The sequence below is a fragment of the Trachurus trachurus genome (assembly GCF_905171665.1).
Source record: "Trachurus trachurus genome assembly, chromosome: 9".
NCBI classification, from domain to species: domain Eukaryota; kingdom Metazoa; phylum Chordata; class Actinopteri; order Carangiformes; family Carangidae; genus Trachurus; species Trachurus trachurus.
In genome coordinates, this window is record NC_139895.1 from 7,115,877 (window position 1) to 7,176,824 (window position 60,948).

General features: G+C 43.2%; 2 protein-coding genes across 3 annotated transcripts in view; both read left to right on the forward strand.

Moving 5' to 3' along the window:
* The window catches only part of rasgef1ba (RasGEF domain family, member 1Ba), a 142,225-nt gene extending 115,844 nt beyond the window's left edge, over positions 1-26,381 (forward strand). For both annotated transcript variants that reach the window (XM_083979929.1, XM_083979930.1), the window contains 13 exons: positions 5,169-5,351; positions 5,482-5,604; positions 6,092-6,229; positions 13,418-13,633; positions 14,572-14,646; positions 15,617-15,712; positions 16,377-16,479; positions 18,399-18,478; positions 19,622-19,717; positions 22,155-22,250; positions 22,775-22,898; positions 23,887-23,959; positions 26,027-26,381. In XM_083979929.1, coding sequence (XP_083836055.1) covers positions 5,169-5,351; positions 5,482-5,604; positions 6,092-6,229; positions 13,418-13,633; positions 14,572-14,646; positions 15,617-15,712; positions 16,377-16,479; positions 18,399-18,478; positions 19,622-19,717; positions 22,155-22,250; positions 22,775-22,898; positions 23,887-23,959; positions 26,027-26,051 — 1,428 coding nt within the window. In that variant the 3' untranslated portion in view covers positions 26,052-26,381. The remainder of the gene's footprint in view (positions 1-5,168; positions 5,352-5,481; positions 5,605-6,091; positions 6,230-13,417; positions 13,634-14,571; positions 14,647-15,616; positions 15,713-16,376; positions 16,480-18,398; positions 18,479-19,621; positions 19,718-22,154; positions 22,251-22,774; positions 22,899-23,886; positions 23,960-26,026) is intronic.
* Positions 26,382-32,377: 5,996 nt separating this feature from the next.
* prkg2 (protein kinase cGMP-dependent 2) lies at positions 32,378-57,973 on the forward strand (the record flags this gene model as incomplete). Its single annotated transcript, XM_083979925.1, has 18 exons — positions 32,378-32,928; positions 36,921-37,087; positions 38,910-39,023; positions 41,560-41,665; positions 42,793-42,856; positions 47,979-48,056; positions 50,183-50,277; positions 51,012-51,080; positions 51,334-51,432; positions 51,738-51,888; positions 53,219-53,355; positions 54,382-54,471; positions 54,745-54,886; positions 55,918-56,081; positions 56,184-56,306; positions 56,453-56,515; positions 57,127-57,193; positions 57,717-57,973. The coding sequence occupies 18 exons, from the start codon at positions 32,378-32,380 to the stop codon at positions 57,810-57,812; spliced, it is 2,376 nt and encodes a 791-aa protein (XP_083836051.1). The 3' UTR covers positions 57,813-57,973.
* Positions 57,974-60,948: the final 2,975 nt, after the last annotated feature.

Sequence of the window (60,948 nt, forward strand, 5' to 3'; positions counted from 1 at the left end):
ATTTCCTCCAGCCATGGATGAGTGAGATTCCTCATGCCTAGCAGTGTTTACGCAGTGCAGTGGGGGGGTGAGTGGTTGAGGCAAGAGGAGAGGGGGGGGCTGTTGATTTACTACTGCTCCCTCAAAGTACGTCTGCTGCTGCTGCTGCTGCTGCTGCTGTGCCCAGATCACATTCCCTCACATTCCCCGCCTCCTCCTGCTCTCGTCTCGTCCCAATAAAAGCAGAAAAAACCTTCCACATTCCTGCTCTTTCATTACATCACGCCACTTTGACCTGCAGATCTGTAGATATTTTTTCTCCCAGCTTCAGTTAAAGTGCTGTAATTTGGAGCTGGCTGATGGTTGATGATGGCGAAAAGGCTCAGAGCGCCACGGGAACCGTAATATACCTGCATCTCCTTCTCCTTCTTCTTTAACGGCCGCTCATCACCGCCGGTCGTAAACGCAGCGGGCGGGGCGGGAAGAGGCCGGGTGGGCTGCCAGATAGAGACCAGACTGCATCATTTCCTCTCTCTGGGTGTGTGTGTGTGTGTGTTTGTGGGCTCCACCCATGCATTTGGAAACACAATTACCTGAAAACACATTGGAGGAGGTGATTCCAGGTAAACGCATGCAGGGGGTTTTTCCTGCTCGGGAAGGTTCAGGGGTTTTCTGAGACCGGTTATGCAACTGAACTTCCCCACAATGCATCATTAAATAATTAAATGTCTTTTTTAGTTTTAGTTTCACTTCAGATTTCAGCAGGTGAGAGTGAGAGAAGTTAGTAAATATCAGGAATTAGCAGAGAAAGTCCCTCAGATGAACCACGAGTCGTTCCTGAGTCAGCGCCGTCATCCCAGAGACTCAGCACCATGTGATCATCAGCGGGCCACGGCCTCGGCCAATAGCAGAAGTGGGAATAGCAGAGAGTGTGTGTGTGTGTGTGTGTGTGTGTTTCTATTTGTGTGTGAGTGTAAAAATAGAGCAGAGTGTGAATATTTAAAGAATATCACAGTTTGACGAGTGCAGAGGCCTTAAACCAGAAACTAGCAGCAGAGACTTTAACGTCTTCTGCTGCTTCATCCAGACTGGATTCACCACCACTATAGGGTTGCAAAATTCCAGGAAGTTGGAAGCTTTCCATGGGAATAAACGGGAATAAATCCAAAATTTACAAAATTGAAGGTTGTAGCATAATCTTGGCTAAAACAACCAGATTTTATGCAAGTACACTTGAATATCTATGCTATTCCTCAATCACATGCACACAGCACACTGCTTACTGCAGGGCTATTGAGGCCATTCCCCCCACATGCACTGTGCAGGCGGCTCCGGTTCGAATCCCGCATCGGGCAGCCCTTTCCTGCATGTCATTCCCCCTCTCTTCCTCCCCATTCCCTGTCTCTGTCTACACTGTGCTATCAATTAAAGGCAATAAAAAGCCCCCAAAATACAGTATATATATATATACTATAAATAAAAAATCACCCCAAATTTCCAGTTAATTCCCATAATTCCCATGGAAAGTTTCCAATTTGGAATATTTCCCCCCCAAAATCCGGAAATTTACCGGGAATTTCCACCCCTTTGCAACCCTAACCACCACACATTGAGGCAGGTGGTTACACACAAACACACACACACAGGAGCAGTGAGGCTATAATTAAAACCAGCCATCCAGCCTAAACAACCTCCTCCCTCCTCCTCCTCCGCTAACGTGGGGCTGCAAGCTTTGGCATTCAGTTTGTTTACCTTCAGCTGCTCTGAACCAACAGCACCAGCGTGTTGAGGGGCCCAGGACCCCCAACATGCCCCTGCCCCAACCCCCCAACCCCCCCATTCCTCCTCCACCAACACAACAACAACAACTACCACTACTGCTGCTACCACACACACATGACACCTGGAAGCCAAATGTAAATCAGTTGTCGCAGCTTATAAGTGTCCTGCATGTACTTTGTTTTTTAGGATTATAATGGAGGCTGCAGCTGCTGCAGGATGACACACACAAACGCACACTGTTTTTTATCTGCAACACAAAACCAGATAAAATGGGCTTATTATTTGCCATAAGATGTAAAGGAATATATGAATGTAGGAGAGTTGAGAGTTGATAAGACGCCTGAGGAGCTGGACTCAAACAGCTCAGATGAGACTGATGACTGGAGGACAGAGTGTCATGCAGGTGTCCTCTAGTCTGTCCAAGGTAGCTAAGTTTCTTTTTTTTCTTATTAGACACAGCTTTTATCTTCAAAGAGTCCCACCTGCCCCCCAGCAGCAGCAGCAGCAGATTAATCCACTGTGTTTCCATAGACAGAGAGAGGGATGTCGTCATGACACCGAAGGATCTGTCACCTTCGTCATCATCTGAGGCTCAGTAGTTTCCTTTAAGAAGACGTGTGTGTGTGTGTGTGTGTGTGTGTGTGGGGGGGGGTTGAAGGAACAGAGGAGTTGGAGTCTGATCCCAGTTTAAAAACCACACGTCGCTGCTCAGAGACTCGACATCTGGATGATAATTAAATTAATCTTCACTCTGGAGGAGCTGGAGCTTATGTGTTTACTCTAAGTGCTAAATAATGGTAAAGCATGTATTTCTACACCCCCCCCCACCCACCACCTGGTTACTGATGAGGAAGGAGGAGAGCGTGGGACTCAGATCCACCAGCTGGGAAAAGTGAAGCAGCCTTGTTCTCAGTGCTGCTGCTGCATCACCTGCTGCTGCTGCTGCTGCTGCTGAGGATGAGGAGGATGATGCTGCTGTGTGCTCTTCGTCTGAACCTCGGCGGTGCGTTCAGGGACCAGCAGAGCAGAGCAGAGCAGAGCAGAGCAGAGCAGAGCAGACAGCCTGTGGTGCTGCAGAGAACAGAACAGAAGCTTCTTAAAGTTCAGCTGGAAACCCTCAGAGGAGTAAACAGAGATCTGGTCCACTTGTGTCAGTTGTTGTTTCCTCCTCTTCTTCCTCCGTCGGGCTCGTGATCTCCTCATCGTCTCCCTCTACCCCCCCCCCCCCCCCCCCCCCCCCCTCCTCTGTGCTGGGGAGGCCACATGGTGCAGCAGATGCCGGGGGGCTGCTGCTGCGCTCTGACTCCTGGCGCTCGCTCCTTCTTTTCTCATGGAAATGGCCCTACGGTCGTCTCGCTGAATAATCGCGATGGACGGCGTGTGCACGTGTTGCATTATGGCCGCGGCAGGCGTGTGAAAGTGCACGGGGGGGTGGGTGGGTGGGAGGTTTAGGGATGGGGGAGTTTGTTTTGGAATCAAACACAGCAGCAACATGTACCTTTTTTTGTAATTTTCTTTTAAAGGTTTCGACTAGAGCTGCAACAATTAATCGATTAATCGAACAATAATCAATTATTAAATGAATCGTCAACTATTTTGATAGTTGAATCATCAGTTTGGGTAGTTTTTTAAGAAAAAAAGTCCAAATTCTCTGATTTCAACTTCTTAAATGTGAATATTTCTGAGTCTCTCTTTGGTTTGTGGACAAAACAAGACATTTGAGGACGTCATCTTGTGGTTTTGGAAACACTGATTGACATTTTTTAACATTTTATTGACCAAACAACTAATCGATTAATCTTAAATGATCTACAGATTAATCGATAATGAAAATAATCGTTAGTTGCTGCCCTATAGTTTCATTTCTCTACAGTCTGATCAGCTGACGTTTCAAGACACGCCTCTGCTGTTCTCTATGGCCTTTGATTCCGTAAAAATTGATGTCTTTTTATTTGCTCTTACTTTTATTGATAAATTTTACTTATTTTCTGTGTTTTAACTCATTTTATTGAATTTTATACTTATTTTTGTGTTTTTGTACAGCACTTTGGGTCCACTGGGTTTTTTAAAGTGCTTTATAAATAAAGTTGGGATGGTTTCCTCCCTCATGGGACAATAACATCCTAAATGTATTTGCCCCAGCTCTCCTGCCAGGTGCAGGTTTTACTTTACACCTCCTGCCCCCCCCCCCCCCCCCCCCCCCGCCTGCATCCGCCCCTGGCAGCTCAGCTTCAAATTGCATCAGCCTGAAAGGCTTCCTGACTCGGCAGCCAGCCACCGATCAGCATATTGTCAAGGAGGTGGAGATGTGAGGGTGTGTTTATGTGTGTGTGTGTGTGTGTGTGTGTGTGGGGAGGGGGTGGGGTTGCACTGACCCCCCCCACCCCATCTCCTCCCCCCCGGTGTGAAAAGGCCCTTTGTGTTTCCAAGCCATAAGTCTGCCTGGCAGGGGACAGAGCCTGAGTGCCAGGTTCAGAGGTCAGGAGAGCTGGCAGAGGAAAGAGTGTGTGTTTCTGTGTGTGTGTTGTTGTTGTTGTTGTTGTTGTTGTTGTGTGTTTGTGAGGACCCTGTTGAAGCATCCGATCAGAGAACAGATGATTTTAACAACAAATATGACGATTCTTCCGGATCTAAGGATCAGTTTCAGTCGTTCTTTGATCAAGTGTCCGTCTGCACAGGATTCATATACAACACGTGGTTCCGCCGCTCATCGTACATCGTGATTCGTTCTGCTGCCGCTTTGACACGGACACACAGTCCTCTTCACACACATGAAAATAAACAGACTGTCAGTGTCATGACAACCCGCAGCTACGGAAGAACGTCTCACAAGCTCGTACACGATGCTGCCACTGCTGCTGTACTTTCACTTTTGTGTTGAATCACATGCAGACACAGCAGCTGTGTTCATGAATAGAGGTTTTACAGTAACTAGATAAATAACTGAATGAATGAATAACCAAGGCTGCTGCTGCTGCTGCTGCTGCAAATCTGGGGTTAACGCTCTAATGCCACCGAGTCCAGTTTCCTGTAAAGCTCAACAAAGCGTTTGCAAGTCGTCTATTCTTGTTTCCTTCTGCTGCAGATGACTCATAAAAAGTCCAACCACTGTTTTTATTTCAGCTCCTACACGTCCAAATACAATAAAAACCCAAAGTCCTGAAACCTTAAGATAGACAGTGTGGAGTGAGGGATGGAGGGAGGTGATGATCCACAGGAGGAAGGGTGGCAACTGCATCCAAACCATTTCCCAAACAAACCTTTTGCCGTCTGTGTTTTTGTCTCGGAGCTATTTTGGATTTGTTTGGCTACTTCTTCCTGTGTCAGCGCCGTCGTTGTTGTTGTCGTTGTTGCCGTCGTTGTTGCCGACTGACTCTTCCTGTGTTTTTTTCTGTGTGGTCTTGCAGGACAACATGCCTCAGACACCACCTTTCACGGGGCAGCTGAACACCAGCGGCTACAACAAGAACCTGTACCAGACCAAGGAGGAGGGCTACGCCGGCCTCTATTACCATGACAACAACCTGGCGTCCGGGTCCCTGGAGGCCCTCATCCACCACCTGCTCCCAACTGTGGATTATTATCCAGATGTGAGTGTTGACTTTGTACTTTCTTTTCTGTTCTTTTTCTGTCTCCACACCAGGGATTCAACCTTTATTTATATTATATAAAGTTTATTTTTGTAGTAACCTCCCTGTCCTCTCGTCTCTCTCTCCACAGAGGACGTACATCTTCACCTTCCTGCTCAGCTCTCGCCTCTTCCTCCACCCGTATGAACTCATGTCCAAGGTGTGCCACATGTGCATGGAGCAGCAGCGGCTCAGCGATCCACAGGCCGACAAGGTGGGAGTCAGACTGCAGCAAAACCCCCCCGTCCTCACTGCAAAAACTCAAAATCTTTCCAAGAATATTTGTCTTATTTCTTGTCAAAATGTCTCATTTCTAGTCCAAACTAAACTCTTTCCACTTAAAATAAGACTCATCACCTAAAAATTAACTTTTTAGGTGATTTAAAAATTAACAGTGGAAGCAGTTTGAGCTTGTAATAAGAAAGAAAAACTTGCTCCTCTATCAGATTTGTCTACTTAATTCAAGTGAAAAGCCTAAAAACAAGCTGCTTTTTATGTGATGAGTCTTATTTTAAGTAGAATGAGATTTGTTTTGACTAGAAATAAGACAAATATTCTCGGTAAGATTTTGAGTTTTTGCAGTGCTTGTGATTTCATATTTCCAGCCAGGGAATAATCAGTAGATCCTGGAACACTTATGACTCATCTTAACTCACACATCCTTGGTTTGTTTTTTGTTTTTCCTCCGCTGTTTTCCTCAGATGAGAGTGAGGAAGATCGCCCCCAAGATCCTCCAGCTCCTGACCGAATGGACGGAAACCTTCCCGTACGACTTCAGGGACGAGAGGATGATGCGCAGCCTGAAGGAGCTGACCCACCGGCTGGCCAGTGGAGACGAGGTCAGCTCGCTGTCAGAAATGACTTAATTAACAAAACAAAAAGACTTGTGTTGCTTGTTCAGTTGTAGCTGTTATCACAGACGGAGGTGGAGGCCGGCTGTGCACACACCGCACGTGCAGCAAAAGCTACAGGCGCAGGCAGATTTTTTTTGCAGATAGCGGTGCAGGGCCAGAGGGGTTTGAGGCCGGCGGCCAGTGGCGAAAGTTGTCTGCTACGGGCCCTAATGCAAAAAAAAAATTTGCGGGCCCTATAATAATAACGAGGGGGGTGGGGTGGGGGGGTGTTAGACTGTAGTATAGGCTACTCCAGGCCTGTGTGGAGCATGTGTGGCGCTGTAGCGTTGCCACACATAAACACTAAAGACAGAGAAGAAGACGGAAAGTCCCCCGCTGTATTCAAACTCAAACATGGGATTAAATGTTGACAGGGAGTTGTGTCAGAGTGATGATTAAACAGGTGTGATTCAGCCGCAGTGTCTGAGCGACCCGACGGTAGTCGGCCGTTGTTGTTACGTCCAATGTGTCGCCTGCTGCAGCGGTGTGTGTGTCAGGTTACAGGTAGAGTGGTGGGGGGCATGACATTATCGTTTCAGAAAAAAATCTGTTTTGGGCGTCCAGACTGGGGCGGCGTTTTCAGATTTTCCCACTCTGGGACATGTTTAAAAAAATACCGTTTTCACCCCCCGAAAACGCCGTCCGTCTGGACGCGATGCCGATCTGATAAAGTATTTATCCAGATTCAAAAAAGCCGCATCCATCTGGACCGGGGCCCTGAGTGAGTGACAGCGCTGTCCGCTGTCTCGGTGCTGAACGTGTCACTGCTCACGAGAGACACAGAGACAAGAGACAGGGAGAGATGGTCAGGGACGGCGCTGCGCCGCCGCGCTGCCGACAACAGGAGAACTGTCACCTGTCACCGGCTTTGCCCGCGCGCATGTTCATAATCCAGAATAACGTTAATGAATTACAGTAATGATGTAAAAGCCAAGATGATTTAATACAGTAGCCTATACCACCAATTGATAATTTTTTTTTATTTTTTATGTTTTATTATTATTAGCCTATTTTTTTTTTTTTTTTACCGTTCACCGCGGGCCTTTATTGGCCACGGGCCCTAATGCAACGGCATTACTTGCATTAATGGTACTTTCGCCACTGCCGGCGGCGCTGAGAGAAAAGCCCCATTGTTAGCAGTTGGGTGGCTTTTTTTCCCTCTATGTGTCATCTCTGGATATATAGCTCCATCCCAGCAGCAGCAGTTCAGATTGTTCCACCTCTGCAGAGCTGAATGTCGCCGGCTTAGCGTGTCGTTAGCCTCCGGCGCGCTTGTTTGGACAGCGGCGGCGGACTGTTACAGTGGGTTACGGGACGCCGGTCTTTGTCCTGCACACTCTTGTGTTGTGCAGACCCTCCACTGTTCGACATTGAGATAAAGAAAAAGTTGTTTTGACAAGCGGTGACTCACGCTTTGAATCCCCTGAAAGGAAGTGCTAACATAAGCTAAGCTAACTGTGACTTAGCTCTGAAAAGACTTAAAAGTTGGGAAAAAAGAAACTCAGCTAATTTGAGAGCTAGATCAGTCTGGTTAGCACTGATGCTGCGTTCGAGACAACTCAGAACTCAGAGTTTCCCAGTTGAAAACGGTTTCCAACTTCAAAGCATTGAAGAAGCACCACGACTAGAATAACCAGCAACATGGCGGACCGGGACAAACTTTGCCTTCAAAGTGCTTCACACAGCCAACAAGGCATTAAAACATTACAAAGGGCACAAAAACAACTTAAAAAAGATTCAAAGAAGCATTTTACAATAATGAAAAATGAAAATTGAAGAGAAATAACATGAATTTCCTATGTTTTACCATTGGCGGTGTGGTTCTGCGCGTTTGCAGATTGTTGTGTGACGACAGACAACTGATTCTTGAAGAAGTCGGGGTAGATTTTTTTTTCCTTTTCTCTTTCCCAAGTTTCAATTGCACTTTTTCCAAGTAGGAGGTTTGGAAAAATCCAAGTTCTGACTTGCTGGCTGCTAGCTGCTAGCCGCTAGTTGCGCTAGTTGCTGCAATCCATCTTCTCTGGTAGCATGCAGCGTTTACAGTAGCCTTGTTTTTTTATTCTCAGGGACGTTATTAAATGACAGTTAACTTCACCGTCTAAATCTAATCCTGGTGTTAGCATGGCGGCTGTAGAACATCAGATGTTCTTTCCCAGCTCACTTTTCTTCTCCGGTCTAGACAAATAATTCAGTTAGTCACCATCGTGGAGGATGAATCAGGGTCGTTTCAGTGCGTGTCCTGATGTTTTCACATGTGGGAATGAGTTGCGTGTCCATGTTAAGTGTGTGTGTAGGCTATTTATTTATTTATTTTGGAGGGGTGGTGGGTGTTTTTAACGATAAACCAGCAGGGACCGGTTAGGACCAGACAGTGAGTGATGGTGATGGAGGACACACACATCCATTTAGTCTGTCCTGATGGTCGAGACACTAACGCTCAGGACAAGAAAACCCCTCACCCCCCGCCCCCCGCCCCCACTGCTTTTACCGTATAGGACCCGCATGACTCATCAATAGTACAAGCCCGAGTATTGATCCTGATTTAATCTAGAAATCAATCAGTTTCTCACATGTCACTTGGACACATTCACAGCTCCTTCCTTCAAACACCAACTGAACACACACACACACACACACACGCTGTCTCATACAGTAGACACGCTTCGTTGTGTCCTCATGGTCACACACGCATCTTGTGATTTATTTATTTTCAAAGCTGATCGGCTGCAGTTGGCATCAGCTTCACCAACTTCAGAAGATATTATTTGTCACGGTTTCAGACCGAGGAGGGAAAAAAACTAGAAAACAGGCGTTTAGCACAAGATGTACTAGTACTACTGGCCCGTGAGGTGGTATCACACTCTGCAGAGTAAACAGAATGAGATAAGACATGTGCATCCAAATAATAAAACATTTTTACATCCTGTAGCTTCAAACAAGAAAAAGAACAAAAAGCTGTAATGTTGTGAGTCATTAGAAAACACCTGCAGTGGTTTATTCTCCTTCGTTTATCCAGGTTCACGCTTCAACTCGTCTCCTCTTTGATCATCAAACTGCTTCTTCTTATTTGAAAGTGGAAGTTGCTTAAGATCCGTCATTGCATGGAAAATCCAACTGCAAGACGGTGACAGTTGAGCCAAGATGATTGTGTAATCGTTTTAACTTTCACTTTTAAATTCTGTATTTAGATTAGCTGAGCTGTTGGACTTTGTTCGAGCTTGTCACAACATCTTCCCACTCTAAAATATCATGTGTTGTGGAAGTTCCCTCTGTCATTTATGGGTGAAAGGCGATGCGATGTGCAGAAAGCCTTTCTCTGACACTTGATGCATGCACCACGTTGATCAAGAAACCTTTTTATTTTTTTTATTACAGTACTTAAACGCCCCGTGGACGTGCTGTGATATGGGCAAAGCCACGGGGCTCATCTCTGTGCTCATGATTAGCACAGCGTGACCCAGGAATGGCCTTTTCCTTTTCCTTTTCCTTTTTCTTTTAAATGAATGGTTCTCATGGAAACTGAGGCTCCTTCTGTTTCTTAAAACCGCCACAAGCAAATGCTGAAGAAAGTCAAGTTGTAATATTGTTTATTCATGCTATCGTAGATGATAACCCGTGATAATGAAACATGATTCCACGCTGCGGGTAGCACAAAAAAAACACTGTGGGCGTTTTCTTAGAAGAAATTCAGGGAAACAGGCCACTGACATCAGCAGGTTGGATCTAATCTGATCTGCATCCGTGTTTCTCACACTTTCTCTGGAAAAGAAAACAACAAAAAAGCTCAAACCAGGAGGAAATCTGGATCTTTAGAGTCAGATGCTGCTGCTGCTGCTGCTGCTGCTGCTGCTTCTTGAGAGCGACGACCGCAGCGCTCTGAGAAACAGTACAGGGGTTTCGAGTCCAAAATAGATGTCCCTGAACATCTGGTCAAAGTGGCGTCCAGACCACACTCAAAACAGTCCAGGACCTTGATCTGTGTAGTAACACACTGTCATTATGGATGTGGTCGTTGGATATATAGGGAAGCAGCAGCAGCAGCAGCAGCAGAGGAGAAGAAAACAAGCGCTGTGATCTTGATCTGACCTCATTTGCTGCTGCGTGGTTCTCAACCTACCTCAAAATGTGCAGTTTTTACTTTGCCCCACTTTTTTTTTTTTTTTTTTTTTACTTTATTATGATAACTGAGGCAGATTAAACAGAACCCACATTATATATCCAGTGTGTGGGTTCACTGGTACACTTGATATAAACCAGACTTCAGTGTTTTTAATCTACAGTCGCAGGTGGCTCTGCACCACACTTTGTGATTTTAAATCTTTGTGCGATGTGGCGCCTTTGACAACAGAAAACACTCTGAGAGCAGTTGTTGCACTGCAAAAACTCAAAATCTTTCCAAGAACATTTCTTTTATTTCTTGTCAAAATGTCTCATTTCTGGTCAAAACTAATCTCTTTCCACTTAAAATAAGACTCATCACTTAAAAATGAACTTGTTTTTAGATCATTTTCACTTGTTTCAAACAAATTTTCACTTGAAATAAGTAGAAAAATCTGCCAGTAAAGCAAGTTTTTTTTGTGCTTGTAATAAGAAAGAAAACTTGCTCCACTATCAGATGATTTCAAGTGAAAATATGCTTGAAAGAAGTAAAAAAGTGTCTAAAAACAAGCTACTTTTTAATGTGAGGAGTCTTATTTTAAGTATAATGAGATTAGTTTTGACTAGAAATAAGACAAATATTCTTGGTAAGATTTTGAGTTTTTGCAGTTGTTGCAGGTGAAAACTCTTTGCACTCGAGCAAATTCCTCCGCACTGGATCAAAACAAGAGCTTTGAGCCTCGAGTTAACTCTCTAAAGACTCGACTATAAATAGTTTTGTACTCACAGGCCTGAAAGATTCAGAGGTGACTTGCAAAATCACGTTGTTTTGAAACTCTTACCTGACCTGACCTGGATGGATGCTGCTTCATCATCATCTTGGGGACAAAAAAAAAAAAAATCGTGCAGAGTTTTTCTTCTGTTCATTAGTGCCGCTCGGCTAAAGCTGCTAAAAACAGCCCGGCCTCCTCGTGGGTCAGGTGGAGATCCGCAGGAAGTGACGCCGCTCGGCCAAGAAAAACACGACCTCCGGTGATTTCGATTGGCACGAAGCGTCGCCACCACGAGCAGCCGTCTGCCACCTCCGGATCGTTGCCAGGGGCGATGGGCGGCGTTGAGGGAGCGTGTGGTCGTGGTCGTATAGCACCAGTGGGCCGTGAGGAGGAGGAGGAGGAGGAGAGAGAGGAACGTGGCTCCTCTTCTGTTTTGGAAATGTCAGGCATGCTGTTGTCTCCCAAGATCTGTGGCTATATTTATCCGTCCTCTAGTCTGTTGTTTGTAGTGGGGACAGAAGCCACGGCAGATGGTCGACTTTGAAGTGGCAACTGGAGCGGTTTTCACTGGTGGCAGGTCGGTCGCGCTGTTGTCCGACTGTGCCGGAGCGCGGTCAAGCGTTAGCTGAGTGTGCACAGTGTTTACACCGATAGCACAGTGAAGGTATTTCTCATCCTTTAATCGCTCTGTTTTTGATCAGAGAAGATGGATGTGATGCCTTCACTGTCCCAAAAACCTACAGATACTTTTAATTTGAAGTCATAAAAAGAGAGGAAACCTAATTAATTTGCAAATCAAGTCATTTATTATGCAAGAAATGACAAACATGTCTTGTTTCTCAGTTTTCATATTGAATACTTTTGGGTTCAGGACTTTCATAAATGAAAATCCAACAATTGATGAACACCCAGAAAGAAAAATCGAATTAATTGCAGCCTTTATTCACTTTGAATACATTATTTTCTCTCTGGTTGTTCGTCTTCCTCCACTTGTTTTATGATATAAAACCTCATTTCTCTCTGTTACTTCACTTCCCCTCCCTCTCCTGCGCTCGTCTTTTGTCAAAACTTCAATTTCCAAAGAGCCGCGATGGATGGACTGACATGTGAAATGTGTTTGTGCCATCGCTGCCGCACCTATCACGGACACATCACGGTGCAGACAGACGCATCAGTCACGCCGCCGGCCGGGAAGTGGATTCCAAAATAAAAGCCCCCGACCTGAGTGATGAGGGTTCACTGGTTTTTTTGGGGGGTTTTTTTCCCAGAGAAAATGAGAACTCAGATTTGATTGCCGTCTCGGCACCGAGCCTCCACATCCATTACAAAGCTCGCTGTGTTTTCTCTTCCACCCCGTTGAACTGGGTTCTTGTTTGTAGAACCCAGATTCTGGGGGCTGACTTGGCAGAAAAGTCCTGAGGAGGAGAAGGAGGAGGAAGAGGGAGGAGGGGATGTGGTTGAGACCGTCCTCACCACCCCGGCCCAGATCCTTGGTGCAGCTCATCTCAACACACAGTTTTCTCCTCGGCCGCTGCTAAATCGAACTCACATGTCCTCTTATGCAACTTGGGTGCTTAACTGTGTCAGCGAGGGAGCTCTTATCTAATCGAGGCCTGTTTTCAGTCAGGGGACGGTTCAAAACGGGACGACCCCTCGACCCCTGAGGCCACGGAGCCAAGAGGCCTCATCCTCCTCCTCCTCCTCCTCCTCCTCCTCCTCCTCCTCCTCCTCCTCTTCGGCCCCCGTCGAGCCGAGAGGCCCTTAATGACTCCTGGCAGGGAGACACTTGTGTAACATGGCTAAGTGAATCCTGGTGCTTTGACCGCGAGGATGCTTTTCTGCAAAAAGCCCTTGCAGAGGCGTCCTGAGAGCTGCATGGCATCAGTTCTGCTGACGTGAACTCAACGTGTTGTTGTTGTAAATTCGCTCTCAGCCACAGAGCAGCGGCAGCGGTCGGGAATGAACCTGAAACGCCTTCAGCTGCGTCTGCATTGCACTGCTAATACGATGGTTTGATATATATTTGTATCACACTGAGGCGTCTCTGTCTCTGTCTCTCCCCTCTGCTCTAAATTACCAAACATAATTGAAAAGTGATGTAATCGTCTCTAAGAACAAGTGTTGCAATCGTGTTTGAAATCAGAGCAGAGCAGGAAACACAAAACAGACTGTTGTTTATCGCCGATCCTTTCTGGAGGCGTTCCTCAGGGAGCCATGTTGGGTCCTCACTAACGTTATTCTTCTTCCTCCTCCTCCTCCTCAGGTTTACAGGAAGGCGGTGGGCCAGATGAGCCAGGGTCTGATCCGGAGGCTGACGGTGCTCAGCCAGTACGAGGAGGCGCTGGTGAAGATCAACGCCACGGCGGCCGACCGGCTCACGGCCCTGAAGGCCAAGCCGCAGGCGGCCATCCAGAGAGACATGCTGTCCATCTGCAACGACCCCTTCACCGTCGCACAGCAGCTCACGCACATAGAGCTGGTGAGGAGACGCATCACATCACAACCACCAGAACAGAAAACTGTAGCTGTTACTGCTGTAGCTGTAACTGCTGTAGCTGTAGCCACATCAATCACCCGTTTGTGACGCGTCAGATCACATTAAGACGTAAATCTCATCCTCCAAAAGAACAATCAGAAATGAACCAATGAGTCACACTAGAAGAGAATAAGACGAATCGATCCGGGGAGAGGGCGGGGGAGCGGGGGGAGAGATCGGACAGATGACACGTATGATGGATTAGAAACCAGCTGTGAACGCAGCATTGATTAGAAACAGCGACATTTCACTACATCTTCATATCCGTTACACGTCTGAGAGGAAAGACAAAACAAAGTCGCACTGCATGGAGGAGAATTTGGAGCTCGATAGATAGATAGGTGGATGGATAGATAGATAGATAGATAGATAGATAGATAGATAGATAGATAGATAGATAGATAGATAGATAGATAGATAGATAGATAGATAGATAGATAGATAGATAGATAGATAGATACATAGATAGATAGATAGATACGTAGATACATAGATAGATACATAGATAGATGGGTAGTTTCAGATAGATAGTTTCAGTACACACCTTTCAAACAGAGACTGCAGATTTTAATGATCTTTGAGACCAATCATTTTTATAGCAGTTTGAACCAGGCGCAGTATCTTAGATTTAGCTGAAACAGGGAGGTTCCCAAACCAAACAGTCACACCGACCATATCTGATGACGCTCTCTGGTTAAACAAAAACATAATTTTGTGCTCAACTCTGTACAGTCACAGTCAGTCTTTGGAGCCGTCTAGATTAGAACACACCCAGTCCACATGTTGTTCAGGTTAAAGAAAAAAAAACACAAAAACGTTTTGTTTGAATGAGCTTGTTACTAAGGAGATTTAAAAAACATGTTTCCTCCCTGACTGTTCAGGAGAGACTGAGTTACATCGGACCGGAGGAATTCGTCCAGGCCTTCGTCCAGAAAGACCCGCTGGACAACGCTAAGGTAACGCCAGACACACGATAAGACACACACATACACACACACACACACACACACACACACACACACACACACACACACACACACACACACACACACACACACACACACACACACACACACACACACACACACACACACACACACACACACACAGAGCCAGGTCAGAGGGAGGACAGGTGATTTCCAGACTGGAGCTGCAGACGACCACATATCCTCCTCTGCAGCCTTCACACACACACACACACACACACACACACACACACAGACACACACACACACACACACACACGCTCAGATGTCTCACCGACAATTTCCTCCAACCATCCCAGTGTCTAGATTAGATGGGCATGCATGCACCCCATCTCCTAGCAACCACTACTGCCAAGGGTTTGTTTTGAGGAAGGGATGTCTGTGTGTGTCTCTGTGTGTGTGTGTGGCAATGGGTTTTCTTGTCGGGCGTTTGGCTGCTAAGCAACAGACCCTTTTTTTTTTTTTTTTCTTTTTTTTGGAAGCCAGGTGATGTGGGGGGGTTAAAGCTGCCTTTGTGCCTCAGGCGAATCCCCCCTCTCTCCTCCCCACAACCAGCCACTTGGAAAAGAGAAAAGACTGAGTGCATGTTAAAATGCAATGTGTCCACTGGCGGGAAACCCTTGCATGCTGGGTGGTGGGGGGTTATGGGGGGTTATGGGGTGTTATGGGGGGGTCCGAGTGGCGTAAGGCCAAAGGAATGTGTGGAATGAGATGAAGAGCAGCGGCCACAAAGCAGCAGCATGAATAATCTGGACTCTTATTGTGTTGTAGAGTTTAACTTCATGCTCACTGAGCCGTCCAATCAGAGGAGAGAGAGAAAGGGAAGGGGGAGAGAAAAAAAAAAAAACAGCAAACAGTGGATTTATTTTTTCCACTTCAGCACAATTTCTGCTTTGTAATTAGCTCCAGTGTTAATTAAAAGTCTGTTGTTGTGTTGCAGAGCTGCTTCAGTGATCACAAGAAGGCCTGCAACCTGGAGGCTTACGTGGAATGGTTCAACAGACTCAGTTATCTGGTGGCCACAGAAATCTGCATGGTGAGTGACGATGAGTTCACTGACGCTGCTGCTGCTGCTGCTGCACAGAATAATAATAATGATGATGATTAGAGCTGCAACAATAATCGATTATTCAATTAATCAAAAACTATTTTGATAATCGAATAATCAGTTTGAGTAGGAGGGAGTAACCCTTTTTTTTTAAAGAAAAAAAGTCTAAATTCTCTGATTCCAGCTTCTTAAATGTGAATATTTCTGGTTTCTTTGTTCCTTTATGACAATAAACTGAGTCTCTCTTTGGTTTGTGGACAAAACAAGACATTTGAGGACAACGTCTTGTAGTTTGGGAAACACTGATTGATATTTTTCAACATTTTATTGACCAAACAACTATTTGATTAAACGTTAAAATAATCGTTAGTTGCAGCCCTAATGATGATGATGATAGTGATGAATAAAGAGTGAGCGTTTTTTGTTGGAAAATGGTGAAAAATGTTCAAATCTGAAGGTGGAAAAGTGAAAGAGGTGGAGATAAAACTGAGGGAAGCTCAACTGTTTAAACCAGAAGTTGTTGTTTTTTTTAGCATAAAAAGAAGATGAAGAGCTGCAAAAATAAGTTATATTGCACAAAGTTGTGTTAGTGAAGTGAACTAACTAACTAACGTCCCTCTGTGTCGTGTCATTGTCGTGGTTTTTTTCGCAGCCTGTGAAGAAGAAGCACCGAGCTCGGGTCATCGAGTTCTTCATCGACGTGGCGCGAGAATGCTACAACATCGGCAACTTCAACTCCCTCATGGCCATCATCTGTGAGTGTCTCGCACACGCACACGCACACACACACACACACACACACACACACACACACACACACACACACACACACACACACACACACACACACACACACACACACGTCATCGTCCGTCTCTGTTTCTCCTGCACAGACGCTGGTTTTTCTTCCTCTCGTCACTAAATCTGATCAGATCAGTGCAGCGGCGTAATCTCTCTGTAACCTCTCATGACTCTGTCTCAGTTCATTTCTAACTTACGCAATTTACTCCAGACTAATGATATCAGTGATGCTCTGCAGTGGGAGGAGGAGGGGGGATGAAGAGGGGAGGATGAGGAGGAGGAGGGGGGGTTAGCTGCAGCTCATGCAGAAAACTGTCAGAGTAGAAACTGGTCAGAAGTGAATAAATGTTTTCTGTTTTCTCACATTTGCGTCGACACACTCTCTAGTGTACTGTACATGCATACGGACACTGGTGCAGTAGCTGAGTAGCTGCAGCAGAGGATTGTGGGTAATCTAGTAGTCTACTGTAATTCCCTCACAGTGGCCAGATGTGTTTATTTAAAAACGGACATTAGTCTACTGTCGGTTAGAGTTCAGAGACCTGAGAGAGACCGGAGAGACGATGATGAGCGTTCGCTGAGTGTTGTTGAGAGGAGCTGTGGTCGTCCTCATAAGGCCTGAGGGGGGAGAGAGGGAGGGGAGGGGAGGGGAGGGAAGGGAGGGGATGGGGAGGGGGGGTGTTAGTGTCCAGAGAGGAGGAGGGAGGAGGGAGGAAAGGGGGGAGGAAGGGCAGCTGGAAGAGGATGCAGAACAAACCCATCCAGGCAGATGGTCAGCACTGACCAGGGACGGTGTGAGCAGCTCAGGGGGAGGAGGGGGAGGAGAGGGGGAGGAGGGGGGGAGGAGGAGGGGAGGGGGGGTGAGAGGGTACAGAGAGAGTGGAGGATATTGGGAGTGCCAGCTGTCCTCTGTCTCTCTCTCTCTCTCAGGGGAGAACCACATAAGAGAGACATAGAAGAGAGGAAGAGGGAGAGAGACACAGGAGAAGCTTTGTTTGTCTCCTGGGACTCTCGGTTTATTAGAGACGTGATTAAAGGGTTCGTTCACTCAAATCAGGAAAAGCAAATTTCCTTAATTGCCTCCAGCTCGGTCAGAGGAAGTGATCAGAGAGGAGAGGAGAGGAGATGAGAGGAGAGGATGGACAGAACAGGAGACGGAGATGAAGAATAGAATAGAATGCCTTTATTGTCACTATACACATGCACAATGAGATAAAGAGCTCTCCTTCAGTGCAAACATACGCATAGAATAAAAAATAAATAAATAAAATAAAAAAGATGATGATTATGTAACAAGAGAAACAAAGCCAGACCTCCAAATATAAGTTCCACTTTGACCAGGACTCAAATCGGAGACGATCAGGACGAAGGTGATGGAGAGAATCAGTTTCAAACAACTTTATTTGAATCTTTTATCTCTTCAAACGACACAACTTTGGCGTCGTTTTAGTGAACTGTCCCTTTAAATCCGAACAGTTGTCTCTGCTTTGCCGCTGCGTCGACACATTAACACTGAAATAAAGTTTATAAGGAGCAACAGAGGCTCGGAGGATGAGCATATGGGAAGCAGGGAGCTGCAGGAAGCCAGCCGTGAGTTAACGCCATTGTTCCTGCAGCCGCTGCATCAGGAGGAGGAAAGAAAAGGGAGGAGAGGGGGAGAGAAGAGGAGGAGGAGGAGGAGGAGGAGGAGGGGGGGGTTAAAGGATGACTGGCATGGGAGGAAAAGGGTGGAGGAGGGGAGGGAGGGAGGGGGAGGAGGGTCTGTCTGGCAGAATGGGAAAATGCCATGTGTTAAAGCTGTGATGGTGTTTGGGTGTTTTTCCTTGGATGTGTGACATCAACACTCATCGTCTTCCTCCTTCTTTCGTCACAGCGGGGATGAACATGAGTCCGGTGTCTCGGCTGAAGAAAACCTGGAGCAAAGTGAAGACGGCCAAGTTCGACATCTTAGAGGTGAGTTCATAGTTTCTCTTCCCGACGGTCGGTGACGAAAAAATCCCACTGAATTTGACTTTTAGAGGAAAACGCGTGAGAACTTTCCCCTCCGTCTTCGTTTGATCGCTAAATCATTTCAAACAGTTTTTAGAAACATAACGACTGCATCAAACGTCTCAGTTCAAATCAATACAACTTTATTGATCCGATTTTCCAGTTCAGTTTGATAGAAAACGGAGCTGTTGAATCCACAAGTTTCCGATGACGTAACGTTGTCATCTATGGTCAAAACCGAAGGAAGCCGGTTTTGCATTTCCGGTGGAATTGTACGTTTACATTTCCATGGTTTTCAGTCGTTGTCATAGTTGCGTAAAGTAAGTTGCGTTGTGTAAATGCATGGATCTGTTAACGCTGGCTTTTAACACGGATGTCAATTTGTGTGATATCCATTGTTAAAAGCTGGTGTGATGATGATCCATGCGTTTTACAGATTTTCATTGAAAAAAAATGCATTTACCGCGACTACCGAAACCATAAACATAAAATTCCACTGGTAGAGCAAAACCGTCTTACGTTGCTTTTTTGACGTTCGGAAAAAGGTGGATAAAAGTTCTCCAGATGTTTCAGATCACATCTACCCCTCCCCACCCCCCACCCCCCTCTCTGGAGTTCATCTTCATCCCTGTCAGTCATCCTCCTCCTCTTCCTCCTCTTCCTCTCCCTCGGAGCCTCATTGAGCTCCGACCTGAACCTCCTCTCCTGCTAAGCTCAGTGGAGGTAATCTGCTCCACTGCTGCTGCAGCTCGTGGTGCGTTCAAGGTCACACACACACACACACACACACACACACACAATCGATGGTATCAACCACCTCCCGACTCCCTCCGCCACGCCGAGGGGTTTGTTAATATACAGCTCGGTTCACCACGGGGGGTCAGTTCAGTTCAGTTTGAATATGCAAATACTAAACGACTTTAATTAATTATCACTTCACATCATGCGTTAATCAACAAAAATAAAAGGAAAAAAAAGTCTTGGTTTACTTGAGGAGAAGTTCTCAAGGTGAAGACGACTTAATAAACTTAATAAACAGGTTAAACAAGTTGAAGCTGCAGGTTTTAGAGACTGACGATGTGGTTGTTGTCATGGTTTCCTCCTCAGCACCAGATGGATCCGTCCAGCAACTTCTACAACTACAGGACGGCGCTGAGAGGAGCCACGCAGCGCTCCATCACCGCCAACAGCAGCAGAGAGAAGGTGAGAGTCACTTATACATTGTCATCTCGTTATGTAGGCGACGCTTTGGTGTCATGATTGTGTTTTAAAGGGGAAGTCCCTTAAAACGAAATCCATGGAGCGGTGGATAACGTTATTTATCATCCAGCATGTTACCATGTGTATATTTGTGTAGTTTAATCTGTCATAAACAAGAGATTACGGGTTACAAGGCGTGTTTGGTGCCAGTAGAGCCTCCATTCTCCCTGGAACAAGTCACAAGTCATTGATTTAACCAGCACTAGGACTCTGGAGCTGCTTAATTAAGGTAAAAATGAAGCAGAGTTCCTCTTTAAGTCGCTGGTTTAGAGCCAGAAGAGACAGTGAATGCATCATCAGTGATTTGGATTTGATTAGAGCAGGTGGATGAGGTCCGTGTGACCATTTTCTAAAGTTTTCAATATATTCTCTCCACTTTTCCACTGGTGCACCTGAACGCACCATGAACGCACCAGCTGCAAAAGAAAATGTTGAAGTTTGAGTAAAAAACACAACGTTTATTTAAACCTCACAACATCTGATGATCTCTGAGTGTCCCTGAACTCAGCGCTGGCACCGCTGCGGCCTCTCTCTCTCTGTGTGTGTGTGTGTGTGTCTGTGCACTGATTACAGTTACGTAAAGAGCTGATGGTTATCTTATCGCGCTGCGTTTATCATCGTCTCCGTCTCAGCAGCAGCAGCAGCAGAAACACAGAGCGGAGGAAGTGGACTGATGATGTTGTTGAGCCTCGTTTCAGCTCAGCTTCGTTTTTTCTCGTCCAGAGTGGACGCCGCGTTCCCGCCGTGTTTACACTCTAGAGCGGCGGGGACAGATGTTGTGTAACGAGGTCGAGCTATAAGTGGGTCAAAAGAAGAAGACGTGAGGAGGGTCTTGGTTTCCTTTTCCTTCTTCTCTGTGAAGAGAGGGGGGAAAAGAAAAAGAAAAAAGGAAAATAAAGAAAATAGGACTTGCTGCCAGATCACATAGTGTTCTTCTCCGACCGCGCCCCCGGCCTCGGCCCGCGCTGCCAGGCCTCAGCGGTCAGCCTCACCCCCCACTCCCCTCCCCCCTCCTCCCTTTATTACGTCATCACACGCTGAATAAGGAGGCAGAGTGGACAGAGTGTACCGGCCGTCCGTCCGTCGCTGGGATGTTTTTGTGGAGCTGAGAAATGCAAACACAAGAGAGGTCGAGGTCGTGAAACGGAAAGTTCCCAAGAAGAAGCCCTGGTATGTTCCCGCTCTGGTTGACCTCCTCCTTTTTAGGGAGGGGGGAGGGGTCAGAGGGGTGGGGAGGGGGGCTGGCTGGCTGCTGTTTATGACCAACAACCCCCCACCCCGACCCTGCCTCAGGCGTCCGAGGATCAACAAAACCCCAGAATGGGAATGGGAATGGGAATGGGAGCTGCTGCTCCGTTTAACAGCAGGAAGCATAAAGACCCATCATCATCATCATTACCATTATTGATTCATTGATCGGTGAACAGCTGCTTGTTTACACGTGGAAGTCAGGAAAACATGAATCATGGGTTGTTATTATTATTATTATTGGGTGATTGTTAAAGGGATAGTTCAACATTTTTGGTAAATTCACCCATTGCCATTGCCATTATCCCTATAGTCATAGCAGTAGGTTCGTTGCCTTTAATTGTCAGTGCAAGCTATTTTTTAGAACGGCGGAGCAGAGCCGTGAGCTATTTCCACATTTCCCTCATGAAACTCATCAAATACACAATCCAACAACTCCAAAACGCTCTGGGGGACAAGTTGTGACCTGCACATTCACCACGCTATGAAATTATCATGTATGATAATAATAATTATTATTATTATAACTTCCTCTCTGCTTCTGCTGGGTCACTTTATTTAGCATTTTTCAGGACGTGCACGTATGACGGCAGCGTTCACGTCACGCCGACATGCAGGCCTCTGCTCTACGTCTGTTATTTTTTGAGGGATGTTTTCTCAAGGCCGAATTAAACGAGATAACAGAAGTAAAAGAAAAGAAAAGGAGACTTGTTCTGAGGAGAGGAGGGAGTAGGCGGTTTTTATTCATGCCCGACCTCTGACTCAGCTGTGTTTGGGTTTTAAAAGACTTCCAGCTTCGATCGGTCACCGTGCCAGGCTGAAGCCTTTATTTATTTACATGACTGTTCGCCATGGCAACCGGGGGAAAAGTCCCAGATTCAGATTTCAAATAAAAATGGACGGTGGTCTGAACAGAGTGAGTCCTGCTCCGACCTGATGAATTATCTAACAGGAGAGGAGAGTTTCACTTCTCTGGGCTCGGAAAGTTTCCTAGAAACACCAGCTGTGTGTGTGTGTATCTGTGTATCTGTGTGTGTGAGTGTGTGTGTATCTCTGTGTGTGTCGGGCTGCTCCTCTTCCTCCTCCTCCTCCTCTTCACATCTCTAATCTCTTCCTCTCTCTCCTCCTGCAGATCGTCATCCCGTTCTTCAGCCTGCTGATAAAAGACATCTACTTCCTGAACGAGGGATGTGCCAACCGGCTGCAGAACGGACACGTCAACTTTGAGGTGAATTGAAATTTACTCTATTTATCTATATATTTAAAATTCTCATTCACTGGGTAAATGTGGTTTTACACCAGGTCTCCTCTTCCTCCTCCTTCTTGTCACGTCACTGTGTTCATTATTACTACGTAAGACGATGGACTTGTTTCCACTTCCCTAAAAAGAGTCGAGTGAGAATGAAGAAGTAGAAACTGTGTCAGATGAGTTCAGCTGCGTTGTTTCCATGGACACACACACACACACACACACTGACCAGTGGGCACAGATTCACAAGTGTTTCCACTGAATCACACACACACACACACACACACTATTTAGGGCATCGGTTTTTATCCTGGGAAACTGAGCTGAACACGTCAGACTCAGAGGAGAGAGTTATGTCACTGGACTTTTATTACTGAAACTTTGCCGAATGTTTGGACACAAAAACATTACAATTAAAATATTTGTGTTTTAACGCATCAAGAAAACACTAAAGTGTATTATTCCTTTATCAACTTTTGTTTGTCTGTTTCTTTGTTTTTCAGAAATTCTGGGAACTGGCCAAACAAGTGAGTGAGTTCATGACCTGGAAGAAGGTGGAGTGTCCGTTCGAGAAGGACCGTAAGATCCTGCAGTACCTGCTCACCGCGCCCGTCTTCACCGAGGACGGTGAGTTCACTGAAGGAACTGAGGCTTGTGGTCATTCAGGGCTTTGGATGTGTGAATTTAAATCTTTATTTGCAACAAAAACAACACAGGAAACACATTAAACTGTAAAATCCAGATTCATTAAGACACTGAAACCTGCTCAGTCAGTAGAAACCAGACACACACACCTTGTTATCAGCTCTTGTGCTCTATCAGCTCTGATAGTCTCGGTGGTCTTCGGTCCACATCAAAGTCTCATGTCGCTGGTTCTGGTTCTTATCACAGAGACACAGGAAGGCCGACTCAGTCCGGCCAAAACCGACCAATCAGCGGCAAGCGCCTCTTATCCACACGGCCGATAGTGAACATCCTCCCGTCAGTCAGTCAGTCGTCGCTCTGTGCACTTCACTACAGACCGGCTAAAGAAAAACTAAACTAAACTTCACAGGAACTAGAAACTAGAAGAGTTCAGATCATGAATGTCTTTTATTTCTTTTCTTTTGGAGCCTTTTAACCTGTTTTCTGTCTCCAAAACTTCTATTTCCTGCCATAAAAACACTGATAAATCACAGAAATGTGGGAGGGAGAAAGGAAATAAAATGTAAAATAAGTTCAAAGTTTCAATACTTTATTGCCATTTCAACATTGTTCAGTGGAATTTGTTTCAGTGGGCTTCACACACTGACATAAAAACATTCACCCAATACAATACATGATAAAATAAATTAATTAATAAAAGTCCAGACTATAAGGGGAAGTAATGATACCAAGGCACATGTGTAGGGGTTGGCAGCAACATCAATTAACTGTGCAACTGCATATCAAAGTAAAGTGCAGAATAAAAATGAGTACTAAATTAGTACTATTTATTGTGCACTTTACCCGTTTGCATCCCTGACTAATAGATAAATCAATAAAATGTCAAATAAACCAGTTGAATGAACTTCAGCTTCATGTGTTAGAGATAAGAGGAGCAGCACTGACGATGCTCTGACTTGTGTCTCTGCAGCTTTGTATCTGGCGTCGTACGAGAGCGAAGGTCCTGAGAACAACATGGAGAAGGACAGATGGAAGTCTCTGAGGTGTGTATGATCACACACACACACACACACACACACACACACATACACACACACACACCCTCGGGGGTTTTGAGTCTTTCAATCTCGACTGTCCCTCCTCCTCCGGGGATGTGGGTCACCCTGAGGTGCTGACCTGCACGCTGCTCAATAAATGCATTAAACACTCACACACAGACACACACACTCATCCGTCTTCTCCGTCACACCATCACTCGCGCAGACAGGACACAAAGGACATCAGTCATTTTCACGCAATTACATCTGATGCACACACACACACCATCAGAGCGCGTCTGTGTGTCTGTATGTGTGTGTGTGTGTGTGTGTGATGAGCGTAGATAGTGTTTTGTGCGGTGCGCTCTAACTCGGAGCAGGACGCCCCAGAGAGCTGACAGAGGGAGATTTTCCTCCGCCTGAACTTTTAATTTGACACAAACTGAGTCGGCGACGTTCACTTCAGTTCCTCCAGAGACGAGATGTGAAGCTGCAGAACACACACGCTCACGAGGACACGGGAAGGTTTTAGGTTGTTGAACTCAAATAAATATAAATAAATGTAAATATCAGTGGAGCTGGAGCCACAAGAAGGAACTATGAACTGATGATTGAGTCTTAAAGGAGAATTCCGGCCATTTTTGACCCCTAAATCGTTGTCCTGATGGTCACCCAGTGTGACCTGGTCCTCATTGTGATGATTTCTTTACAAAAATAAACGGTCGGAGATATTTTGGACATTACCACTGCACTGCTCCACCGTTTAATATTTCATTGTTTTTTTTTGAGTGTTTGTTGTGGTTGAAAGAATTGCCCCCATAGGTTAGCGTTGACACTATCCCTATAGCGCCAGGTAGCCATGGTTTAGGGGTCAAAAATGGCCGGAATTCTCCTTTAAATAGGAGGATAAGATGTTGTAGTTTAGTAGGTTTTTGTCTGATACCAGAGGGAAACATCAGACTGGTTAAACAGAGCTAAGAATAGACGACATGTGACACACACACACCCACACACCCACACACACACACACACACACACACCCTAGTCCAGATGGATGCTGTGTTGTTGTGTAACTCGGCAACAGTTCACTCATCAATCACCAATACTTTAGTTTTATTCACATTTTTATTGAAAAGATGAAATAGTTCGAAACAAACAAACAACACAGTGATGTAAAAGTACCAGTCGGTGTCACAAGACTCCGAGCCGTCAATCAATCAGGCGTCAGGTTGTCAGACATCTGACTCCGCCCACCTGCTCGACCACCCATGAGTCAGATACTGTGTGGGCGCGGGGTCAGAGGTCAGAGCAGGTTTTGGATCCAGAGTCTTGTGAGTGTGTGTGAGTGTTTGTGAGTGTTTGTGTGCGTGTGTGTGTGTGTGTTGTCACGTTTTCTGATCGTCAGCCAGCTCCCTCCACCCTCGAAGCTTTGCCACCGCTGAGACACGATCTGTCACTTTATTCCATCTGAGCCGCGTCAGCAGAACGGGCCACACACACAGACACACACGCATCACTACAGACAAACTGTTGCTAACGTCTGTTTAAAAATAAATAAATAAATTCTCACTGTAGGAAAAAGTTGATTAGATCTTTCTGTTTTGGTTTTTTACACTGTAAAAAACGAATAATTAAATCAAGAAAAAATAAATTGTAACATAAATTAATTTACATACTGTAAGTCTCCAAACCAACTTAAACTACAACCAAATATTAAGTCATTTTACAGTTCAACAAAGACATTTTTCATAAAATTTGTTGATGTTCACTGATTGGTACACACAATATACACAGTATTTTTGTTCTAAAGATCCAACTAAAAGATAATCTGTTGGCAAACATCAAAGTTATAGCTGCCTTAAAATTTTACATATGCACAAGTGTTTTGATGTTTTCTCAGATCAAAACACTAAAGAACAGGAGTTAACTTAAGTTTTTTAGTTTTACAGTGTGCTAGTGCAATTTCTTTTCTGTTGTCAAGATGTCTCAAACAAATAGCATGATAAATGTTACAGAGTTAAAGATGTATCTGTTGCTCATGCTGACCTTTGCCCTCTGTCCTCTTGTCCACAGGTCCACTCTGCTGAGCAGGGTCTAAACTCCTCAACTGAAGACTCCAGATTAAAGTCGAAGCCCCGACAAGCTAGCTACGCCGCGCTGCACTGCACTGCACCACGCCGCTCGGCGTCGCTGTTGTCCGAACCAAGTATCCCCGTGTTGGAAGGGAAATGACAATCTCTACTCTCGGCTGGCGAGGACCGTTTTGTGTTTTCCCCCCAGCTCTGCTTTTCTTTACCCTCTCTCTATCTCTTTATCTCTTGCTCTTTGTGCTGAATATTTCAGGAAACAGCTGTTTTTTTCATCTTTGTACGACTTTGTAGAGTCTTTTTGTAACTAAAAAAAAAAGAAAAAAGGAAGAAACAACAAACCGCCACAAAACCTTCAACGATACAAAGCCACGGGAGGAGAAAAAGAAAGAAAAACCTCCTTTTACAACACTTTTTCTTTTTTTTCTCACTGAAGCTACAGGCGTTAGCTGCTGGTTGGCTAACGCAACACAAACGCTAAACGCTCTCTCTCTGGTTCCATAAGCCAGCACTCTGTACAGAGAAGTCGAACTCTAACCCGCCACACTGTTGTTCATCGTTAAGCTAAGACGCCATTCCTCCTCGTTTGGTTTGTTGTTGTTTTTTTTATTATCTCTTTGTCCTTTTGTACGACACCTGAGTTTCTTTATTGTGATGTGTTAAGAGGAATAATGCACTGGCTGCATTTTAAAGATGTAACTTGTTATTTTTTTTTGTTAATTTGTTTGTGTTGTATAAAGTTGTGTTATCACCCTGTGGGGCCAACGTTGATTCTCCCCCCCTCTTTTTATTCCCTGCTTATGTAGAAAGTGAGTGTGGTGGTGCTGCCCCCTGGTGGTTCAGTCAGAAAAGTGAATGGATTTGTGTGGTTGAAAAATGTGAACTGAGGATTTTTTCTGTTTATTTGTTTGTTTGCTTGTTTGAAACCTACACAGGCTGAATAATATCCTTTTGTTTTTTATTTCCAGATTATCAAAAGTATAGTTTGTTCCCTGTTTATTTAATTTATGAATCTGTGTAGTCACATCATGTCCTCATGCCAATATGTACTATTATTTTATTGTTATTTAATTTTGTACTAGGTACATAACATGCTAAAGTAGTCATTGGATATTGGTTTGATTATTATTTTTTTATACAAGTTTGTATGAGACACTTATTTTTTTTGAGGTACCAGCTCAGAGTATGAAGTTGAAGCTCTTTGACTGACTTTGTGTGTTTGTTGCCTTGATGCTCCTCTCACCACAGAGTGCTGTTGTGTTTTATTGTGTACATACTGTACGTTTTGTTTCTTTTCCCGCTCGCTGTGTTCATCCATTTGTATTTGGACTGTTAAAATCCAATAGAGGATCAGTTTATTAAATGAGTTAGTTGTGTTTTAAAAAAGAGAAAGTTAATAAAAGAATGTTTAAAAGTAACAACTGGATGTTGTTTGAATTCATTAAAATGCATACACACACACTTACATACATATACATACTTACATACTTTCATAGATACATACACACACATACTAACATACAACTTACATACATAATACATACACACACAAACACTTATATACATACTTACATACCTACACGCATATTTACATCCATACATACAAACATACATTTATACATACACATACATACATATGGGGTGCCGTTTGTGAAGCTGCTCTTGCTGAAAATAACAGCAATATTTTTGTCATATTTAGCGTCAGACCATGTTAAAAAAGTGACTTTCAGAAATTCACACCACTTTTTAAACAGATTTAACACAATATTTGTTAAATTTGAAATGAATCAAGTAGTTAAAGGGATAGTTCACCCAAAATTCAAATTTCTCATTATCTACTCACCCTCATGTCGACTAAGGGCTGGGAGAAGTTTCAGAGTCCTCCGTGGCTTCTCTGAGCTACGGGGGGGTCTGCGCAGCAGTATTTGTCCATATAATGGTTGTGAATGGAAACCACCAGTATCCATCAGTGCAAATCACACAAGATTTGCACTGACACATGAAGAGCCGTGAACTGAGACACTGGGAGCTTCTGCTACAAACAAGCTTCAAATATATAATTTTTTTCTGAACAATTTCTCATGTTGGGGCTTCAGTACAAGAGGGACTTTACAGACGAGCACTATGGAGGTATTCGGATGTTTTTTGGTGTGTCTTTTTGGACGAAGAAAAGTGGTATCCATTCACAACCATTATATGGACAAATACTGCTGCGCAGACCCCCCTGTAACTCAGAGAAGGCACGGAGGAGGAAAATTCTCACAGCTCTTAGTCGACATGAGGGTGAGTAGATAATGAGTGAAATTTGAATTTTGGGTGAACTATCCCTTTAAATTTAAATATTAAATGTTACACCTAAATGTTAAATCTAAATGTTGAATGTTGTCGTGTGAGGCAACTGCGCTTTGCCAGGTGTTTCGTTCCCGTGTGGAGTTTAACGTGAGAGCACGAGATACCGGGGAACACCTGGCCTCAGGCTGTAAAAATGTCCTAAATGACGTCGTTTCGAGGAAACTCTGGACTATATCCCATCAGGACACTTGGATTGCAGTGGACGATTAAATGTTTTTTGTGTAATTTTATGGACGTTTTTGTGTTGGGCCCTATTAACGCTCATGTAAAGTTTTCGTTGGACTATACGAACCGGCCTCCCGGGTCTCCAGATGCACTTTGAGGAATAAAAAACTACTCCAGAGTATTCATCAGCATCATTTTTTGGTGAACTATTCCTGCAGCTCAGAAACTGCTCAAACTTGCACAGAAAAAAGAAATAGAGACAGAGACAGTGATAGGACTGTTTCCTGCAGAAGGGTGAAGGATACAACAAAGACACGTATCTGGCTCCACCTAGTGGTCACATGGAGTTAATACAACTGAGAGAGCTGGAGGAGAAGTTGTCATCACACAGTGAGACAGCACTAAAACGACTGTTTATCAATCTGAACACACACCAACACAGCAGGGACAGTGCTGCTGCATCATCTACACACTGACCTGCAAGCACGGGAAAACATATACACAACTATCAAACTAAACAACCATTATAAAAATGATAAACAACACAGAACACCTGAAGAAAAATACTGTATATTATCATTTAAATGTACCAGAAAAGTACAAAACCATCAGTACACAACTACAAATCAAACCATGTGTATTTCAAGGTGAATCCAGTGAGTCTGAGGGAAAATACACAAAATTATACTTTTCTTTTCACACATTCCTCTAATATAAGCTTTAGAAATGTATATTTTTAGACAACCAACAACATGTCCTCTAACATTTAAAGGCACTTTTAGATCTGACCTGTCCAGCAACAACACATCAAAACATGCAAAATGTTCCAGTCGACAACTAAAGGTCAAAAACTGGAGACACACACTCTGATTGCTGCTGCTGCAGGTTCATTAAAACAACAACAACAACAAACAGAGCCACGCTGCAGCACAAACAGTCAATTCTTCCAGTCTGAACATGTGAAGCTGCCAGTCTGCCCTTAAAGGGATAGTTCACCCAAAATTCAAATTGCACTCATTATCTATACTCACCCTCATGTGGACTAATATAAGGGCTGGGAGAAGTTTCAGAGTCCTCCGTGGCTTCTCTGAGTTACAGGGGGTCTCAGCGTAGCAGTGCATTTGATTAAAAAAAAAAAAATTAAAATAAGTCTATATTTCAAGCTTGTTTGTAGCGGAAGATAGATAGATAGATAGATAAATAGATAGATAGATAGATAGATAGATAGATAGATAGACCCCAAAGGGTAGCAGAAATTTGTCTTTGACAGGGCTCATCACTTTACATACACTATGTAAAGTGGGTGAACTATCCCTTTAAGCAAACGCCTGGGAGAAGACTCATGTTTACTCATTATTCCAAAAAATAAATAAATAAATAAAACAAGTCTCCAGCTCTCTGTTGGTCGGTCTCTCTGGTTCAGGTTTGGGAGTCAATGACCTGGATTATCATCATCATCATCATCATCCTCATCCTCATCATCGTCACTGTGCCGCTGCGGATGAATCATCAGCTCTGGCCACCTGCCACTGTTGTTCTGTTGGGCCTATCAATGGAATCAGCTGCAGGCCAGACTGTTCAGCCAGCGTCACAGACAAACACTGGGAAAACCAATTAATCATTTCTGGATGTGGAGTTGTGAAGGACTGCAGCGTTTGGTCTAGACCACACACACACACACACACACACACACACACACACACACACACACACACACACACACACACACACACACACACACACACACACACACACACACACACACACACACACACACACATAAACAAAAAGGATTAATGAGGTCGTTTATCATCTGAATATTTTCATTTTTAAAATAATTTATGATTGTTTTAATCTCTTTAAAGCGGCTTCAATCAGTATCTTTGTATTAACAACGGATCAAATGACTCTTCTGTAACTAACTGTTGAATATAATAATATCATTTTATATAATAATATAAACAGTCTAATATGTTGTAACGTACCTGGTGGAGTACAAAACAGAGTTAAGTGATGATTAAACCTTCATCAGTCATGATTACATGTCAAAATTAATGATAAAAGTGATAGAAGTCTGTTTTATTTGTTAATCGGTACCTTATATTTACAATCAAGGTGGGCGGGGCTTTGTTGTGACGTCACAAAGTGACAGGAAGTCCTGACGGCTGGTTTTAAGGCTCAGTTTCTGAATACAGGCTGTGTGCATTTCTCTGTGGACTGAGGCTTTGATACTTTCACAGTGTTAATATAGAACCTAGAGCTGCTTTATAATCACACTACACATGGACATCTACCTTTATACTGTATGGAGCTTTAATACAAACATCTACCTTTATACTGTATGGAGCTTTAACACAAACATATACCTTTATACCGTATGGAGCTTTAATACAAACATCTACCTTTATACTGTATGGAGCTTTAATATAAACATCTACCTTTATACTGTATGGAGCTTTAACACAAACATCTACCTTTATACCGTATGGAGCTTTAACACAAACATATACCTTTATACCGTATGGAGCTTTAACACAAACATCTACCTTTATACTGTATGGAGCTTTAATATAAACATCTACCTTTATACTGTATGGAGCTTTTCAATAATCAATATTTTTTTGCAAAATATCAAAAGTTCAACTTCATCACATCACTCTGACACGTGAATAAATCGGTGTGTGCGTCGCTCACACCTGACCTGCCAATCACACCCCGGTCGACGCGCTGCACGCGAGAGCGCGCACAAGCCGAAGAGGAGGGAGCGCGAGAGGAGGGAGAGGGAGGGAGCCAGAGGGAGGAGAGGATGCGATGCGACCAGTGCTGCAGAGGGACCGTGTCTCCGCTGATGCTCAGATGTAACCAGAGGACCATCATCTCCTCCTCTTCCTCCTCTTCTACTTCTTCATCTTCAAAGCTCGCATGAAGACCGACCCAGGTGAGCACTTTAAACTACACTCTGTTCATCTCAGGAGGAGCGAGGAGGCGTCGTGAGCTGCAGGTGAGTCATTCAACAAACTGGAGTTAGTTTTTTATTTATTTATTTATTTATTTATTTATTTATTTATTTGAATTGCTCCACCACTCTGAGAATAAATATCGATAATGTTCCGATTAGAGAAAAACGCGATTTGTGTAGTAAGTATTTGTGAGTGAATCTGTTGAATGTGTTATTAAAGGAGGCGTCCGAACTGGAGGGATAACTCTGTAAAAAAAAAACGGGTGTGGGAATGATTTGGATTTTCAGAATAAAGTGTCTTAGGGTGGTGGTGGTGGTAGTGGGAGGGGTGAGGAGGGCGGGGGGCTTCACAGTGAGATCCGACACGATCCGAGCAGGAATGTGATGAATGAAGCGGACTGTAGGCTATGGTGTGAGTGGGCGCAACAACAAGACACAGGATTGTTCTGTGACATTTCCCTCTTTACTATGAGCTCAGAAAACACCGAGTACAGAAGCTGCTGTTTGCTTCAAGTTGGGTTTTTGTTTTATTATGATTAGCCTATTATTATTATTTATTCCTTTTTAGCTTCTTATCTGGATGAAATGTGATTTTCATGTGCAGCAGCAGCCGGCAGGGAGTGACTGTTGATGTAATGTAATACTTCCTGCCTTCTGCATAATACATGAACACACAGTCACTGACCATTACACACTGATTTGCTCTCTCTCCGTCTCTTTACTCTGCAGCTCTGTCCTGTGAAGACCTAAATGTCACAGAGCTGCTGGATGGACGAGCCCGCTGCCCTCTGATCACTTTCTCAACAATCACTCTCACCAAATATTGACTTGATTTTTTTTAGTCTCTTGGCGGACAACATCATGGGCAACGGTTCGATGAAATCAAAGAGGTACAAACACGCCGACGGCTCCTCCAACGGCCGGGCCCACAAAGACCACCACGGCGGCGGCAGCGTGAAGAACTGGTCCGTGGAGTCCCTGAGGGCCCGGGTGGAGGAGCTGGAGCGCGAGGGCAAGAGGAAGGACGAGGAGCTGAGCGCCAAGGAGCAGCAGATCAAAGGTCTGCAGGAGCAGCTGGTCAAGCAGACCCGGGCGCTGGCCGAGCTCGGCGAGGAGATGCAGAACAAGTGCATCCAGCTCAGCAAACTGCAGGACGTGATGAGGAACCAGAGCTCGGCCCAGACCCAGGCCCAGGCCCAGACCTCGGCCTCGGCCAGTCTGGCATCCAGGCCTCCGTCCATCAGAACCGGGGGGAAGAGCAGCCCCAACCTCAGCGTCCGCATCAAGGAGACCCTCAACAGACGGAAAGGCGCCAAGGCCGGGGTGTCGGCCGAGCCCACGTCCAGGACCTACGACTCCAGCGGCTTACCCAAGTTCTCCTTCGAGAACGCCCGGGTACCGAAGGACGCGAGGTGAGATGTACTAGTGGTCTCTCTCTGTCTCTTTCTTTCTTTCTGTTTCTTGTTTTTTTTTTTTTTTTTTAAAGGAAGGTGCAAAACACAAGATGAGGGGAAAGGAAGCAGACAGCAGGTGGTGAAAGGTCCTTGATTCCCTCAGGCTGAGTCCATCTCTGTGGATCAGCTTTAAAAATGCAGCAGCAGCAGCAGCAGGAGGAGGAGGAGGAGGAGGAGGAGGAGGAGTGGGTGGAAGGTGGGCAGCAAGATTTTAGTGTTGATGGTGATAAAAGATTTGTCACAGTGGCCTGTCGTCACGGTATTATCATGGTTCATGAGGACCTCACTCTGCTGCGCCTCTATAAAGAAATGGTTTTCCCAGTTTGGTGTCCGTCAAACTGTATGACCCAGATCTTCGGAGCAGATCTCTGCAGCCACGTTCAACAAAAGACTGAACCCACAGCGGCAGATCAGTGTTCATAGGTTTGGATGAAACCTCATAATCTTTGGGTTTCCACATACATTTTGTCCAGAAGATACAGAGAGAAAGGAGCCGGAGTAAAACACTTGAATCTGAGTGTGTTTCCAGTTAAACCGGAGCTCCACCTCCACCCTCACCCTCCACCATGAAATGAAATTTAATTTCTCCTGCATTTTCATTGATTTGTGCTTCCACCTCTGTGTCACTGTGAAGCCCCACCCCTCCAGGAAGTATACACTATATCAAATTAAGGGAGTAAGTTGATCTCAAAATGCTGCATCATGGGAACGTTAAGGCCCCAAACCTCGTTAAAAAAGGACAGAGAATAAATAAAAAGGACATTTAGCATCATTTATATTAAGATGGAATTCACAGTAGTGACAGTAACAACAAACTGAGGAAGCGAATAGTTCACTTGCATCAGGAGATGGTAAATAATAAGAGTGTGTGTTTAGGACGCCCCCTGGTGGCTGTGAGCAGATACTGACACTTCACTGATCTGCTTGATGTTGATGATGGGCTGTCTGGTCTCATCTCACTCACTGCGCTGCTAAACAGATGTTTGTTTTATTCCCTTGGTGTTTATTTTTGTGTTTGAATCTCAGTTTATTGCATATTTAAATAAAATATAATAAAAGTAGAGCAGGGAAGATATTTTTAACTATGTAGATAATAATTTCAAAAGGGGGGAATTAGGTTAATGACAATGGGATAGCCTATTTGATATTTGGTCAGTATACATGTTATTTATGTTGATTATTTTGTTAGTCACATGACTGGTTATGAGGGTATAAAACAATGAACAACTACAAATAATAAAAACAAGAAAGCTGAAATATATTTGGACAATAAAGGGTTGTATAATGGGTGATGTATTTCCAACCTAAGTCACATCAGCTGTCTAATTAATTAAAAAGAAGGAGAGGCTGTGTCATAGTAATCTAAATCTAATCTTCCAACACATTCAGAAAAAGCTCTGAGCTCATGTTTTTGTAAAGTTGAGACATATAAGTGACTTAAATAACAGAGCATTAATATGAGATTTAAAAAATTAGTAAACAACAATTTTGAATCAATTTAAGTCATAACAATTGCATTAAATCAGGAGCTACGAATGCAAAACATGGTATCTGATTTTCCAGTGAGCTGCAGTAAACAGTGATGTGTTCAATGACAGCTGAGGCTGAGTTCACCTGAGACGACCTAAGGACCCTGAACGCTTCTTATGTGTTTGAGCCTTTGAGTTTTAAAATCAAATGAAACCAGTCATATCAATGCTGTTTACTTTAGGTGACAGACAAAACCTCATGTGGATCAGTAATAACCAACAGATAAAAAACACAAAAACACCTCTTGACTTTACCTTCGCTGCTCTGCAGGCCGGTCGACACATGCCACCCACATCCTCTCTCCTCTGATGTGGCATCGAGCCTTTTATTTTCTCCCCCTGCAGCTTCAATGAGAACAAACACAAAAACGAGCTCAGAGCCAAATTCATCAGTCGTGTTTTCATTTCATTTGTTTTCTGTTCTGGCGACGTGACAGCAGGGAGTGAGGAGAGATTCATTAGGGATCAGATCCAGTTTGAATGTGCGACCTCACGTCACGTGACGCGACCAGCTCGTGTCTGACGAGAAACAACAACAGCAGCAGCAGCAGCAGCAACAACGACGACACAGAGAAAGAGAATTATCTAATGAGAGCAGGAAGTCGTGTTGTATTTTTCCGACATGAAAGCCAAATTGTTCCTCTGGTGCCGCTGCAGTGAATAAAATGTGAGCGTGCCGAGTCTCCGTCTCTCAATCTAATCCTCATGGTTAAAACATGTGTCGCTAATAAGCACCGGGCTGGATTATATAACCCAGGCCGATGGAGATGAGGCATTCAGGGACCCTCTCATGCAGGCTGGGCCTTTGAAGAAGAAAAAAGAAAGAAAGAAGAAGGAGAAGACTCAAAGTGTTCAGCTGCAGATGGAGTAATGACACAGCTACAGGTGGGAGGAGAGGAAGATGAAGAGCTGCTTGTCATCTGCTCTGGTGTTTTTATAAAGCCCAGAGTGATAATTTACTGCACACGATAAGGTGGATAAACAGACCACCCACCACCTGCGCCGCCCGCCCCCGTGATCTACAGTCTGCGTTCAGCCGGGGCTCTTAACCCTCACTGCTTTACTGCTCCCCGAAGCAAGTGATGTCTTCTTCTTCGTCTTCTTACAGGCCTCTCGCTGCAGCTGTTAAAATGCACAGCGCTCAACTCTGACAGCTCATGATTATTTTATGTTTTTTAACATAAAAAAAAAAAAAAAACTTGATTTATCATTGAAGGGGAAACCAGAGGCTGTGAACGAACGGGCATCGTTTGTGTGAGAAATGTGGATGTGGGCGTCGCGGTGGCTCAGGAATCGAACCACAGAGAAAGAATTTAACAGCGTCGCAGTTGTTTGTTGAGAGGAAACTCAGTGGAAGTCTTAAAGGATTGGATTCAAAGACAATCTGACTTCTTTTTCTAGGTTCTTGAAGATGTTTCACCTCTAAACACTTGTTGTGGGTATATTTAACCTTGGTGGTGGGGTCCAGAGAACCACTGACCCACCAGAGAAGGAGCTCCAGACGGTGTTTTAGGTAATGATCACTGTCGTATAAGCCGCCGCTTATTCTGTTCAATGATGGTCATTCCAGATGAACAAAGATGGTCTCTGAAACATCTGTCATCTCTGTCCACAACATGAACATCTGTATCCTCAGACGAGCGTCCCATCTGCTTTAGCATAGATGTTCAGAAAAACCCAGCACCTCTGTTTTTCAGAGGGTTTAGAAATGAAGAACCGATTGAAGGTGGGACATCTTCAAGAGCCTAAAAGAAATCCAGTTGCCTTTGATTCAAACTCTAAAAACTTTTATGATTTGAGCAGCTACACAGACAGAAACAGACAGCAGCAGCTCCAATCCAAACATCAAGTCAACATCAACTAGTTCCAGAAGTAAAAAGTAAAAACACTCACAGCTTTGAGGATGTTTATATTTTCAGATGGTTGATGCAGGATAGAAGGAAGGAAAAGGAAAGTAAACTAATTAAATGTTATTTATAAATCGTCTTTCTAAACTAAAGTGAAAAAGTGCTTTACAGGATAAGCAATAAAACAGTGTATCGTCTGCATAGAAATGTAAGAAATTAACTGGAACTGATTGATTAGTGACTGAGGGTGGAGCATAGAGTAGAAAAGAATAGAAACTAAACTAAAGATGGTGAGAGGCACTTCCTATTTCCCTCTGTGATGTCATATGAGTTCATCCACTGCATTTATACTGAACATTTTCTTATCGACCACATAAAGAGCTTCACTTTACAAACCACATTGAGGAGCACTCACACAGCACTTTCTCAATCTCTCTCACGCTCTGAGGTTCAATATCCTGCACAGAGACGCTTTGACATGATGTGGACTGGAGGAAGCGGGAATCGAACCCTCTTTTTATTATTATTATTATCTCTATAACACCTGACTGCTTGTGCTCTGTGTCGTCGACAGCGTGAAGAAGCTGCTGACGGACGCCCTGAACAAGAACCAGTACCTGAAGAGGCTGGAGCTGCAGCAGGTCAAAGACATGGTGGAGTGCATGTACGAGTGCACCTACCAGCAGGGGGAGTTCGTCATCAAGCAGGGGGAGCCGGGCAACCACCTGTTCGTCCTGGCAGGTAGGTGTCTCATCATCACACTGCAAAAACCCCAAATCTTTCCAAGAATATTTGTATTATTTCTTGTCAAAATGTCTCATTTCTAGTCAAAACTAATCTCTTTCCACTTAAAATAAGACTCATCACCTAAAAATTAACTTGTTTTTAGATAATTTTCACTTGTTTCAAACACATTTTTATTTGAAATAAGTAGAAAAATCTGCCAGTGGAAGCAGTTTTTTGAGCTTGTAATAAGAAAGAAAAACTTGCTCCACTATCAGATTTTTCTACTTAATTCAAGAGAAAATCTGCTTGAAAAAAGTAAAAAAGTGCCTAAAAACAAGCTACTTTTTAATGTGATGAGTCTTATTTTAAGTATAATGAGATTTGTTTTGACTAGAAATTACATTTTTGACTAGAAATAAGACAACTATTCTCGGTAAGATTTTGAGTTTTTGCAGTGCATCATCATCGTCATGACTAACTGTGGTTAAACATCGCATCACACCTACTGTCCAATGAGAAGCTAGAGGAACATGTGACGGTGTCGACAGGTCTGTTCATCAGTGGGCGGAGTCTTGTTTGGGCAGCTGACTCCTTATTGGCTCAAAGAAGCACATGATGTGGAAGTGATGGGGATTAATAAGAGCACATTTTACATTTTAGGTATTCTATCTGTTGATTTTATCCAATTTTGATCCATTGATCCTTCATCAGTAGTGTTCAAACTACTAATGCATTCGTTCATTCACTGTGGGAAAAGAGTTTTCAAGAGGTTAATTTGTTGTTTTAATTATTTACCACAGCTTCATATTTTGACCCAGTCAGACCATTAAAGGTCCAGTGTGTAAAATGGGAAGGGAACCGTGACATCTAGCGTTCAGAATCTAGATTGCAGCGCTCATTAGCTCCGTTAGCTCCGTTAGCTTCGTTAGCGGCTACAGTCAAACTGGAGCGGCCCGTTCATTAAACAAAATGAGTGGCGTTACAAATATGTATGTCTCTGTTGTTGAAGTTTATCAATACTTTAGAGTCAAATTTTTTTCCAATCTGGAGTCATGTAGCCTAAACATAATGTCACGCTGCACGTCTTTTTCCATTCATGGAAACCCTGCCAGCTGGGTGACGAGTGAAAACAAACGTGTGTACAACTGAAAAATTAAACTATGTATCATTTTTCAGTTGTGCCTCCCTCCCCGCCCCCGACAACACACAGGGATTTTTGGCTGCTGTATTCAAAGATGACAATGCAACATGGCAGCTTCGGTTGGGTGCACCACCACCTATGTATAAGCCACGAGAAAGCTTTCATTTGTACACGATTGTCATTAGACTTCCATAAATAGGTTTTTATGAAAGCAATATTTGCAATATTTGCTAATAAAAAGCCAAATAAGTTACTGTGGTATATTGATGTGTTTATAATAATTCTCAACATTTAAGTAAAGAATTTCAGGTGGACTGTACCTTTAAAACCAGTCACCTGTTTTAGCAGATAGTGGTGTATATTTTAGCAGGAATTGCCTTTATTGCATCATTATTGTATCATTATTATGTCTCAGAATTATAGTAAAGCTGTAAAACCTGCAGGTGTGTTTCTGCTGAGTCATGCAGCTGTTTGCAGGTGTTTTTTTTTTCTGTCTGTCTCCACCTGCTGCTGACACCATGAAAATCACAACCAGTCTGTCGTCTCTTGTCTTCACTGACCCGACAGATGCCGCAGTGTTAATTAGCTCCTGTCTGCAGCACGTGTCCTTCTCCGGTCTCCTGTGTCTCTTCACTGTCTGTGTCCTAAATGTGGGTTCATAACAAACTATTGATCGTCCTTGTTTCATATTTACAGACGGGAAGCTGGACGTGTTTCAGCACAACAAGCTGCTCACATCGATCACGGTGTGGACCACGTTTGGGGAATTGGCCATCCTGTACAACTGCACCCGGACGGCTTCGGTGCGAGGTAAAGACTCGACAGACCTGAGCTATAAGCCACCACAGATCTTAGGGAAACATCATTAATATCATAAGACAAATAATCCAAATTAGGACTGTGACACCTATTCAACCGCGTATTAAGGCAAATATCTAACAGGTAATCAGCAAACTTGGCGTGCTCAACTCAACGTATGAACAGGTGAATCGGGTGCCAGTCAAAAAAAATTCAAAGTCAAAAAAAGGGTTGTGACAGCACTCACTTTAAGTTAAACCCTTTTTAATTCATAAAAACTGCTCGGCAGCGAGAAACGGACGCGTTTCGGCAATCAGCCGTCCTCAGCGTTACCAGGTCAGTGGGTGTGTCCACTATTTAACTCAAAGCCAGCTGATTCCAATTTCCATTCACATACATACACAAAACATTTATAAGCTACATACTGTATTAAAACAGTGAAAAAATGTCAGAAAATATTATAGAAAATATTACACAGAACAATGAAGAACATTATCATGTAAATAACATTAACGAAATTACAATCAAGCACTATATTCATGAAAATCGACAAGTTGTAAATGTGACAACAACACTGTAACAACACTCAAACACTGTTTGATCCCAATGGACCTATATCCTCGACAGTAATATAAAGAACACACATGGGTCTATAAATATCTAACAGACCAATCACATGATGGCAAACCATTGCATTTAGTCATGTAGACATGGTGAAATTCAAACCTGAGCATCAGAACAGGGAAGAAAAATGGTCTGCTGATCTCACAATGGTCTCTAGAGTTGTACAGTGTCCAAAAAAAGAGAAAATAAACATCCATGTTGATGCCAGAGGTCAGAGGAGAATGGTCAGACTGGTTCAAGGTGATAGAAAGGCAACAGTAACTCAAATGACCACTTGTCACACAAGACCACAATGGGCGCCACTCCTGTTGCCAACAAGAGGAAATGGGGGCGACAATTCAAACCAAGATTGGAAAAAAGTTGCTAGGGAAATTCCCACCGTGGATGTGCAGTGCAACAAATCTGCAACAACTGTATTTCCAACAATGTTTTGAGTCCAAGCCACTGTTCAGATGTCCAGAGTGAGTCCATTTAAAGGTGTACAGAAATGGCCGTTTGTCCTGTTTGTCGCGCCGAGTTGTCACGAGCTGCAACACGAGTTTACCCGAGTGAGGAAAACGAATTTGATTGGTCGTTACCGAGCGGGCGGGATATTCAAAGTTTGGGGCGAGCCCGAGCTCCGTGTGTGTGTGCGTGTCTCAGACGTTTGAATGACGGATGACGGATCCAATATCAGTGGCTGGTGAATCGTGTACAGGCTGACGTATAATCTGTGCGCCTGCATTATCCAATGCGGAAAAAAAAATACACACTTTAAGCCTGGATTTACTCAAAAATAGAATTTTGCACAAAGTTTGGCCTACATCGTCTAATAGATGAGTTATTACACTCATTTTATGACCCAGAGTGGGCTCAAATTCAATTTTCTTTTCTGTACACCTTTAATAACACAAAACAAATCTCTAGCGGGTGGAGAAACACTTTGGTAAGAACCTTAGATGTGTTAAGACGTCTGCCTGGAAAATGTGATCCAAGATGGCTCCCAGCAAATGTTCCTATATCTGGACGACTATGCAGGTAAGAAACCAACGATCAAGGAAGGATCTGAACACATGAGACTTTTTTTTGTCCAAGTTTTGTCAGTAACACCACTCCACCTTTAAATAGACGTGTTTACCTACCACTGTTTATCGTAGCAAGACATGAAGAGGAAGTAAAATCTGCAGCTGTGTTTGTTGGAGGGAAGCCAGTGAGGGATTCTCGTCCTTGTTGCTTCGTTAGCGACTTTAACTGGTGAGAAAATTGAGGCAAAAATAGATATTAGAGTAAAAACATAATTTCATTTGACCACTGGAAAAATTAGAATAAGAAGTCATGTTTCCCGGTATGCAGATATTGAAGGTTACTAAGATATTGAGCTGAAAAGATGCTAAAGTTGTCATGTTTTGTTACATTACGTTACTGACCTCTGTGCCCAGCGCTGTGTGTTTCCCATCCTGTTGAAGACCCTTCAACATCACATCTTCTCTGTAATCCGACACCTCGCTGACCTTCATCTGAGCTCCATGACTCCCTAAAGCTCAGGATTCGCCCGATAATGACAGCGGGACAATCAGATGCACCATTAGAGCGAAGTAAACAAGCTTGTGTGTGTGTGTGTGGGTGTGTTGACAAAGGCTTTGCGTGATATCCACAGCTTTGCATTCTGATTGGTTTTCACCTCTGTAGAGTGAATACCATGAACTGTGAGAGTGCTCTTTGTCTAGGTTTGTATATTTAACCAAGTAGCTGACTGGCTGCTGAGCCCTCAGGGTGACCTCAATAATATTAAGGGTGAAATGGAAACACCTTGACAGTTTGACATGTCTCTCCTGGTGAACGCTCCTTCATAGTTTATCTGCTAATCAGGTCAAGGGTCAGTAGGTCAATCCCAAACTATGTCCCACTGTCTGATGGATGTTTTGTTGTTTGTTTTTTTTTACAGCGGTGAACAAAGTGCGGACATGGGCTTTGGACCGGGAGGTGTTTCAGAACATCATGAGGAGGACGGCCGAGACGCGACACGAACAGTACCGCAACTTCCTGCGCAGGTTAGCATCACGATGAGCTAGCACTGGATGATGTGTGCTGTAGCTTTATCTGAATATGAGGACTTCAGGGAACATCTGTAAATTGTAGCATCTGCCAGAAGTTTATTTGAGAATGACACTTTTAGGGGGGCATCTGTAAATTATAGTGTTTTTTGATAGTTTACATGGTAAGATGTTTAGGTAACATCTGTAAATTGCAGCATCTACTGACGTTTAGAAGTTAGTTACAAGTTATCAGATCTACTGTTAGTCTGCATATGAGATGTTTGCAGGATATCTGTAAATAGTAGCTTCTGCCAAAAGTCTACATATGAGAATGAGACTTTTAAAGGGGCATCTGTAAATTGTAGTGTTAACTGATAGTTTAGATGTGAGATGTTTTAGTCAGCTGCAAATTTTCGGATCTACCAATAGTCTGCACGTGAAACATTTAAAGTACATCTGTAAATTGTGGTATATATAAAATCTGGATATGAGACGTTTGTGGGACATCTGTAAATTGTATTATAAGTGTGAATGCTGAAAGCATACTGCTTTTTACCTTGAAAAGGCATTCAACTCATACTACAAGTTATGTTTCAGCCTTTAGCCTTTTTCAACATTGCTTTAGCAGTTTCTTAAGCTTTGATTCAACAATTTCTTCAGCTCATTCAGCATTGCTTTTGCACATTCAGCATTAATTCAGCAATAGTGTTCAGCTCCTTTCAGCATTCACACGCATTTCCTGCTGGAAATGCTTTCTTTTTCTAGTTTACCAAGATCTGCATGAGACATTTAGGGGACACCTGTGAATTATAGCATCTCTTCATTCTCTGCATATGAGACGTTTGGATGATATCTGTAAATTGCAGCACCCACCGATAATCCACATGTGCGACATTAAGGGGGAAATCTGTAAAATGTGGTGCAAATCAAAGTAGCCTATAAAAAAAATGAAAAGTTGGTGATTGTATAATTCTGACTTCACGAACAATTTGATCAACTACACTGTTTATAAAAGTGCTGCATTAACCTGACGTCTTTGACACGTTGAATGTAGATGTGCTGAAAATGTCCCTGGCATGGTGTGACTGTTTGCAGATACAGAACTGAATGTTTGCTCATGTGTGTTTTGTCTTTCCTGTCAGCGTTTCACTCCTGGCTAATCTACCAGAGGACAAGCTAAGCAAAATAGTGGACTGCCTGGAGGTGGTAAGTCATTCTGTCAAACTCTGTGTAACTCCACTGGCGGGACAATTTGACTTTTTCGTTGTGCTCGCTTCGCCTTGGTGTTGCACAACCCTTCTGGCAGCTCGTGGGAGCCCCGGCCGTTGCAGATAGCTGCTGTCAAAATATCATTACCATTTGGCCATATACCATTACTGCGTGTCAGCATATTCGCTCTGCCTCCAGTTGGCGAGACCTCGCAAATTAACTTGTTGATGAACAGAGCCGATGTTATTCCTGTCATCGCCGGCCGCTGTATATTGTTACCATAATTATTTGACCAAGGCCCCAGAAGGTGTTTATTCAAATGGGGGACGAGTGATTTCTAAAAGATGTGCCAGTGACAGGCTTTTGGTCTGAGAACACACAAGTGCGGAAAAGTGTGTGTGTGTGTGTGTGTGTGTGTGTTGAGACGTGCAGCAGAGCAGCTTCCTCCGTCTCTCCGCCACGAGCATTGTATTTCAACAGCGAATGAGAAAAAACGGCTTCGGGGTCAGAAACAGCTTTTCTCAGCGTCTTTTCACAACGAAAAAACCTGAAGGTCGTTCGCCCGTCCCCGCTGCTTCACACTCCTCGCTCACTCCTCACACACAGTCGTTGTCGCCGGTGATGGAGCCGAGTCTGATACGTCTTGGGGAGGGAGGGGCTGTCGGGGAGTGGAAAGGAGGGAGAGGGAAGTGGGGCTGTAACCTAATAGTGGTGCAGATGTTCATGGAGAACCAGCCAGATAATATTGAAGCTTCTTGTCAAACAGTGGGAGAATGGAATTTAGTGTGTTTTGCTTGTGTGTGTGCGTGTGTGTGTGTGTGTGTGTGTGTGAGACTTTCTGTGACAGGTTTTGGGTCTGATTAGTGCAGACTGGATATTGAATTGAAGCGATTCATTGGAGAAATGAGACGAGTCCTGTTGAAAGTGAAAATGTAAAATAGATAAATAAGAATCAACTCAGTCACTGATGATCCTGCGATGCATTCGAACACAACACGTAGAAGTTGGCTCATTTGAACACGTAGCTAAACAAAGATTTTTCCCCCTCTGTTTTCAATAACAGCATCGTACACACCAGATTGTATTCATAAAGATCTTCATCTACGCAACGTGGAGCTCTGTCTGTATGTGAGATCTCACAGTAAATGAAGGTCACACACCTGACGTCAAAGCATTTTCTGTTGCATACTACGATGTGACGTTCAGGAACCTAACCTAAACTCAGAGTTTTCTCAAATCTCCTAGTTTTTAGAAATAATCGTCTTTTTAGTTTTGAGTTTTCATGTGGGTGAAAGGTGAAAAAACATTAAAATAAATCTTACTAACTATAGATACTATAGTCTAAACAGACAGTGGGACTTTGACTCCACCTAAGGTCACTGTTTTCACACAGACCTCTGATTTTAGAGGCTGAAAGAGGAACTATGCAACATTTTACCTTGACTATGCTACATTTTTACCTTAATTAAACAGCTTTGGAGTAATCGTGATGGTTAAATAAATGACTTGTAACTTGCAACGAGGGATAATGGAGGCTCTCATGGCACAAAACGCGCCCCGTAACCTGTAATCTCTTGTTCATGACAGATTAAACTACACAAATATACACAATGTATATAATAAATAACGTTATTATGGATTGATTTCTCACTTAAAAATAAATGCACATGGCGGAGAGGAGGGTTAGCAACACAGAGACCGGACTTGCATATTTACACTTTAAAAAACTATTGGTTAAATTTGGCAACAATGTCACCTGGGTAAAAGAAAGTTTTCCAAATTCACAAAATACAAAAATTGTTTATTACTGTATATATTATTTGGAATGATTTAGCTGCATGTGTCACAGGAGCTTCTCATCTGATCCATTTCTTAAATTATGAACACACGGCTGTAATAGGTTTGATCGCTGCGCACCATTACATTTATTTGCCAGATCAGTGGATCTGATTGGTCGGTCCATTTATTCTTTCTTGTTATATTTTTGCTCGCGAAGTTGAGAGCTCGAGGTCAGAACGACTGTGAATCCTCCAGGAAAACGTCTTGATGCTCCTGATGTGTAGTTCACTGCTGACGGTGACAGATGGGACACTGTCAGTCACTCAGTCAGTCAGTCCGTCAACTTTTTGTGTCCCCGGAAAGTTGTTTTCTGACTTTGTACTGTACCATGTGGACTGAGCCCTCAGGGCCACCGTAACCAAACTATAACTGACACATTTGACCCCTGTTTGACTCTTTTACGTGTGCTGGTGTCAAAACTGATATTTAACAGTTCCTCGAAGGCGGCACGATGCTTTCAAGGGGAGCTGTTGGTTGTCTTAAAAATAGGTCGAGCTCTTCCTGTGTTTCCTCCACTTAGATGTGCAGATTGAAAATGAGCTGTGACTGCTCCACTGACTGTCACTGACAATGCGTGAGCTTAGAATTATAAGGTTCTATCTCCATTTTTTTCAAAATTGAGTTTTTTGCATAATATCATCCATTAGTGGTCTGTTAATGCCTGTGTGGTGTTATTTTTAAATTTTCAACATATTTTGATTAGTTATTCATAAAATACAAAGGTTCCGAGTTGGAACTTTGATGCTCAATATCTCGGAACTACCCTAAACGGAGATAGAACCTTATAATTCTAAGCTCACGAAGACACGGATCAAACCAAACCAAACCAGAGGAAGGTGACGGTGCAGAAGAGACGAGGTGGAGGGAGGGTGGGGGAGGGTTCAGTTCAAACCCTGTCGCTCTCCTCCAACGGCCACTGTATCATCCCGACAGGCTTTATAAACAAAACCCTGGCGCGTCGTCTCCGGGCGTCAAACCGGACGTAAACAGGCTCGGACGCTCGAGGAAAACGCCACTTGTGTCGAGAGTTTGGACAGTAAACAGCCAGGGACACGTGTTTACGCCACTTTGGTTGCTCTGATTTGTTTGTTCACTTCTCACCGCGGTCATCTGCAGTCAAGCCATGATTGGTTGTCTCAGCTGTGAGGAGGAGGAGGAGGACGGGGGGGATTGTAGGTTTTGGCGTCCGTCCCAGAGAACGGACGGCCGTTATCATCCTGGTCACCTTCGTTCTGTCTCACCTCACCTAAAAGCTTTAAAATGGAAGGTGATCTGGCAGCTCGCTGACTCAGCTTCAGAGAGGAACACACTGTTCACCTCAGTGTTTAATTCATCCACGTCGTTCAGCTTTATGAAGCTCATAAAACTGAACCAAACACCGACTCACAGTCAAATCTTTACTCTGCAGCAACTGGGGTGTGTTTTCTGATTCCTTGTTTCCTTCAGGTTGAGCTGAGAGATAAATTAGTCTCAACAATTAATCCGAATTTATGCTTTAAAGGGATAGTTCAACATTTTGGCAAATTGGCCCATTGCCATAATCCCTATAGTCATAGCAGTAGGTTCGTTACCTTTAATCGTCAGTGCAAGCTATTTTTAGAACGGCGGAGCAGAGCCGCGAGCTGCTCAGAGCTACGCTACGGAGGGTCATGGGGTTTCTTGGTTTCCCTCATCAAACTCATCAAATACACAATCCAACAACTCCAAAACGCTCTGGTGGAGAAGTTGTGACCGGCACATTCACCACGCTATGAGATAATAACACAACGTTACCAGACAGAGTTGTTTTAGAGGTAAATTCATGCAAAACCACTGATGCACGTTCTAAAAATAGCTTGCACCGACAATTAAAGGTAACAAACCTACTCCTAACACTATAGGGATTCTGGCAATGGGCCAAAAAAAAAATCACAATTAAATAAATGTGTTCACTCTTCAGGTAATCGTGGCAACAATGCTGAGGCCTACGGTGGCCCTGAGAACTCAACAACACACTTAAATCAACTAGTGCTGAAATGATAGAGGGAGATGTATACAGGTAGACTGCAAACTCCTTTGAAGCTAATTAATGATACATATCAATAACATTTACTTTATTGCATTGATTAGTTGATCGCCTCTGCGAAAATCTGATTGATACGTGTTTTTATTTATTTCAAATCAAATCAAATCAAATAGCCTTTATTGGCATTGCAACAGGTAAGTGCAACGAAATTTGTGGTGCCACATCCATTCCAGGGATTTATTTAATTTTCTTTTGATTACTGATTTGTGCTAAAGAAATTGGTTCGTATACATTTAAAACAGTTAATTTAACACACAGACCGTTGAGTGAACCGCAAACATTGACAAACTGACCGCGATCGTAACGACCCTGTGACACACACCGAAAACACAGATAAACTATTGACAAATATTTTTAATGCGTCATTAACCCCACGACCCCCGAACGCCTCGTCCTGAGCGGCAGGGCGAGAGGCTCAAGTGAGGAGAGAGAACATCATCGACGGCTGAACTCCGGCTCTCCTCCCGCAGGGGCACCGGCTACCAGGAATTAGACCAACCCGGTCAATGGTTAAATCAATGTAATGGTTCAGCTCTGACTGTTCTCCCACCCAATGCCCACTAACACAGGGGTTCTCAACTAGTCTCACTCTGGGACCCACATTTTCCCATGGTCATTAAGTCACGACCCACTTTTATAGAATTCAAACCAAGATTTTTTGTTAAAGCCTTTAAAAACTAATTTAGCTGTTTATTGAGCAAAGTGCATTTCAGAGCACAAGAATGAAACTGAGGAGGACCATGACAACTGCATGTAAGTGAATACAAATATATCAAACTGCACAAAATGGAGACCAACAACATGATATATTTGACTTCTAATGCATCTCTGCATTCAGAGCATGTTCACAAAAGTGAATAAATATCAAACTGCACAAAATAAAGACCCACAAAACAAAACAAGGTATTTTCACTGCATTCAGGCCACATTAATAAGAAACTGATATCTTTGCATTCAGAGCAAATAATAAGAAACTGAGGAGGACCATCACAACTGCATGTGTGCAAATGTCGCGTGCCTTTCAAAATAAGTTATATTTCAAAATAAAAGACATATCCAACATCACATGCGCATTAAATATTTACTTTTTTTGACCAGCTGTCCGCGACCCATCCAGAACAGGTCCGTGACCCACTTTTGGGTCCCGACCCACCAGTTGAGAACCACTGCACTAACACCCCCTCTCTCCCCCCTTTTCTCTCTCCCCCCTTGCAGGAATACTACGACAAGGGAGAGTACATCATCCGTGAGGGAGAGGAGGGCAGCACCTTCTTCATCATCGCGCAAGGGAAGGTGACGTAATGTGTCTTATACATAACAGACGACACGAACAAACAGCAAACACTGTTTAGTTCACTTCATGATTCACTTCTACCTCCAGTCCTGAACCAAACACTGATCTGCCTCTCCCTCAACCACAGTGAAGAACTATTGAACAGTTTGTGCTGCTTGTTTGTGTATTTTATTGTCTGAAGTGTTATTGACTGTCTGGGCGTCTCATCGTGTGACCTTCACAGTCTCTGCTGAACACAGATAAACTCATTTCTCTCAGGTTAGCGCCTTTGAAAATGAAGACTTCTTAATTAAAAAACAGATAATTGTGCAGTTGAGTGAATAAAAAGCCGCCGAGGAAAAACAAGAGAAAATGAAAATGTGTTCGACCCGAGCTGAGCTGAGCTGAGCTGAGCTGTGGAGATTGCTGACGGTGTATTTTCAATCTCTGCAACAACAATGGCGCTCGTTTGGGCCGGAGACACGAGCCGTAATCCTGTCTTTACCACGACAGAATAATAAATCCTCTACTTCCCTGGTCACACAATGCTGCACGATGTCTCTGCTGGACTAATGAGGACACTGCTTGCAGAAAAAAAACCTACAAAGTCCTGCAGGACTCGTTTTAGCGTGAATAAAGCTCGACACTGCAAAGACTGCAATTGACCTCATGCATGAAAGCTATAATCAAAATAATAGATCAAAGACAATGACAATAACACTGCAAAAACTCAAAATCTTTCCAAGAATATTTGTCTTATTTCTTGTCAAAATGTCTCAATTTTAGTCAAAACTAATCTCTTTCCACTTAAAATAAGACTCATCACCTAAAAAATTAACTTGTTTCTAGATCATTTTCACTTGTCTCAAACTAATTTTCAATTGAAATAAGTAGAAAAATCTGCCAGTGAAAGCATGTGCTTGTAATGAGAAAGAAAAACTTGCTCCACTGTCAGAAAATTTGCTTGAAAAAAGTAAAAAGTGTCTAAAAACAAGGTACTTTTTAATGTGATGAGTCTTATTTTAACTATAATTAGATTTATTTTGACTAGAAATGACATTTTGACTAGAAATAAGACAAATATTCTTGGTAAGATTTTGAATTTTTGCAGTGAACAAACCAGTTTTGCCCAATGCTCCACCAAAACAACGAGAGTCTGGGAGGAGTGGGACGCCCCCAGACTCACATCCTCCACCCGTCTGTCTGATAAGTGAGCAACCTGACACCGGGGAGCGAGGGGAGATGGAGAAGGGGCCACAGCGTCCACTGGGGACTTTGAAAATGCCATTATGAGACAGCGGCTCCTCAGCGCCAAGCTAGCCCAACCAGAGAAGGACACATGCTGTTGAGTTGGGAGGGAGGGTGAGGGGGGGTGGGGGGGTTAATACAGGAAATGGCTCCACTGTGTTGTTGCCCCCTCTTCAACTAGCTCACTAGCCGACCTGGGAGGGGATAAACTCTGGAGAGCCACCAGGCAAAACAGGGGAGGTGAAGGTCACCGAGGTCAAACGGCAGACTTAGTTAAAACGCTCCGTGGCCGTTAAGGCTGTGATGTCACTGTGATGTCACCGAGGCCACGAGTGGGACGAGCGACCACGGCCACGATGGACCAGTGGTTTTTAACGCTTCACAAACTCATGACGCCACTGCTGTGTTAACAACCGTTATCATGACTGAATATGGTTTGAGTATTATCAATTTCTATGACTCATGTTTAAGTTACAAACAAAACACTGTTATTTTGGTTGAAACCAAAAATACAAATGAATGTAGTTTTAAAATCATGTGCTCAACACATTTTTATTTCCAAACTAAACTAAAATAACGTAAAAATCTATGTTTTTTCTAATTCATTTTTCAAAACAAAACAAACAAACCAAAAAAAAAAGATTTATAAAAAAAAATGCTAAAACAAATAAAAATGGTTTGATTGGTTTTGAAGAAACATTTTTATTCTGTTTTGGTTTTGTAACAAATAGCGCATAATGTTCTTTGTGTTTTTGACTTACAAATGAATTCTGTATTTTCTGATGATACTTTAACCAAAACACATTGACTATTTGAACTGTAAAACCAGTTGAAAGCAGATGTGAAGCCAAAGCTGTGAAGAGGCTTTAAAACTCCAGATGTTGTGTGTGTTGTGCAGGTGAAGGTGACTCAGATGACTGAGGCCCACAAGGTGCCGCAGCTCATCAACACGCTGCAGAAGGGAGAATACTTTGGAGAGAAAGCGCTCATAAGGTAAACACTACTAATTTAACCGATGTGTGTTGTCACCTTAAGAATAAACAACAATAAAACAGCCACAGTTAAGTTTTATCAAGTAACTTTTGATATAAAATGTCTAAAAATGACTAAATCTTATATTATATTAAAAATATTTAAAAACCTTAGTTGTGCACTTCTTTACTTTCTTGGCATTGTGTGTTCAATGCTAAAAATTGACATTCATCCAGTTTTGAGCCACATTGTGAACATAAATCCTAATCTTAAATACTTTCAATTATATATTTTAACGAGTTAAAGGGATTTTGGATCTTAACTCATCAGAGGAAAAAGCTGAGTAACTATCAAACAGCTCAACTTCAAACATCCAAAGGTGTTGCGGAATCACTGATGTCTAAAGTGAAACCAGTTTCTATCTCCTGGTCTGATAATCCAGCTGCTGGTGAAAAAAAAAAAAAACCAAAACTCCTGAACATCTGGTCCATGACTTATCAGATGTCGTACGGCATTGGTGAAACACTGACTTTATTTTGTGAAATAGCTTTTTTTTAGTGTTTATAATAATTATTATCACCTGGTCTGTTTGAGTTGGAAAGTTGGAGACCCCTGCTCCAGGTTAAACCCTCCTGGATGGATCCAAACTGGGAGAAGCTCCCATGATCCCACATGTTATGTGTTTATGTTGATTTGATTCGCTTTCATTTTATGTACAAAAATGTGTTTGTGATGTCCATCTATCTGTCTCTCAGTGATGATGTCAGGTCAGCGAACATCGTGGCTGAGGAGAACGGGGTGGAGTGCCTTGTCATCGACAGAGAGTGAGTATCCGGATGTTTCTTGATGCATACTTTTGTTCTGTAAATTATCATTTTAAAGTAAAACCTCTGGAGATGAAAGGTCCGGTGTGTCGTCCGATTACCCCGCGCTGTGATGAGAGAAACATCTACATTGTGCTGGTGTGATCTTCCTTGTTCTTTTATCTCAGTAGGATCAAAGTCGGGGGTTTGTGAAGTATATCACATCTGGCATTCCAGTGGCTCTATTGTTGACGTGCGGTTTTTGTTTTTCCAGGACATTTGATCAGACGGTGGGCACCTTCAATGAGCTGCAGAAGTACCTCCAAGGCTACGTGGCAACACTCGATCGTGACGACAAGAAGAGACACGCCAGGTGGGCGCGGCGCCAGAAGCTCAGGCCGGAGATCTGAACAGAGAGCTTTTATATAGAAATGGATCAAATACTAAAACCTGTGTGGAGTGGTTCTGGAGAAGTGGTGCCGGCAGAATAAAGCGGATGAAACCCTAGTCAGGCAGATTTGATTCTTTTAATGATCCATCTATCAATGAACAAAGGCTGTTCATTCATTGATGTTTGTAGGTTTTATGAAAGAGGGAGAATATAAGTCGTGATAACAGAAACCAAACACACCTTTGCTTGAAGTTCCAGTCGTCTTTAATGTTTTCATCTCCATCCAGGCGGTCGGTGTCACGCCACCAGAGTCAGCCGCTGTCTCCTGACGTCCTCCAGCTGAAGGAGATGGTGTCGGTGTTCTCTCCGTCCAGACCCTTCGACCACCTGGAAGTCGTTGCTACACTTGGCGTCGGTGGCTTTGGACGTGTAGAACTGGTAAAACCTGAAAGATAAACCGACCGACAGATCAACTGACCGACCGACTGGACAACACACCTACCTACCTACTTAACTAGCTACCTATCTGACTAGTTTTGACCTATCTATGTCCCCAACAACCAGCCATCTACCTGCCTGCTTACCTACTTACCTACCTACCTACCTACCAGCTAATGACCAACCTACTTACCTACCTGACATCCTACCGACCTACCTGCCTACCTACCCAACCAGCTACCTACCTGCCAACCTATTAGGGCTGGAACGATATGCTTTTCTCCCGATTCGATTCTTCTACGATTTTTTGGATGGCGATTCGATTTAAATTGCGATTCTACGATATTGCCGATTCTCTAAATTTTTACTCTGCATTTTTAACATTTATATGCACACAAATACTGTAGAAGCCTATAAATTAACATACTCCATTATAAAGTGAACTGAAACCCTTTTCAAAACCTGTACTCTCGGCTAACAAATGCACATTGCACAATATTTCAAAAAAATCCACCCCCCCAAAAAAATCGATTTAAAAATCATCAAAAAGGATATCGCGATGTTTATGTGAATCAATTTTTTCTCCCACCCCTACAACCTATGTACCAAACCAACCAGCTACCTACCTCCCAAACCAGTTACCTACCTGACATCCTACCTACCAAACTACCTACCCAACCAACTACTTACCTGCCAACCTACCAATCTACCTGTCTACCTACATACCCAACCAACCAGTTACCTACCGACCAACCTACCCAACTAGCTACCTACTGTACCTGACTAGCTACCTACTTACTGACCTGTTTATCTCAGTTAATAACTTAAGGTATTAGCAACTTAGCCTAGCTTGCCTCACTGTTTAAGATGGCCAAGTTATTGGCTAGCCAGGTTGTTGTTCGCTAATTAAGCTAATTCGTTCATCAGCAGGTCTCCCAATGATAATGTAGCCATAAACACTAAAGTTAGTAAGAACAAATCATTGCCATCTAGAAAAAAATGTTTGTTTACAATTTTACATTTTGACTACTCACACTGTTGTTATTATTAGCCTGTATGCTAACACACATCTTGGTTTGTCAATACCATCTTAAAATGTTACAATATCATTCTACAAAGTCCAATAAGTTATCTTTGATGAGTGCGACAATTCAGTTGTGTAAAACCTTTTATGACCCAATAGGGAATTATGGGAAATTTGTTCGATTTTCATGTTACTTGAGTAAATTTATTGTTTGAGGTTCAGACCTGAAGTGAGTTTACTGGACCTCATCTGTCTGCTGTACACGCTTGTTATCTGGTGACATCACTCTGTTGTTGCCGTCTGCAGGTGAAGGTGAAGGGCAAGGACATCACCTTTGCCCTGAAGGTCATCAAGAAGAAGCATGTGGTGGACAACAGACAGGAGGAGCACATCCACTCGGAGCGGAGGATCCTCGCCGAGGCGCGCTCGCCGTTCGTCGTCAAGTGCGTCGTCCCAGACACATTTCCATTTCTTATCCTCCGTGATGAAACCCTGCTCCATTAGTCTGAGAAACCAGCGCGGCGCTTATTAGTTTTTGATGAGATCACAGCGGAGGGCTCGAGCAGATTACATCTTCTCGGTAGGGGAGGGATATTGAGACGTCTGCTGTGAAAATCTAGTTACTTGTTCTGAAATATTGCAGCAGCAGCTTTTCTTTGCCTTTTGTGAGATTACTGATGATCCAATTTCACTGAATGCAGTGAACAGGCTCCGATATTAAAGCCATTCTTCAACATCTGAACCCCCCACCGACGTCCGCTTCATACACTCTCTCTGTGATTATTTCACCTTCTTTCCATGTGTTTTAACTATTATCTCTTCATATTTCTAATCTGCTCTCATGTTCACTGATCTAGGATCAGATGCAGGGTGCAGGGTGATATAATAGCTGCACATGCTCCTCAGTTGCTTTTAACAATTAATCACACTGCAAGTACCAATTAGTGACAAATTAGATCAAACATTAAGCTACAATTAGTGAAATTAGGCCTTTAAATGTTTGATTTTCCACTGCAGTAGATTGTGATAATGATCCAGAGGAGTTTTTATTAACTTGTCACACTGAGAGGAAAACAATTACGGGGATAAGCTCATAACTCAGAAAATAAATTCTTCAGATTTTAAGAGACAAAATCAAAAGAATAAACTCAAAATTCTAGGTTGTGTATTGTTTCAGATACTTTTCGTCTTTTGGCTATTCAGCAGCATCAGAACATTAACTTTTTTTTCTTCTTATTTTGTAAAGAGCATGTAATATCCTTAAAATTGAGGATTTCCTCTGGTCCTGCTGAAAATATTTCCCTTTCTTCAGGATTTCCTATTTGCACTTAATGTGGCAGATATATGTATATTTGGCCTGAAAATTAAACATAGACAAATAAAGAACATACAGAGCAATAGAACATCGATTCCTTTCCATTGATACTCTTACTTTGATACTTACTTCCTGTGTCTTCCTCTCTCTGCAGACTGTACCGGACGTTCAAGGACAACAAGTATGTGTACATGCTGCTGGAGGCCTGTCTGGGTGGAGAGATCTGGAGTCTGCTCAGAGACAGGTAGGAGACACAGAGCTCTGAAACATACATTTCGAAAAACAACAACATAATTTCATCAGTCGCGGTGTAATTATGTTACCGGCTTGTTGCGTAAAGTGATGGTGTTACCGTCTAATGAGGGAGCAGCTCAGACTGAACCCTGTCTCGCATCGAGAGCTGGAAGTCTGGAAGTGGGTTCAGGGGCGTTCGTGTAATGAAGCCTCCCGGACGCTCTCGGAGCTGCTGACCTTTTCCCTGTCGGCAGAAACACTTGACGTTCTGTCTCTTCTGCAGGGGAAGCTTCGATGAGCCCACTGCCAAATTCTGTGTCGGTTGCGTCACGGAGGCTTTCGACTACCTCCATCGCAAAGGCGTCCTTTACAGAGACCTGAAGCCTGAGAACCTCATGCTGGACACCGAGGGATACATCAAACTGGTGAGTGTGTTGTTGTTAGTCATTGAAAGTATCTCCTCTAGAAGACATGAAACAACTGACACAACAAGGTCAAGATTTTCTCAAGTTGTTCTCAGACCCTCATTGCAACGGGTTTTGTTTGTAGCATTTGTGGACGATTTCTCGAGGTTCTGAGTGAGGGTTAATAATGTCATTATATTGATGAGATCTCAATCAAATCAAATCAAATCAAATTAACTTTATTTGTCCCGCAAGAGAAATTTGTCTTGGGCAAGTAGCGCCAGAAGAAAAAACTGCCTTGTACATACAATACACACATACACACCAGAATATACAACAGTAACGATGGCAAACATACACCAAAGGTGGGGTGAGTGCAATAAATAGGTTAAACTACTTATAATACAAAGTTAAGATAAAAACATACTAAAAACTAAAAAACAAGGGATGTCGATTTAAACCTCGTAAAAATACAAGCTTCAATTGCGATTCATTGACTCAATTTAGATGGATGGTTTTATCTAAAAGGACATATACATGTATGCATAGACTGTAAAAAATATGGACGTAGCACTGGCCTCGAAGCAGCTGTCCACGGAGCCGCTCGGACCTGTCACTCAATGTTTCCGCGCCCTAATTGGCGAGAATTTTAAACCTAATCATAGTAAAACGGTAGAGTTTTTAAAAAATTCACCCCCCTCAGAGTGTGTGCGGGGGTAGAAACTATCGGTTGAGACCAAAAAAATAAAATGTACCAGGCTGTAAATATGTTTTTTTAAGCTGTAAAGTCGGCTATTTTAACATGGGGCTCAATTGGAGTTGCTCCCTTCTGGAGCCAGCCCCCAGAAGCCGCCGGGGTACTTCAGCTTTTTGAACACGGAAGTGGTCTTCACTTGTAGAACCCACAACTCCCCCCTTGGTATGAACATGGAAATACCAGAACCTGCTGTTCCTCTAATGACCACTAGAGTCTGGCTCCAACAGTGAGTCCGTCCCCAGGCGCTGCCAAGAAGACATCGTTCTTCAGTGAACTTATCAGTTCTTCTTCCCAGGTTGACTTTGGGTTTGCCAAGAAGATCAGATGTGGCCAAAAGACCTGGACCTTCTGTGGGACCCCGGAGTACGTGGCCCCAGAGATCATCCTCAACAAAGGCCACAACTTCAGTGTGGACTTCTGGTCTCTGGGGATCCTGGTGTTTGAGCTCCTCACCGGCAGGTTTGTAGATCCAGTCCAGAGCAAGACTTAAAAGTGTCAACCAAAACTTACCACGTAGACTGAGACATGACATAGCCTATCTTTTCTATGTGCGTCCCACAGTCCTCCGTTCACAGGGAGTGACCAGATGATGACCTACACTCTGATCTTAAAAGGCATTGAGAAGATGGACTTCCCCAAGAAGATCACCAAGAGACCTGAGGACCTCATACGCAAACTCTGCAGGTACACAAGTTAGAAAACAAGTTAGATGTGATCCAGTCTGAAGTGCAACTGAGACTCAAAGTTTGGACCATGCAGGAGTAGATTACCAAAGTCTCTTGAGTCAAAAACAGTAATTTGTTCATTTCGCGCTCTGCTGAACTTTACAGGCGAAATCCCTCGGAGCGACTGGGCAACCTGAAAAATGGAATAACTGACATCAAGAAGCACAGGTAAAGTATTCCTGGAACTGACTCACTGTGTTGCTGATCTCAGCGGGGAAAGATTAGCTGCACAAATTAGCACTAACTGGCCATTATGAATGTGACCAGAGGTTTGTGACCTCAGCAATTAGATGATCACTGAGCACAGTGCACGCGAGCATGAGCATGAGGAATGCATTCAAAAAGACTTATTACATTATTGAATTTAATAATCAAACCAAATCAGGATTATTGTCCTTCATGACGACAATTTGAAGGCTCAGATACAGATACCGATACAGATACATCCTTCCAGAGAAAAGGATTGAGGGAAAATGTTCACAAAGTCACAATATCAAGGAAACAACCATTCTCACATCTTATCTTATCTTATCTTATCTTATCTTATCTTATCTTATCTTATCTTATATAAGACAGAGAGTCTTAGATTCCAAGACAGGGTGTCAAATATTTGAAGAATGGTTGAATAGTTCCCGATTGGTTTTGGAATAGTGCTTTTGCTTGATATGTCCATCCCTATTGAATATATACTGTATGTGTAGATATCTATGTTGTTTGAAGGTATGCATTTTTAAAACAGGAGTATTTGTGTACGTCTTTTAACTGTGATATTTCTGTAGGTGGTTTAATGGTTTCAACTGGGAAGGACTGAAGGCCAGGACTCTACCATCTCCACTCAAAAGAGACGTAAGTAGTACAGATATTTATCCAAAGGGTTTTCACCTCATCCAAAGTGAACATATACTGTATGCCAAATTCAAAGTGACTGTGAGGTCACCTTGAGTTTGACCTTTGACATTCTACCATTAAAATCAAATCAGTTCCTCGTCGGGTCCACGTGGACATTTGTGGAACATCTGAAGAAGTTTCATTAAGGCATTATGGAGATATCATATCTACTGTAAGATACTTAGGCACAGACAACCTGAAAACAATATCCCTGCAGCTCTGAGGCATTAAAATATTATATATTACATTTTCACAGTGAGATTTTTGGTTTGTATCAGAGTTTGTGAGGAGTGTGCAGCTCTACCTGTTCCCTAGAGGACAAAACATTTCTGTGCCCACAGATGCAGGAGTGAACCCCTGATTGATGATTTCTAGTAGAAGATATGAACTTGACAAAAACTGTCACTGTGAGTTTAGGTGGTTTGACGTTTCTCTATAAAAAATCTCTCAGCCCGTCCTACTATCTCCTCTCCCTCGACAGCTGCTGGGCCCGACAGATCACAGCTACTTCGACAGCTACCCTCCGGACGAGGACAGTCCTCCTGACGAGCTGTCTGGCTGGGACGTGGACTTCTGAGACCTTCTGCTCCATCTTGTCACCGTTTCTCCTTCCGATTTCACATCCTCAACACCAAAAAAACTACTGAACGGGCAGAGCTGCAACCTGATGTCACCTCTGAGAAATGTGTCACCTCTGTGTGTGTGGCTGCAGTGGATAAACTCACCTGAATCAAACACAGCTATTGCACAGTGGTGGTGGGATGGGAAGCCAGTGAGGGATCAAGTCCATGTTGATGCTGACTCTGGATGATTGGGTCACCAGAGGGAAATTTAAGAGGGGATGAGATAAACTCTGCATCGTAACAGACTCCACAATTATAACCTGCAGGAATTAATGAAAGAAAACAACAGTTTCAATTCCACATTTCATACACTTCAGATGACACCGATTTTTGACGCAAAACAATTTAATTCAGCTTTTTAATTACCTGGTCAGTTTGAAGAGGAGACGTCAGAACAACTCCCAAATGATAGAGGGATCCCAACTTGTGGTGTAGATACTAACTCCCATGATCCCACGCTGCTACACGATGTCACCAAGCTCAGTCTTCTGTTATTGACAGATGCCTTGAGACAGAAGCAGACATACTGTGTCTGTGTATTTGTGTCTCATCTCTCTAGTATTATGTCTCTACATCCCTTAATGAATCTACGGAAGCCTGTGAATCTGTTTTTCTTTTTCATCTGGGTCCACACGATGGCTCCAGATGTGGTTTAGAGATGCTGCTGCATTTACTCCCTCTGGTTTGTCGCAGTTTGTTTGAGGAGCTGAGGTGGTGGCGAGGAGGGCAAACACACGCTCGTCTAACCCTCGCCAAACATTCAAATGAATTTGTGCTAACAGTGTCGTTCTCTCCACACACACACACACACACACACACACACACACACACACACACACACACACACACACACACACACACACACACACACACACACACACACACACACACACACACACACACAGAGAGAAACACCTTTTCCACTTATGGAGTGTGAGCGTCTCGCGGTACGGTGCTTGACCTGAAGAAATATTTACCTTTGTGAAGCTGAGTCAACTCTGCGGTTCCCGGCTTCTTAAACAGAAAGTGAGTTTTCAGCTCGGGCTGCGGCGCTGAGGAGGAAGAGGAGCGGAGCAGCGAAGAGCAGAAAAACCCTCTGGTTTTACTACTGTATGAGGGGGTCAGGGTTTAAAAAAAGACATTTATTTTCCACTTTTAAACACTTGAGGTTTACAGGAAGTGGACAGTGCACCATGTGTCTATGTATATACTGTATACTGTAAAGCACAATCATGAAAAATACACAATTTATACAATCCAAGCTACGTGTTCCTTTCTGTAAACCTTCAAACTGGGTGAGTGAACTTTGTAAATATCACATATATATATATATATATATATGTATGTATATATACACTGACAGGTGAATGTGTGTGTACAGTATATGTACAGTATGTCTGCAGTATTGAAGCACCTGAGTTTCCTGGATGAGCTGTGGCCTTAAGATAAAGACTGATTTCAGGATATTGATGTGTTTAAAAATAAATAAATGTCAATACAATGACTCTACTGCAATAGAGCGCCACAGGACCCGGACATTAGTCTTTAAATTTCAGCACATACGGTTCCCTCAACCCAAAGTTTGTGGGGTTTTTGTTTGGTCGGCTGAAGCAAGACATTTTCACGCTTTATTCTGTGAATGAATTACAGTAATGTGTGTACAACTTGAAATAGAAAATTAGTTCAGGCGATGTTGAAGTCATTTGACGATGGTGTAGTTGGTTTAAAGCCAAAAATAAGGTTGATATCTGCCAATTGTATTTAGGCTTCAAGGAACCTTGATGTGGTTCATCAGGGTTTATTATCCCACTCAACCAAATGTGTCATTATCATGATCTGATTTTCTGCAGTGATCCCAGAACTACTGTAAAAATCCTGTTTACTTTTTGCTGAGGGAACCAGGGTGATCAATCAGTCAATCAATATAAACTTTATTGTCCCCGGAGGGAAATTTGCCTTGGACAGTCAATGCTAACGTCCAGGTCGGCCTACAACTAATACGACGTCGCTGCAGCATTCGTTGCTTCATTTGTGTGGGATTTTGACTGAACTGTACCTCAAAATAAAGTTTTACACAAACCTCATAACGTATTTAAACCTCATGTATACGGTCCTGAACATCGTCAGCTCTGGAAGGTATCAGTTGTATTTTAGCACAAAAAGGATAATTTAAAGATCCGATGTTTTATACTTTAACATTGTTTTAGTTTAGTTTTTCAGTGTGAAGATATTCATGTTTTTTTTGGACCGAAAATGCACCTCAACCTATAGTTTTTCATCTCCTTTCTCGGTGTCGGCCAATCAGAAGAGAGGAGGCTCTCTTCTGATTGGCTGACTGTTTTCTGTTTTCAATAAAAAATAGAGCTGATTTCAGAATATAACACACAGAGAAGCCAAATCCTACAAGTTGTTAGATGAATGGTGGGTCTAGGTGGTGGGGGGCGGGGCTTGGTGACTGCTTTGTTGTGACATCACAAAGTGACAGGAAGTCCTGACGGCTGGTTTTAAGGCTCAGTTTCTGAATACAGGCTGTGTGCATTTCTCTGTGGACTGAGGCTTTGATACTTTCCCAGTATCTATATAGGACCTAAAGCTGCTTTATAATCACACTACACATGGGCATCTGCATTTATATTGTATGGAGCATCTACCTTTATACTATACAGGACCTTTAAAAGATGTTAAACTTTGGTAAAATGCTGTAGTTGCTATTATTTTATGCACAGGCTTTAGGCTGTTTCACCACATACTACATTTATCCAATGCAAACCTTCAAAAAACTGTACATTGATTTAAAAAATGTAAATATCTACTTTTTTGAGCACTAAGTAACCAAGATTAATGTAAATAGAGGTATGCATCTAAGTTTTGCTACTGAATTTTAGAAATATTGAACTTGTATGAAATGGAAAATGGTTAACAAGTGAGACAATGGGAATAAATTTGGAGTATTTTGCTGTGTGTGTGTGTGTTTTTTTTTTCTTGTTTTTTTTCTGCCACGTTCCTTTCAAAGTTTCAAGTTTGCAAATGGGGGAAAAAAGATCCTGGATAGATCTGAGTCTTGCATACTTTTATTCATGTCTTTGAATG